The sequence below is a fragment of the Vipera berus genome (genome assembly GCF_964194415.1).
Source record: "Vipera berus genome assembly, chromosome: 1".
Lineage (NCBI taxonomy): Eukaryota > Metazoa > Chordata > Lepidosauria > Squamata > Viperidae > Vipera > Vipera berus.
In genome coordinates this window covers 211,583,567-211,655,655 of record NC_138202.1, presented here as the reverse complement: position 1 = coordinate 211,655,655, position 72,089 = coordinate 211,583,567, and the positions used below count along the sequence as shown (strand labels likewise).

The 72,089-nt window shown below is 39.2% G+C and overlaps 1 protein-coding gene across 3 annotated transcripts; it reads right to left on the bottom strand.

The window, feature by feature from the left end:
- Positions 1 to 26,638: 26,638 nt before the first annotated feature.
- On the bottom strand, positions 26,639 to 64,051 carry HS1BP3 (HCLS1 binding protein 3). Of its 3 annotated transcripts, XM_081330659.1 has the most exons (8): positions 63,915 to 64,051; positions 57,898 to 58,063; positions 52,608 to 52,815; positions 51,611 to 51,815; positions 35,504 to 35,661; positions 34,099 to 34,234; positions 29,093 to 29,149; positions 26,851 to 26,992 (listed from the first exon to the last, which is right to left on the bottom strand). In XM_081330659.1, the coding sequence occupies exons 1-7, from the start codon at positions 63,953 to 63,955 to the stop codon at positions 29,110 to 29,112; spliced, it is 954 nt and encodes a 317-aa protein (XP_081186785.1). In that variant the 5' UTR covers positions 63,956 to 64,051; the 3' UTR covers positions 26,851 to 26,992; positions 29,093 to 29,109. The 3 variants fall into 3 exon arrangements, with proteins under 3 accessions (XP_081186784.1, XP_081186785.1, XP_081186786.1); XM_081330658.1 differs by lacking the exon at positions 29,093 to 29,149 and having other exon boundaries at positions 26,639 to 26,992; XM_081330660.1 differs by lacking the exons at positions 26,851 to 26,992; positions 29,093 to 29,149 and adding an exon at positions 32,269 to 32,413.
- Positions 64,052 to 72,089: the final 8,038 nt, after the last annotated feature.

Here is a 72,089-nt window from a genome sequence, read left to right as displayed (position 1 = left end):
GCTCAAAGAAATGCTATATTAGAAGTAAAGGCTCGAGAGAATGAAAATATAAGAGACAAAGTGGAAAAGGAGTTAAGCTTGGCCCAATATTACCAGATGCAGTTTGCTATCAGAATTAGAGGTTTAAAAGAGGATATTAAAGAAGATTTAAAGCAACTGATCTCTGAGGCTCTTGAAGGGGTATTAAACCAGCCAGCATCTGAAATAAGAGCAGCTATGGATAAAGTGTTCAGGGTGAATTCATGGATTGCTAGGCAGAGAAAGTTGCCTAGAGATGTGGTGGTTTATTTTGCAAAAAGAGAAATTAGAGACCAAGTTATACAAGCTGCCTATGATGTTAAAGTGGTGATTGCTGGACAAGAAGTTCTGGTTTTAAAAGAAATTCCTCCAAGGATCTTAAGGGGAAGGAAGGACTATGCATTTCTTGTGCAGGAGCTTAAGCAAAGAGATATAAGGTTCAGATGGGAGATCCCTGAGGGGCTGATGGTGATGCATGAAGGTAAAAGGTACCGGCTGATTACTGTGAAGCAAGCGCGTGATTTCTATAACAATGTCTTAAAAGCAGCCCCATTAACACTTCTGGAAGCTGGAAAGGGATCTGGAGAAGGAAAACATCAAGAGGATGGAACAGAGGAAAGTGGTGTTGGAGGAGATCAAGCTACAACTTCTTTGGATGATCCTAGAGAGCAAAGAGTAACGCGTGCTGCTTTAAAACGAGCAAAGAAAATAAAAGAACAAGATCAGCAAAAGTCTTCAGATTCTTCACAACGTACATATAGTCAAGCTGTGGGAGGAGCACGGCCTAAAGAAATTAGTCCTATCAAAGCTGTGGTCCAAGAGCTTTTGGAGGATATGCATGGCAACTAAATTTCTAACCTGGAATGTTAATGGATTAAATTCACCGCAGAAGAGGAAGAAAGTTTTTCAATACTTAAAACAATTTAAGATAGATGTTATATGTTTGCAAGAAACGCATATTAGCGTTTTGGATCAAAAGTATTTATTGAACTCGAGACTGGGTACGCAATTTGTTGCCTCTGCAGAGAATAAGAAAAATGGAGTGGTTGTTTATGTTAAAAGTGCCTTAACAGCAGACTTAATTGAAGCAGATAAGCATGGACGATATGTTATGATTGAGCTGTTGTTAGAAGGTAAAAAGACGCTTTTAGTTGGATTATATGCACCTAACCAACAACAAGCTGATTTTTTTAGCTTACTTCACACAAAGATTACCCAGTTGGATTATAAATCTTTTATTTTTATGGGAGATTGGAATGGTGTTTTGGATGTACAGCTGGATAAGGCTGGAGTTTTTAAGCGCATTCCAAGTCATGCAAGACTGCCTAAATCCTTTTTTGAAATGAAGGATGACTTGGAATTACGAGATATTTGGCGTGAGAGACACTTCCAAGAGAAGGATTATACCTTTTATTCTGACAGACACCAATCTTTTTCAAGGATTGATTTTATTTTGTTGACTAATGACCTTTTTCTGAGATCTAAAAAGGTGAAGATTTGTGCGAGAATTATCTCTGACCACAGCCCAGTTTGGTTGGAGATTGATGAGGAGAAAAGAGACAGACGCTCGTGGCGTGTAAATGAGAATTTGTTTAGAAATCAGAAAAATGTGGAAGAATGTAAACAGCGGATGAAGGATTTTTTTGAGATTAATATGAATAAGGGTACTTCTATGGACATGGTTTGGGATGCTAGCAAGGCCTATATGAGAGGGGTGTTGATATATATGAACAATAGACATAGACGTGCAGTGGAAATTAGAAGGAAACAACTGGAGAATGAAATAAAGGAAAAAGAAAAGGCTTTGATTTTGAATCCAGAGGATGTGAAGATTAAGGAGGCTATTAGATTGCTAAGAGGACAATTTGATAAATTAATGGCAGATCAAGTGGCAACTAATCTGCGGTTTGCTAGGCATAATACTTTTTGCAACGCTAATAAACCAGGCAGATGGTTAGCTTATAGACTGAGAAAAAAGCAAAGGGCCTCTAATATAGATAAGATTGAATATAAAGGAAGGGTTGTGTTTCAACAGAATCTTATTAAGGATGCTTTTCTGGATTTTTATTCGAAATTATATACTAAGGAGGAAATTAATATAAAAGATATTGATATATATTTGGAGAATGCTAGCATCCCGGTTCTTACGCAAGTACAAAAAGAGGGGATTAATCAACTGATTACAGAAGAGGAAATTTTTACAGCTATTAAGGAACTGAAGGTGGATAAAGCACCAGGCACTGATGGCTTGACTGCGGCCTATTATAAAAACTTGCAATTAGAGATGATAAAACCGTTAAAGGAACTGTTCCAGACAATCCAGAGGGGGGGAGAGGTGCCCCCGTCTTGGAGAACAGCTTTTATTTCTTTGATTCCGAAGGAAGACCAGGATGCTACTCAAGTTAAAAATTATAGACCGATATCGCTTTTAAATACAGACTATAAGATATTTGCTAAGGTCTTGGCTAATAGACTGATGAGGGTCCTGCAACAGGTGATTCACGGGGACCAAACGGGGTTTATTAGTGGTAGGCAAATGAAAAATAATGTGAGACATATAGTTGATGTGTTAGAGTTTTTGGAAAGGCACAACCAGATCTCTGCAGCGCTAATCTTTTTAGATGCTGAAAAGGCTTTTGATCAATTGAATTGGCAATTTTTGTTGAAAGTCTTAGATAAAATGGATTTTGGCGAAAATTTTTTGCAGCCGATTAGGGCATTATATCAAAAACAAACTGCCCGAATCATAGTTAATAATAGCTTGACAGCAGTATGTAATATTGAGAAGGGCACAAGGCAAGGGTGTCCGTTATCGCCCTTGTTATTTGTGTTAACATTGGAGATACTATTGACCAAGATTCGGAATTCAGAAAAAATTAAGGGAATTCAAGTTGGAGATCAGGACTATAGATTGAGAGCATTTGCCGATGATCTGGTTGTTACAGTGACCCAGCCAGAGAACTCTGTTGTGGACCTGATGGAGATAATAACACAATATGGCAAAGTTTCTGGATTTAAAGTAAATATACAGAAAACTAAAATTTTGGCTAGAAATATGACAGTTTCACAGAAGGCTCTCTTAGAAGGATTAACTGGATTTGAGATTGTTAAAAGGGTTAAATATCTGGGGGTGATTTTGTCGCCCTCTAATACAAAGCTATATAAAAATAACTATGAAAAATTATGGGGAAAAATTCAAAAAGAATTGGAGAGTTGGCAAAAATTGCAATTGTCTTTGTTGGGACGGATTGCAGCAGTGAAAATGAATGTCCTGCCCAAATTTTTATTTTTATTTCAAATGATACCGATTCTTAAGAAAGATTCTAATTTGGAGGAATGGCAGCGTGGTATCAATAAATTTGTCTGGGCAGGGAAAAAGCCACGAGTTAAACTTAAGATTATGCAGGATACTCGTGAGAGAGGTGGCCTTAAGCTGCCCAATTTGAAATTATATTATGAAGCTGCTGCATTAGTAGGAATAAGCGATTGGATTAATTTGACGCAATTGAGGTTATTAAATCTTGAGGGCCATGATCTGTTGTTTGGCTGGCATGCATATTTGTTGTATGATAAGAAGGTAGATATTGTGTTCAGGATGCATATTTTAAGACAGGCATTGCTGAGAGTTTGGAAGAAGTATAGACATAAGTTAAGCAGCAAGATACCATTGTGGGCAATTCCAAAACACGCAATAGAAAATATACATGCTGGCTTTAAACATGATGTGACTACGTACAAGGAGATTTTAAGTTTGGAAAGGAATATTTGGTGCTTGAAAGCATATAGCCTGTTGCGAGAAGAGAAGGTTGTCCAAACTTGGTTTCAATATATTCAGTTACGGGCCAGGTGGAAAGAAGACCAGAAAAATGGATTTATAATGACTGATGAAAATTTGATAAAGCAAATTAGAAACCAGGGACCAGCACATATTAAACGGATATATCTTGCATTGCTGGAGATTGATTCAGAAACGGAGCTTGTTAAAGATTGCATGATAAAATGGGCCCAAAACATTCAGGAAGTTATTACAATGGACACCTGGGAGAAGATTTGGGTGAGGAATGTAAAATTTACTCAAGCTCAAAATTTAAGAGAGAACTTTTATAAAATGTTTTATAGATGGCATTTAGATCCCAAAAAGCTTGCAAGTATGTATCCGAAATACCAGCCTAAATGTTGGAGATGTGGTGATGAAGATGCAACATATTTTCATATATGGTGGACATGTAAGAAGGTTAAGGCTTTTTGGATAAAAGTCTGGTGGAATATGCAGAAGATTTTTAAACGGAGGATAAAGTTTTGTCCGCAATTTTTTTTGTTGGGAATAATTGTTGACGCTACAGTTGTGGACTCTAAGCTGATGTTGAACTTAGTTACGGCAGCAAGACTTTTGATAGGTCAATATTGGAAGAAAGAGGTACTGCCGACTATAGAAGAATGGACTTTAAAGGTTTCCGACCTGGCAGAGATGGCGAAGATTTCAGCCTATTTGAAAGATCATTCGCAAGAACGTTATATTATGGAATGGAGAAAATGGATTGAGTTTATCCAGAACAAGTATAGGGTTAAGAAGTTTTATGTAGCATTCGAATGAGTCTTCTTTCGTTCCTTTTTCTTTCTTTTATGCTAGTTTTTTTTTTATATACATTTATTATGGTTAAGGTGTGTTTTATCCTATATAAGCTAGAGAGTGATGGATTTTAGAATCTATAGTCTTTAGTATATGGTAGTTTATGATTGCTTTTTTACATACATATACCTTGTATTTAGCTCTGGGAAGTCGGGGGGGGAGGGGGGGTGGAGGGAGGAGGGGAGGGAGGGACGTTGGGGGGAGGTAGGGGGGGTAGAGGGAGGGGGAAGGGTTTTTTTTTTTTTTTTTTTTTTTTTTTTTTCTAATGGAAAACTGTATTTTAAAACTTTTCAATAAAAAAAAAAAAAAAAAAAAAAAAAAAAAAAAAAGAAAATAAGTACCTAATTCTTTGGAACACTTCCAACAGCTAGGGGATATTGTCTTGTACATTTTGGCTAATCGTGCTGGGAGGAGATGCCACCGGTAAAACATTTTATACAAATTTTCTTTATAAGCTGAGGCCAGCGTTATCTTTTTATTTCTATCCCAGAGAGTTTGCCAAATATCAAAATCTATGCCATGTCCCAAATTTTTAGCCCATATCACCATTGGTTCTTTAACTTGTTCCTCAAACATTTTATACCCCAATAGCAAACTATACAATTTCCTTATTTGTTTCTCATCTGGCCCCAATAAAATTTTATCCAATGCAGTTTCTTTATCCCCCACTCTTTCTTATCTTTCCCATATCGTGTTTGTATCTGTAGGTATGCCCACCATTCCAATTTTATCCCTTGTTGTTCTAGTTCCTGTCTAGATTTCAATTCTCCCACTTCATTCCTAAGAGCCTTGGTGGAGCAGTGGGCTAATGCCTCCTTAAGTAACACCAGCTGCCTGCAATTAGTGCAGGTTCGCATCCCACCAGGCTCAAGGTTGACTCAGCATTCCATCCTTCCGAGGTAGGTAAAATGAGGACCCAGATTGTTGGGGGCAATTAAGCTGACTTTGTAATAATGCCGCTTGGGGGTGTGTGTGAAAGCCCTAATAAGCAGGCATATACATAGAATGAAGGCTACTGCTAAGCATGTAAGCCGCCCTGAGTCTTCGGAGAAGGGCGGGATATAAATGGAATTTTTTAAAAAAATCCTTGTACTGTTTTCCAAATTAAACAAATTTGGGTAAACTATCGCTTCAAGGGTGGACAACCGGACTGGTACTTTAATGTAATTTTGTTTTCTAATTTTATTCCAAATTTTAAGTAGCACTTGTCTAATCCAATGGTTTTGAAAATGTTGATATAGCCCTTGCTTCTCATTCCATAGGAATGCGTGCCAGCCTAATTGCAGATCATGGCCTTCTAGAGTTAATAATCTTTTATTATTTAAAATTATCCATTCTCTAATCCAGGTTAACACCGCTGCATGATAATATGTTTCCCAGTCTGGTAGTCCAAACCCCCCATTTTCTTTAACATCCTGCAGATGTTTCATTTTAATCCTTGTTTTTTTCCCTTGCCATATAAAATTTAATGTCAATTTGTTCAGTTTCCCAAAAAAATTTTGATCAAGTTGTATAGGAATATTTTGGAACAGGAATAGGATTTTAGGTAATACATTCATTTTTACGACAGCAATTCTCCCTAACAATGAAAGGCTCAAATTTCCCCATCTTTCCAGGTCTTCTTTTATTTGTTTCACTATTTTGTCATAATTGTCTTCTTTGATTGAAGTGCATCTGGCCATAATAGTAATTCCTAGATATTTTATCTTCTTAACTATTTGTATATCCATAATCCTAGCCAAGTTTTCTTTCTGTTTATTCGTCATATTTTTAACAATCATTTTAGTTTTACCCTTGTTTATTTTCAGCCCAGCGGCTTCTCCATATTTATCTAATTCTTCCAACAGTTTTGGTCCCGATTGTTGTGGATCCTCCTTAATAAAGACCAAATCATCCACAAATGCTTGAAGTTTAAAAATTTCTTTTTTAATTTCTAATCCTTTTATATGCGGTTCATTTCTAACTATCCTCATTAGGACCTCTAGCGTCAGTATAAATAGTAATGGAGATAAAGGACATCCTTGTCGTGTTCCTTTTTGTATTTGAAATTTCCTGGTTGTTTCCCCATTTATTATTATTTAACTTCCTGATTAGTATATATTGCCCTTATTATATTTATAAATTTTTCACCCATATCCATACACCTAAGTTGTTGATATATAAATGGCCACTTAACGTTATCAAAGGCCTTCTGGGCATCTAGGAATAATAATGCCATTTGTTGTCCACTATCTATTTTGTAATATTCTAGGGTGTCCAATATTATCCTAATGTGCTTAGTTTGTCTTTTGGCTAGAAATCCATTCTGGTCCACATGTATAAAATCATTTAAAAACCTTTTTAATCACTCAGCTATAGTTGTTGTTAATAGTCAGAATTAAGTAAAGATATTGGTCTATAGTTTTGAATTGATGTATGGTCTGTGTTATCTTTTGGAATCAGGACAATATTCACCTCTGACCATGACTTTGGGTTTTTTGCTTCATCCAGGACCGCGTTAAACACATCCAATAAAGGTTGTCCTAAAATGTTTTGTTGTTCCTTATAAATTTCTACCGGGAGGCCATCAGGACCCGATGCTTTATTATTTTTTTATTTATTAATGGCCATTATCACCGCTGACATCCTAATTTCTTCATTCAACATATTTTTAATTTTCTCTGTAACTTTTGGTAGTGTTGCTTTTTTGAAACATTCTTCCGCTTTCTCCTCATTTTCCTGGCTATCTTCCTTATATAATTTCTCGCAAAATTCCTGGGCTATAATTTTTTTCTCCTCTTCTTGATAGTGTATTCTCCCTTTGTCATCTCGTAATTTACTAATTCAACTTTTCTCCTTTTTTTTCAATTTGTGTGCAAGCCATCGACCAGGTTTGTTTGCATTTTCAAAAAAGTTCTGTTTTATACATCTTATCTGTTGTGCTAATTTTTATTTTTCTAAGATGTTAAGTTTATGTTTAATTAAGTCCATTTGTTGTTTTACATTCTTTTTTGTGGTTCATGTTGGAGTATTGTTTCTAATCTTTTGTATTCCCCTTCTAACATTTTTTGTTGTTGTTTTTTCTCCTTATTCTTTTTCGCTATATATGCTATAGCTACTCCTCTCATAATTGCCTTAGCTGTGTCCCAATGATTTTGGACAGAGGTGTCTTCAGCTTTATTTTCTTTAAAAAAAAGAAGTCCAATTCTCTCTCCATCTTTAATCTGAAGACTTGCTCATAGGTATAATCTTTAATGAAATTCAAGCAAGGCTCAGAAGATTTAAGAAGGTGGTGGACTGTTCTTCATTTTAGAGAAGCAACAATTTGTTGAAGCATAGATACTGCCATTGTAAGGTTGATAATGGAAACATGAGCATACTTATAATCACACTTGAATGATGTGGGGATCCTGCCTTTTCTTGTCTCATTCATTTTGAAGGATGTGCTTTGTTTGTCTTTTTGTAGGGTGTCTTCCAGTCAATGCTGACTCCTGGCTCTATGAGTCCCCACACTTTTCTTGGCAAGATTTCAGACAGTGGTTCACCATTGCCTGCTTGCCAGGACTGAGATGGAGGGACTGGCCCAAGCTCATCAGTTGGCCTCGCACTTAAGGCAGAACTAGAACACACAGAGTGCCACTTTCTAGCTTGGTGTCTTACTGCTACCCAAGCTGGCTGTTTTGTTTGCCATGCACAGTGACTTGTTTAGACTTCATCCCTGCAGGTTATGAGCCTCTTTCTAAGTAGAGTTGGAATTAAGCCAATTGGGTTTTTGCTTTTAAAAATCAGATACTTAATACCACAACTGACTTTTTTTTTTTAGAAAAGGTGGGGAAGAAAATCTATTCTTTTCTAGTGCAGGACAAGCTCAGGTCATTTTGTTGCCTGAGGCAAGAACAAAACAGCGCCTGTCCCTCATGGTTTGTAGGTGACTGGATTGGACTCTCAACTGAATCTTAATTCAGTTTTGTACAATATTGTTTCAATGCCTAAATACCAAGGCAGACTGGATTAGCTTAAGACAGCCATGGCCAATTCTTTCTTTTTCTTTTTTTCTTTTTATTACATTTATATCCCGCCCTTCTCCGAAGACTCAGGGCGGCTTACAAGCTTAGCAGTAGCCTTCATTCTATGTATATGCCTGCTTGTTAGGGCTTTCACACACACCCCCAAGCGGCATTATTACAAAGTCAGCTTATTGCCCCCAACAATCTGGGTCCTCATTTTACCTACCTCGGAAGGATGGAAGGCTGAGTCAACCTTGAGCCTGGTGGGATGCGAACCTGCACTAATTGCAGGCAGCTTGTGTTACTTAAGGAGGCATTAGCCTAAACTAAACAGGGCATTAGTTTAGAACATGCCCTGTTCTAAACCCCTTGCATCTTGCTTCTGTCCCCCCTCCCCCCCCCACCACTGTCCTTTGCCACCAAAGATGCCAATTCACCATGGACAACCATTTGTCTGAAATGGTATAGGGTTTCCCGGTTGAGCAGGGGGTTGCACTAGAACTCCAGGGTTCCTTCTAAATCTGTTATTCTGTTATTCTATTATGGTTAATAATAAACGCTGAGCTTGTCGATCAGAAGGTCGGCAGTTTGGTGGGTCGAATCCTGAGTGCCGCGTAGCATAATAAGCGCCTGTTACTCGTCCCAGCTTCTGCCAACCTAGCAGTTCGAAAGCACGTAAAAATGCAAGTAGAAAAATAGGGACCACTACGGTGGGAAGGTAACAGCGTTCCGTGCGCCTTTGGCGTCTAGTCATGCCGGCTACATGACCACGGAGACGTCCTCGGACAAGCGCTGGCTCTTCGGCTTTGAAACGGAGATAAGTACTGGCCCCTAGAGTAGGAAACAACTAGCACGCATGTGTGGGGGAACCTTTACCTTTACCATTATGGTTAATAGTAGGCATAATGAGCACACTGCAGAGTATGGTGATTTGGACCCTCCACCTTCTCTAAACTCTCTTCTCATAACTCTACTGTGCCTTCTCACAATTTCTAGGAAAAACCTATCTGATAGTGCAGTTACTGCCATTTTAGTTCAGGTACATCCTTCTCTAACCCCAGTTAATTCAAAGGAGACAAGCAACAATCCTCATGCCCTTTTCTGAAGAGCTAACTGGCCAGTAGAATGTGTACTAAGGCTGCCTGTCTTTTGTTCTTAGTGAACATCCCTATTATTAAGAATTCAAGTCTTTACTATCTATAGCAAGGTCAAAGCACTAAAAGGGAGTTGGAAAAACAAAGGAGAAAAGGAAAAGGAAAAGGAAAAGGAAAGAAATGAGCAATTAGTTCTGAAAAAGCTAATTGAGTCAGCCTTTCCGGAAGAACACATCATGCCCAGTAAAAGACCCAACACTCAGGTCATAGTTTTAAAAAGTCAAATCAAATTCTAACCCACATCTAGACTTCCTTGTCTCTCTATTGTTGAATATCTCTACGCCAGGTTTCCTTTTAAAAATCCACCTGAGAGAGGAATCTTTTGTTCCTGATTGGTTCCTCAGATTTTAATATTGGTGGGCTTCAGATATCCTTGTTCATTTATTGGTTAACTAGATTTGATTGAGAAAACAGGCATTTCCCCTTTAACTCTTACAGTGTCTGAACCCTATTCACTACCACAGGCCAACCCTGGTTTCCTAATACATTAATGTTCACCTACCACTTAAAAGAAAAGACATCTTCCAAATATCCCAAAGGGGAGAATGATGTATCAGGTGTAAGTATCAAAAATATCCACCAACTCTCATCTGCAGGATTATCTGAAAGAAAACAAATATTTCATAAAATAATTAGCTTCTGTTTGCCCTGATTTTTCAATTCTTTGCTTTTTGCCCATAATAAAAAAAACACTTTCTACACTCCTCTTTTTCCATCTCTACATGACCGATCTGAGGGTCTTAAACAGCATGATTTATACAAAAAGACACATTTTTAAATCTTAAAACTAGTAAAAAAACAAAAAAACAACAAAAGTCAGGGTGATATATCAGCACTTAGAAGAGTAGGGGAGTTAAAACAGTTTCTGAAGTCTCAGCCCCATAGATCATCCAAGGTTGTCAGAAATATGTTCCTATTTTTCTCAGAAAACATTTATCCAAAGCTTCTGCTGTTGGCCATTTTTGGAAACAGCTTGAGAGCTGGAAGGATTATTGTTGTGTGGGTTTTGTTTTGTTTTTTTTTTTTTTTTGCTGATTCACACCAGTAAGCCTTATGGTGAAGTGTCAAAAGAGAGCAGAAATGGCTTTCTCGTCAGGAAGTGATGAACTTCTCCCCCTGACCTTTTTTATTATTTTTGTACTGCATTTATTTTTCTATTGGATTTGTGCCCTTCCTTTTTCTAGATAGGTAGGCCTATGATGTTAGGTCCCCTTCATGGATTACTGCCTTGTCGTGGCGAAGGGGCTTGCGTAATTCAATGAAGCTATGAGCTATGCCGTGCAGGGCCACCCAAGACGGAAAGGTCATAGCAGAGAGTTCTGACAAAACGTGATCCACTGGAGAAGGAAATGGCAAACCACTCCAGTATCTTTGCCATGAAAACCCTATGGACAGTACCAAAAGGCAAAACGATATGACGCTGGAAGATGAGCCCCTCAGGTCGGAAGGCGTCCAATATGCTACTGGGGAAGAGCAGAGGGCTAGTACTAGTAGCGCCAGAAAGAATGAAGCGACTGGGCCAAAGCCGAAAGGACGCTCAGCTGTGGATATGTCTGGTGGTGAAAGGAAAGTCCGATGCTGTAAAGATTCTTTCTCCATAGGAACCTGGAATGTAAGATCCATGAATCAAGGCAAGCTGGACGTGGTCAAACAAGAGATGACAAGACTAAACATCGACATCTTAGGTATCAGCGAACTAAAATGGACAGGAATGGGTGAATTTAATTCAGATGACCATCAGGTATACTACTGCGGGCAAGAATCCCTCAGAAGAAATGGAGTAGCCTTCATAGTCAATAAAAAAGTAGGAAAAGCAATACTGGGATACAACCCTCAAAATGACAGAATGATCTCAGTTCGAATCCAAGGCAAACCATTCAATATCACAGTAGTCCAAGTCTATGCCCCAACCACCAGTGCTGAAGAGGATGAAATTGACCGGTTCTATGAAGCCCTACAGCACCTTATAGAACTAACACCCAAAAATGATGTCCTTATCATCATGGGAGATTGGAATGCTAAAGTAGGAAGCCAAAAGATAACTGGAATAACAGGCAAGTTTGGCCTTGGAGTACAAAATGAAGCAGGGCACAGGCTAATAGAATTTTGTCAAGAGAATACGATGGTCATAGCAAACACTCTTTTCCAACAACCCAAGAGACGGCTTTACACATGGACATCACCAGACGGTCAACACAGAAATCAGATTGACTATATGCTCTGCAGCCAAAGATGGAGAAGCTCTATACAGTCAGTAAAAACAAGACCAGGAGCTGACTGTGGCTCAGACCATGAGCTTCTTGTTGCAAAGTTTAGGCTTAAATTAAAGAAAGTAGGGAAAAGTGCTAGGCCAGTCAGGTATGAATTAAATCATATCCCTGTTCAATATACAGTAGAGGTGACAAATAGATTTAAGGAATTAGATCTGATAGACAGAGTGCCTGAAGAACTATGGACAGAGGTTCACAACATTGTACAACAGGTAGCAACCAAAACCATCCCAAAGAAAAAGAAATGCAAGAAAGCAAAATGGCTGTCTGAGGAAGCTTTGCAAATAGCTGAGGAAAGGAGGGAAGCGAAAGGCAAGGGAGAAAAAGAAAGATATGCCCAATTAAATGCAGAATTCCAAAGAATAGCTAGAAGAGATAAGAATGCCTTCTTAAATGAACAATGCAAAGAAATAGAAAAAAAAACAATAGAATAGGGAGGACCAGAGATCTTTTCAAGAAAATTGGAGAGATGAAGGGAACGTTTCATGCAAAAATGGGCATGATAAAGGACCAAAATGGCAGGGACCTAACAGAGGCAGAAGAGATTAAGGAGAGGTGGCAAAATTACACAGAAGAACTATACAAGAATGAGCTTAATGTCCCTGATAATCACAATGAGGTGGTCACTGAGCTCGAGCCAGACATCCTAGAATGTGAAGTGAAGTGGGCCTTAGAAAAGCTGAGCAACAACAAAGCTAGTGGAGGTGACAGTATTCCAGCTGAGCTATTCAAAATCTTAAAAGACGATGCAGTAAAAGTGCTACACTCAATTTGCCAGCAAATTTGGAAAACTCAACAGTGGCCACAGGATTGGAAAAGATCAGTTTACATTCCAATTCCAAAGAAAGGCAGTGCCAAAGAATGTTCAAACTATCGCACCATTGCACTCATTTCTCATGCTAGTAAAGTTATGCTTAAAATTCTACAAGCTAGACTCCAGCAGTATGTGGATCGAGAACTACCAGAAGTACAGGCAGGATTTCGAAGAGGCAGAGGAACTAGAGATCAAATTGCTAACATACGCTGGATCATGGAGAAAGCTAGAGAGTTCCAGAAAAACATCTACTTCTGCTTCATTGACTATGCTAAAGCCTTTGATTGTGTGGATCATAACAAACTCTGGCAAGTCCTTAAAGAGATGGGCATACCAGACCATCTTATTTGTCTCTTGAGAAACCTATATGCAGGCCAAGAAGCAACAGTGAGAACTGGACACGGAACCACTGATTGGTTCAAAATTGGGAAAGGAGTCCGGCAAGGCTGTATACTGTCACCTTGCCTATTTAACTTATATGCAGAGCACATCATGAGAAAGGCAGGGCTAGATGAATCAAAAGTTGGAATTAAGATTGCTGGAAGAAACATCAACAACCTAAGATATGCAGATGATACCACTCTAATGGCAGAAAGTGAAGAAGAACTAAAGAGCCTCTTGTTGCGGGTGAAGAAGGAGAGTGCAAAACTTGGGTTGAAACTAAACATTAAGAAAACCAAGATCATGGCATCTGGCCCTCTCAATTCCTGGCAAATAGATGGGGAAGAAATGGAGGTAGTGACAGATTTTATTTTCCTGGGCTCCAAGATCACTGCAGATGGGGACTGTAGCCAAGAAATTAAAAGACGCTTGCTCCTGGGGAGGAAAGCCATGACAAATCTAGACAGCACACTAAAAAGCAGAGACATCACCCTGTCAACAAAAGTGCGTATAGTCAAGGCTATGGTCTTCCCAGTTGCAATGTATGGCAGTGAAAGCTGGACCATAAGAAAGGCTGAGCACCAAAGAATTGAAGCCTTTGAACTATGGTGCTGGAGAAGACTCCTGCGAGTCCCTTGGACTGCAAGGCGATCAAACCGGTCAGTCCTAGAGGAGATCAACCCTGACTGCTCTTTAGAAGGCCAGATCCTGAAGCTAAAACTCAAATACTTTGGCCACCTAATGAGAAGGAAGGATTCACTGGAGAAGAGCCTAATGCTGGGAAAGATTGAGGGCAATAGAAGAAGGGGACGACAGAGAATGAGGTGGCTGGATGGAGTCACTGAAGCAGTAGGCGTGAGCTTAAATGGACTCCAGAAGATGGTAAAGGACAGGAAGGCCTGGAGGAACATTGTCCATAGGGTCGCGATGGGTCGGACACGACTTCGCAACTAACAACAACAACATGATGTTAGGTAAGATGGGGTCTTACCTAATTTCATCAGAGTTACCTCAAAGTCACTCAGAGAACCTCAAAGGTAAATCGGTACTTGGATTTCTTAGTTCAGCATCATGACCACTGTTCTATCTAGCCTTCTTTCTGATATCTGACTTCATCACCCTACATAGGGAACAGGCCAAAATTAGCCAGATGGTGGCCAGCACATAGTGATGCAAGGTCAGAGCCTTTGAACATACATGCAACATTGACAGGTGTACAACAGGGTAGGGCTTGCCTTGTGATGCTCTGTCTACCATCTACCATCCATAACGCTTCGGCGTTATGGAACCAACTGCCGGTTGAGCTCCGGATGGCATCGGACCTTCGCTCCTTCCGGCGCGGGCTGAAGACCCACTTATTTGAACTAGCTGGTCTGGCCTGATGGGGAATATTAGGGTTTTTTAATGGGTCTTTTATTGTTTTTACTGTTATTGTAATTTTTAATTGGGCATTTGTTTAATTTCTTTTTAATTTTTGTATTGTTATTTATATATGCCCTGTTAACCGCCCTGAGTCCTTCGGGAGAAGGGTGGTATACAAATTTAATAAATAATAATAATAAAATAATAATCTTGTTTACCTTGACCCACCTCTGCAGACACTGCTGTCTGACGCCAAATGTAGTTCCAACCTCTCAAGTCCACATTGCATCTTTCCATCCATTATCTTGTTTTGGTAGACATAGTTAGTTATTTAAGAGGCCAGAAAACAGAGAAAGGTAATGTATTTCTTTCCAAAATATTTGTGTTGCCCTTCAAACAAAGCAGGAGTCTGCATGTGACTCCCAGGCTCTTTTTTGGACCCTTAGAACTCCTTCTAAGGATAATTATTGAAAATACAGACAGACATGGAATGTCTGAAAATCTGGGGTATAAACTGTAAAATAGGCTTAGTCTAATTCTGAAAAAGGGGAGAAAGGCCTTGTGTGTGGAACAACTCCCCCCCCCCCTCAAATCAACATTAGCTCCTACTCTCTTGGCATTCAGAAAAACTATGAAGACAGGTCTTTTTTTGTCAAACTTTGAATTGCCAATTAATTTTATTAATAATTTTAATTGGTAGTCTTTAGCCTTTGTACTATGGATTTTTGAGTACCCCCTAGAAATTAGTATTCAAGTCAACTAAAGTTATTTGAATAATAAATAAATATCACATACTCTTGTCCCCAACCCCAAAGAAACTCCAAAGCCTTCCATAATGATCAAAATAAGTAGAACCACATCATATGCATGTCCAGAAATGAGATAAAAAAATGAAAATCTTATTTCTAGTCATGTGCATGTTGTGGTTCTACTTATTTTTTTGTTGTTTTTAGTTGCGAAGTCATGTCCGACCCCTCTCTATTTGCAGATCTTGACTTTCTCCAAGATGTTAAATGTCACCTCCAGCAAACAAAGATCATCAACCTCAGCTAAATCACTTGTAGAATGACATGGAATGAAGAACACAATTAAAATCACTGAACGTTTTCCAGACGTTCTCTTGGAATGTAAATCTACTACTATTGCCAGGAGTCCTTTAAGATCTTCTGCCAGCCTCTTGTTTCCCATGCCAGCTGATCTGTGGCTGCACTGTATGTATTTGGATGGGAAGAATACCATGCAGAATTGTTATTCTCAATAATGGACATATTGTTTCCTTAACTCAGCCTTCCCGATCTGGTGCGGCCCAGATGTGTGGAATATCAATTCCTGTAATTCCCAGCCAATGAAATCATGAATGTAACAGAAGATCACTGAAGGCACTGACACAAACACAGTTGTATCAATACACTTCAGAAGACTATGCAGGGCTGTGTAAGTCCTAACTAATAGGAGCTCTGTATACAAATATTCAGTTGAATGGCTGGTACAGTTGAGTGGCAAAAGGCTGGATGGCTGCTGGGTGGCCTCAAAAGAGATAGAGAAAAATATAGAGCTATGCTCTAGATTTTTGCAGCTTGGATCTGGTAACCATAGTGTCAACTTTATACCAAAAGTGGATAAGAGAAGTCAAATAAATTAAGTCAATTGAACAAATAATAAATAAATATCACACAAAGGATGTAGCTCTGGCATCATATTCTTTTTAGCCTAATTTTGTAATTCCTTTGGAAGTAATGAAATCAGAATCCTTCCAAGAATGCTTTCTTCTTCTCCCAGTAGCCTTTGAAGAAAACCAGGTGGAAAATGCACATGAGAAAAAAAGGTGCCAGAATTGATAATAGTGGATGGTTTTACTCTTTTTTAAAATTTTGACCCACTACAGACAGGCCTCAAGTTAAAATGTGATTCTTAAATGAAAAATATTGTCCATCTATGCCTTAAACAAAGACTTGCAAAAGAACCAGGACTGAGGGTGATTAGAAGGAGCTTGTCATAATGCAAACTTAATTCTTGATTGTGAACACACAAATCCAAGATTTTCCTCTGGGCTCATCAGCAAAGCCTACATTTAGAAAAACTCTGGGAAAACCAATGTAGGTTTAAGCCATTGCCACATCTTGTTCATCTGAAACAATATATACATTGAATGAGATCCGCGTTTGTAAATAAGTGAACCAAAGTGTATGAATGTTAGGGTAAGACTACAAAGTATGTTAGGACATATCAGCTAACATTTGGGAAGACAAAGATTTTTAAAACCAAAATAGTTAAGAGGTTGATCATTTGCTTTGCCACAGTGATCAATAAGAATCTATTTCCCATTCTTATTGCTGCTCTCCTCATATTAAACTAATAGCTTGTGGGTAAAATGTTTCATCACTATGAATTTTTGTTATAGATTATATTCAACAAACCCTTTTTGTTGGGCACTGCATTCAGAATCTTTTGTATGCCATGCAATGGACTTTAAGTCTTCCTATTCTAAGATTTTTACCTTTAGCCTTAACTATGATGTAATTTGTTTAGCCTCAGGAAGGAAACATGTAACTTCCACAGTTTTTAAACGTTTTGGCACACCAGGCTACATTCATTTCAGTATGTTGCATCAGGGGTTAGAACAGATGCATCCGTGGCAGGGAGGGAGCTTCTTCATCTTATAGGTCAGGGGTGGACAACTATGGCCCCTTCACAACTTGTGGACTTCAGCTTCCAGAATTCCTGAGCCAGACATGCTGGAACAGGCATTCTGGGAGTTGAAGTCCACAGGTCATAAAGGGGCCATAGTTGTCCCCCCCCCTGCTAAAAGTCATTCAATGCTATCATTTTTCATTGTGATGATAGCTGAGGGCAAATGGATGATTTATCACTACACTATGGATGCCAAGGCACTCTAACATCTCTTGATAATATATACAGAATGACAATATTAAAATAAGTGGTCAGCATCTCACAAGCCTGCCAAATCTTTCAAGATTTTATTCCTGATATCTCACAAGTTTTCAATAGTCTAACACAGGGGTGTTGAACCACACCCACGCCAGCTTCAGCAATGGGAAAAAAAATCGCGATATGTCACGACATGTTACATGACATGGCGAGTTTGACACCCCTGGTCTAACATGAGTCTGTGGAGGACTTAGAGGGAGCGAGGGTGAGATGGTAAAAATCTTACAACATCTGGCAATTTTAGGAAAAGTTGGCGATTCTTGCAGATCCTTATATCACTCTCCCCGTTCTCAGCTTAATAATTGGTTTTAGTGGGATTTTTTTTATACCTTGATTGTTATCCCAGGTGGTGTAAGATAAAATAAGAGTTAGAATAGATCAGGGGTCTTCAAACTTGGCCCTTTTATGACTTGTGGACTTCAACTCCCAGAATATCTCAGTCAGGCATGCTGGCTGAGGAATTCTGGGAGTTGAAGTCCACAAGTCAAAAAGGGCCAAGTTTGAAGACCCCTGGAATAGAACATATATGAATGGTGTAAGGTAAAATAAGAGATAGAATATGAACATATTCTACATATGAACATACAGTATGTGAATGAATGTGTGCATGTTTCTATGAGTTTTTAAGGAGTCAATATTTTGGTAAGAAGTATGTATTGTGTGCATAAATACTGTATGTCCAAATTGGCATATATGAAATATCAATGATATTTCCAGGAATCCAAATATTGTAATGGATAAAACCATGGTGTATAAATATGCTTTGTGAACCAAGCAAATTACTCTTTATTTAACAAGTCAATAAACAAATCAGCATGTGTGATTACAGCTTGTGTTTATGTGTGGAAGTGGATGCGGAAGTGTGCATGTCTGCATATAAAAACGTGTAGAGGTCCCTCACCATCTTTATTTGTTCATGTGACCTCTTGATCTGAAAAATATTTTGACTAGGTTGCAAAAATTGCTTGTACCTCCATATTTCCATGAAAATGCATAAAATAATTAATGTTGACATCATGCTTAAGTTAGATTGATGAAATAGATTCCCCACCTGCCAGCAGCATGTGATACACATGCCCTTTAATAGCCTTCAGATGATGTGGAACTATGAAAACTACTCCACATTAAATGGATATTTTAAAATAATGACACAATAAGAGCATAATAAGAAAATAAGAACATAGTATGTGCTCCACTGTCTCAAACTCAGGAATGTTGTTTTTGTATCATTTGTACTGAAACTTTTAAAAATAATAAAAGATAATGCAAATCACATTCAGAAGAAAAAAAGGTTGGTGAAAATAAAGTTGTAATGTTTTCTTTTTCCCATCCAGGTCCACAAATGCCCTGAAAACTATCCACAGCTCTCTCTCTCTCTCTCTCTCTCTCTCTCTCTCTCTCTCTCTCTCTCTCTCTCTCTCTCTCTCTCTCTCTCTCTCACACACACACACACACACACACACATACATACACACACACACACACACACACACAATCGGGTTCACAGCCCCAAGTTAAGAATCCTTGCTCTCACTCTTCAAGTCAGAATCTGATTTTTGAAACAGTGTTTATTATTAGTAAATGGGATACTATGCCAACAAACTCAGGGGCTTCCTATATAAGGAAATAGTAGCTCAATAAATTATTTTTTATTAGATTAAATCCCACTTTTCCTCCATGAACTCAAGGTTGGCCACAGTTCCACCTCCATTTTCCTCCCCAGAATTCTTTGAGGTCCATTGAGCTGAAAGGAGTACTTTTAGCCAAAAGATACCGGTGGGTTTCTATAGACCTCAGCTGCCAGAATCTCCCAGCCAGCATGTTTTAAGATGTGCACACATTAAGAAGTTGATGAGGTTTTAAAGTCAGGTATTACAAAATGCATGAGAAGAAAAACAGGAAACAAATCGTGCATTTAACTGCTCCACAAAACGCTGACTGGCCTCGGCCTCTGCACTACGTCAGTGATTCAGTTACTGGAATGGTTCTGTAGCCTCATGTTATTATCATGTTTACTTTGTAAGGGAACAGATACAATTTTTGATGCCATGTTTATTTTTGCATTTTCTCAAATATTTAGTTACAGTATGGCACTGGAATGAGTAACCAAAGATGACACACTGAAAAAACATATGTCCTGTGAAAAAATTGCGCTGAAAAATTCGCCAATATGACTTTTCTCATGTAGTGATGGAAAACTGGCAGACAGTGATGCCCCTTCTCTGTCTCTTCTAAGAATTTGTTTAAGAATAGTACCATCCTGTAGCACAACCCAATAATACCATCTAATGTCTGCATGGGGCACCTTTTTTTTAATCTATCCAAGCATTAGAATCATAAAAAAATGTTTATTTCATCTCATGAAATGAAGAACACCCAGGATATTTGATAAACTGATAAATTTAAAGAACAAATTACAATCAGAATTCTAGAGCCTATTGTCATTTGGGCATGTTTTTCCCCTTAGATTTTTCAAAAAGAGTGTCTGCTAATAACAGTGGAGGCTTCCCTTCTGATGAAAAAATAATAATTTTCATCAAAAACATAGCAAAGGAACCTGGTTCCTTTGGTTTCTGGTTTCTCACAATTCTTGGACAGCTCACTTTTGTTTTCCAAATAACAGATCTCCATACTAAATGCATTTGTACAATCCTACCTTGTCTATTTTGGCCTATACAACATCCCATCAGTTCAATATTTATCTACAATAAAAATAGGAAAAAATGTCTGCATCTAAATCAATTTCTTCAAACTATTCTGCACAAAGCAGATCTCTCTGCTGGAAGTTGCAAGCGGGAGACAAAATCAGTGCATAGGAATCTATTATCAGGAATGAATGCTGGGTGTTAGCATAAACATAGCAGGTGAAATCAGGAGATACAGACATAAATCAGTGAGGCCAAGCAAGGTCAACATCCAGGAATCTATAGCTCAAAAGGCAACTGTAAGAAGCTGAAATAATGGAGACTTGAGTTTTGACTTGTTAATTCTTGCCACTTGATTGAATTTTTGCAAGACATACATATGGTTAGGGCATCTCCTGCAGCTATACCTACTCTGGTTCCAGCTTGTTATGATTTGAACTAACTGTTTCCATTTGGCTGATTTAGTTGACTGCAAACTTTCCATCTTTGGCTTTCTGTCTTTATCCACATCTTTGTTTTTTTGGACTTTGGGGCATCCAACATGTTTCCTCCTTTGGGGTCAGATGTAAGCTGATTGTACTCCTCCTCAGCAGTTTCCATAGCAGACTGCAATTTATCTTGAGCATCCTTTCATCCTTCAAAGCAAAGTTGTCAGAGTCATGTCTGAAACCAGCACAAGATGGCCTCAAAAGTGTCCTCCAGATGTTGTTTTTTTATTCAACTTTCACGAACTCCAGTTGCCGTGCCTGTGTCCAGGGATCTGGACACTTGTGGTCCAAAACATCTAGAGGGCATCAGAATGCTCATTCTTCGAAGTACAGCCAAGAACTATTGTTAGGAATGACTCTTCTGGAATGTTTTGACATATCTGCTGACTTCAGAAATGGGATTTGCACAGTCCCATAGTCATTTTTGAAAATGGCATGTGCTAAACTTTTGAGCATGTAAAACGAGACACTCAGCAAAGGTGATCAAATAAAGGTTTAGCTCTTGCAAGTTATTTGAACGTTTTCTTACTGTGTAGGCATAAATTGCAGAGAAGAATGAGTAATGCCCCCCTAATATTATAGTTCCATAAAATTATGACTAACAAAGGAATAAATAGCACATCTGCTGGGATCATCAAACCAGAATCAAGAACTTTATAATTGCATTCTTAAGTGCCCATTGAACACAGCAGGGTTTATTTTGGGGCAAATATGCTCACTGTTAACCATAGACTATGTGATTTTCCATGCAGGTAGAAGAATTATGAGAATAAACAGTATGATTAGATTTTATCATGCTTCCTTGTTCTTCCTATATTTTCAAGAGCTGTAATTCATTGCTATTTCCAACTCTTTTAGGTTTTCTTAAGTTTGCAGTTTTCACATGGAATAACCTTTTTCTTATTTCTCCTACAGCTTTTACTGTATCAACAGAATATGATTTCTGACGGCACAGAAAACTAGAAGTAGAAATAAATTATTAGAACGCAAATTTGCAGTGGTGACAGTCAAGAAGGGGGGTGGTGGATTTCTTTCACTGATGGGAACATCTCATGAATAGAAATAACTCTGATACCTTTTCAGCAGGACCAAATTCAAGATCCTAAACATTTATGCTTTTTGCTTGGAAAGGAATGGACAAGCCATGACCATCCAGAGGTTGTGGGGCACAACACTCTATCACTATTATTCATGCTGGCCTGGACAGCAGACCTAAGCTATTATTTGCTGCCCAGAATGATAAAGCTGAGTAAACCAAGAAGCGGCTGTCACTAATTTTGATTTATTTCTGAGTACCATTTATGGCTTAATTCCACGGCTGCTAAAGTCATAAATCATTAGTGTCAGTGAGCCATTGGGGCTCTTTTGGATGCCAATAGGTATAACTTTAGGAAGCTGTAATCCACTCTCAGCTCAGCAGTGGTTGTCCTGGGAAATAGTTTGTTGTCCTCAGTTCCCTAGCTGCAATATTAAATCCCGTTAGCCAAAGGAGCTGTAACAGAGAATTCAGGCATGAAAAACTAAGCGATGTTTGGTCTTAAAAGGTCTGTTTTTCCTTAATTCAATGTAATTAAAACTCTTCCTAGGAAAACTGCTCACAGTGAACATCCATTTGCTGAATTCAAAGGTCCTTACTTTGTAGTTCTAGTAGTCTCAGTTCCAGTTGCTTCACCATTGTTGCTTGCTGCTATCACTTTGCAACACATAGATTAGTGAACCACAATGCCTATTATCATCTTCTCCCCAGCTACTTTTCTGTGTTTCACTTGCTTTTAAGTTTAAAATTGCTGTAACAACTGTCACAGAATGGTTCCTCCCATTTTATTTTAGTTGATTAAATACATAATGTAATGCTATTTAATAGACCCTTGACTTTTAGGCACAGTTAACTGAATGTCATAAATGATGTTAGTACTTTTTTTAGCACTATATGAATTAAGATCTTAATCAGGGAAAGAGAGGTTGATGTGGACATGTTGTGTTTAGTTAAAGGACTCTTGCTTTGTAACTCTTACAACAAAGTTCCTTTTTTCTTTATGGGGAAAAGGGGAAAACCAGCAACCAATGCTATAGGTCAGCGGTCCCCAACCTTCTGGCCACCAGGAACTGGTTCCATGGTGTAAGGTTTTTCTGTGTACCGGAGGGGGCGTAGTTTATTTGCATGGCCCAGTTTTGCTGGCATTCCACGGACCTGTGCTGGTCCGTGGACTGGGGTGGGGGGTTGGGGACCCTTGCTATAGGTAGTCTTTCATGTATGACCACAATTAAGCCTCAAATTTTTATGCTAAGCAAGATAGTTAAGTGAATTGTGCCCCATTTTGCAACCTTTTTGCCACAGTTAAGCAAATTGCTGAAGTTAAGGGAATCATGCAGTTGTTAAAAGACAATCTGGCTCCCCTACTGACTTTGTTTGTCGGAAGCCAGCCAGGAAGTTTACAGATTGTGATGACATGACCCTGGGACAGTACAACCGTCATAAATACATGCCAGTACAACCGTCATAAATACATGCCAAGTGCCTGAATTTTGATCATTGTGACCATGGGGATGCTACAATGGTTGTAAGTGTGAAAACTGGTCATGAGTCACTTTTTCATTGCCACTGTAATTTTGAACAGTCATTAAACATAAGTCGAGCATTACCTGTACACAGTACATAATCTTATATACTGTGTCTACCCGGAAAATAAGGCCTACTGTGAAAATAAGTCCTAGCTTGATTTTTTGGGGTGGGCCTAATATAAGCCCAACCCCAAAAATAATCCCGTTTGGGGGCGAGGCACACACCTAAAAATCAAGCTAGGAGCGGGGGTGGGGGCGGAGCTGCCCCACATGCCCCACACCCACTTACCTTGCAGCCAGGCCTCTCCTCACCGGCCCACTTCTTCTGCAGCATCTTCTGCAGCCAGGCCTGCATTTTTGAATCCATAGCTTGATACTCGGCTGCAGAGGCCTTCCGGAAAGGCCTGACTGAAAAATGCAGGCCAGAATGAAGCTGCTGCTTCGGCTGCAGAAGAAGTGGGACTGGCTGGGTGGGGCTGTCGGTGCTGGAGGTGAGTATAAAAGACATTCCCCGAAAGTAAGACCTGGTGCTTCTTTTGGGGGGGGGAAAGACCCGGTCTTATTTTCGGGGAAATATGGGTAGCTCTTTTTAAAATAAAAGAATTATTTCCTCCAGTTTAGTTCAACAACTTTCATTAAGTATTTATTCCAGCTCATCTCTCAAAGGCAAAATATAGCACAGTGTGCTGGACCAGTATACATTCAGCTGCTCCATTTTATATCTACTTTAGGAATTAAGAACTGTGTTAGTGCATTCAGTATTTATAGGGTTAATATAGCTTTCCTAGCAGCATTGTAAGAACATGTAGCATTTACAGGGTTAAACATTATTTCCTCAAGAGATCCCTTATGAGAATGGTAGTCTGACTTAGTGAATACCATGCTTACCTAGTTAAGTGGATGGAGTTTAAAGTTTTATAGCAGGACTTCCAGGCTTTGTCTTTTGTTCTACATCTCTTCACAAATGCATGCAAGGATGCTTCTTAGGTCCAAAACAATATGGGGTAAATTTACCTTCAATTTTTTACATTGTCAGGATGGACAGATGTGCCATGTTGGAGGATCTTATCAGCAAACGTAAGTCTGCCTAGGTTGTCTGACCAATAAAAGTATGTCTAACACCATTCTGCAGAGTTTATGCTATTTGGATCATTAATTATAAAGCAATTTAATTAGTGTTCCATTACACACAGAAATATACTTTATTATGTAAAATATGTTCCCAATGAAATATTTAGGACAATATACAATACATTGTATCCTGAATGTAAATAATTATTTTAAAATTAAAAGCCTTTAATAGAAACTACAAAAAATATAGAAACACTTAAAATATTTGTATAATTATTAAGTCATAAAGAGAAAAATCTGTGGAATTCTATTTGACATTTTGATATAATGACATAAAAAGTACAAATCAAATATCCTGTTGAAAAACAGAATTTTAAAGATTCCTCAGGATATCAACATTATCACAGGAGATCAAATCCAATTATATTGTGACAAATCCATACATTTTACGATGCTTGTGCAACCAACCATTTCTAGTTTTGATTCTGTATTCTTATTGGATCATTTATCTGTGATCTGGTCTGATTCTGATTCTCCCCACCTGACAGGAAAACAGGTAATAGCATAGGGCCAGAGAAGTAGCTGAGCCTCATTTTGGCACAGCCAAACCCACTAGGTCACAGCTCTCTTTTGTCTATATCTATTTGTCTTCTTTCTCATCTTGCAAGTTGTTTCCACAACTGGCCATAAGCACAAGTCAACTGCAGTCAAGATGTTTCTCAGCACTAACCCAGTTATATTTAGAAAAACTACATCAACATATTCATGGTACCCCTTGTCTAGTACTGTACTGTATGTAATATAATATTTCTAAATTAGGGAATGTTTTTAAGGATACCGTTCTGTTTAGAATAGGTTCAATGTTATAAATCCCTCTTAGGACTAATGTCAAAAGTACTTGAAAAGTGATGAATGTAGAGAAGAGTTGGCTACAGCTAGTATGGAAGAAAGGGATGTCTGAAATAGAAAAAGGGTTGATGAAAAGAGGGCAAATGGGTAGGGTCACCATTTTGCTGTGCATTTCTCTCCTCTTCAATTCATCGCCAAAACTCTGCCCCTTACAATAACAACCTTCAACAGGAGAGAATTGTTCATTTTGATTGCAGATGAGAAAAGATAACAAATGGTACCCATCCTGCACAACTAACTTCTCTTTATTTTGTTGCACCATCTTATATTTTGTTTCAGTCACATTCGTTACTTATTTCTCAAGGGAAGTTTTAATACTGTGTTAGTAGTGCTTAATAATTTAATTTTATTTCAAATAAAGCATTATATAATTATAATGGAACACTATGCATTAAACATGCACATATTTTAAAGTGCTTTAATTGCTTTTTGCATTCACTCAGTTCTAGAGTCAAAAAGCAATCCAGACAGGTTAATGAGTTATCAAATATTTAGTCTTATGGCTTATTCACTTTCTTGGGGCTGGGTCATCTGAGTGAAAAACATAAGATATTCATATAAAAAAGAGTATGCTGTCCAATAATTAATTAACTCTCATCTAATTCAACTATCACATATAATTCAACTACCAAACCTGAGGTGCTGCTGTTCATTTTCCTAATCCTGCCACAAGCATCGGGGGCTTGGCACCTAACAAATAATATCTTTCTTCCTATCAAACAATAATGAGGGTCTTTAACATCAAAAAGAAGCACCTTTCTTAGCAGTGATGATGGGACTATCCCCAGATTACAAAGATATTAAAAACGGCCCTCATTCACATCATTATTCAGGAATCTCTTGCAGATTCTTTCCCTGCCACGTTCTGCAGACATTTCAGTGGCTCCAGTGTACCACAAAAACCTACCATCAGATCAGAAAATTGAGAGACAAATAAGGCCATTCATACAGAAGCACTTAGCCAGGCTCCCAAGGACCTAGAGACTCAGTGCATTAAAACCCTTAAAGGAGAAATATGACTCTGAAAAATGCTTTTATGCAAGTTCCTTGAACTTCAGTGATATTTTTCCAAGAAGTTTGAAAACTATCTGGAAATAAATAACTTCTACGAAACGACGACAACTCCAACCTAGTGTCAATATTTAATCCAGCCACGTTAGTTCCTTTTGTTAATTTTGACCTCTGGTACTTCGCAAGCAAAATAATCCATTTGCTCAAAGGTTAGCAATATTCTTTTCATCGACTCAGTTCTGGCCACAGTCTTTTGCATTTTGGAAAAACAAGGCCTTGCTAATTAAAACATTGAGGCTCTGTGGCAAAAAATTTTATTCGTAACTTTTTGCAGAATTCTAACCCCAATATCCAGTTCCATTGTTTTTGTTTTTGTTTTAAAAAAAAAAAACAACAACAACAGTGGAGCCAAAGGACGAATCAAAAGGGCAACCGAGAAGGACCCAAGTGACGGATGGAAGTCCTTCTTGAGGAAAGTCCACTAGTAGCAGTGCTTCAGAAAAGGCTTGGCTCTTCGTTAGCAAGGGATTCATTTTCCTTGATGTATTTGAAAATGTCAATCTCATCCATATTTTGGACCTTCTCTTCTGCCGGCTGTCTCGTTTGGGTTGGAGAAGATGGCAATTTTTTCTCCGGTATCACTGGCTTCCTAGGTATTGTTGGCTTAGATGCTATGTTGGGCTTGGGTTTAAGCTTGGGTTTAGAGCTCACTTGCAACATTTTTTCAAAATCATCTTCCACTCTGAAAGAAAAAAAAGGAAGTAAAGGCTTTTTTTTAATTTCAGTCGTCCAACATAATGGCGTATGACTGTCTTTCTCTACCCATTACAAACATGGAGAAGGGCCACATTTGCTTGGTACATGGGAGTTTCAAATGCAAACTGCTCACCTAATCTTCAGGTGGTAATCAAGTATAGGTAATCCTCAATTTACAACAGTTCATTTAGTGACCATCTGAAGTTACCACGGCACCGGGAAAAAGTGATTTATGACCGTTTTTTCACACTTACAACCGTTGGAGCATCCCCAGGGTCATGTGATCAAAATTCAGACACTTGGCAACTGGCTCATATTCATGACAGCTGCAGTGTCCTTGGGGGGTCATGTGATCACCTTTTGCAACCTTCTGACAAGCAAAGTCAACAGGGAAGCCGGATTCACTTAACAATCCAAATGCAGTGATTCACTTAATAGTCGTGGCAAAAAAAGTCATAAAGCGGGGTAAAACTCAGTTAACAACTGTCTCAGCAACAGAAATTTTGGGCTTCACTGTGGTCATAAGTCAAGGACTGCCTGTACACTCTTCGGATAGCAAGAAAATGGGAAAAGAGTTTCTCCAATGTTCCTGAGTGTAGCTTCCTGGAATCATTCCAATAAAGGGAACATAAAGGTTGGGTTTCCCTTTCCAGGACAAGCCCAAACAACATGGGAAGGCTCTTCAAATAGGCATCTCCCAGTCCACACCTACCTCCTGGTATCGCAAGCCCAAGAACTCCTGTACCTTGTAAGGTTGCACGTTGTAACACTTGGGACGCCCTCCTAACACTTGCACCAGAAGATGACCTTAATACCAAGTGATTTCCTGGGCATCTGAATCCTGGCCACTGTCTAAACCAGGGCTGGGTAACGTTTTGGTGGCCGTGAGCTTTCTCTCTTTTGAAAGGGAGAGACCTGCACTCAGAGCAGCTATGCTGCAAAGTGAAAACACATCTCAGTGGCCCCTAAGCAGGACCTTTCCCAAACTTTGTTTTATTTCCCCCCTTTAAAAAAAATGATGCCCAGCTTATTTCAAAACTTACCGTGCATTAAAACAGTGGTCTCCAACATCGGCCACTTTAAGACTTGTGGACTTCAATTCTCAGAATTCCTCAGCCAGCATGGCCGAGGTTGGAGCCCCCTGCATTAAAGCTTTTCTGTAAATTTCATCTCCAAATGGCAGAAAACCATGCTGCTAACTTTTAGGGGGGTCATTAAAAAAAAGGAGAGTCCCTGAGGTTGAATGTGACTCTGGCTGTCCGACTGACCATCCTGTTCTAAACAGAGAGATGTAGGCTAAGTTGAGGTTGATTCTTTTGCCCATCCTTAAGGACAGCACAGCAGCCAAGCACAATTTTTTCCATGAGTATACTCAGGTACTTTTCTATTTTTAGCTTGTGCAGCCATGTGAAAACATTGTGCCATCACAGTCGACCAGGGTACTTGGTACATTGTCTCATGCTCAATGTATGTGACTGCATTAAGACAAGAAAAAGCATCACCTATTCACAATGATTAAATTATGTCAAAAAGTATAACGAACATGGACATTGTATTACTGACTGCTGGCATTTAGAAAACTCTGTGTGGATTAGCTACAGAAATCCTGATGAATGGGTTATCTTATAAAAGAATGAGATTTTTAAAACTCCAGGCCCAATATGGAAGTGGGGACTCGGCTTTTGGCAAGAGAAATGCAATTTTGGAAGGTATGAAGGTCATTATATTTTATGGAGTCAAAAAAACAGCAAATGAAGCATAGCAACTATCTGAAAATATTAAGCAATGTCATCTGCTGGGAAAAAAGTATGTAGCTGTATTTAAAAGAGATTTATAAGCAGCTCAGACATCTATGGACTATTTTTATTTAAAAGTTTCTAAACAAAGAAATCCATGTTCTATTTTTAAATCTAAGCACATTAAATCCACTTTAAAAAAAGAAACACATTGTTTGAATATCTTATCGTAATACTATCATGATTTAACTTCAGCCTAATCTTAATGGAAAAATATCCATAGCTTCTAAATATGCCGAAAAAATGGAAACAAGATAATTGCTATGTAAGGTCCAAAGACTATAACACACCACAGATGTAATGCTGTTCAGCCAAAAGAGATCCTGTAATGGGGAACCACATCTATTCTGTAGAACAAAAAAAATACATATTCATCCATACTAAAGCCACCATATCTAAAGTATTAGTTTTAGAGACAAAAACACATTTGGTAAATAATTGCATTTCTGATATGAAATCCCCGAGAAATTATCTCAACAATCATGTAAAATGTCTCAAAACTTTGCAGTATAGACACAGAAGCTTCTCTGTGTTGAAAATGTTAGTGTTGAGCCCCCCAAGGGTGCTCGTAAACTAAGAAAGATCGATTATCATTTAATCCCACTGACTGATTACAAAGAAAAAAAGAGTGACATTACAAATATCAGCCCCCATTTACTCTATTAACAAGTACTTTTAAGGTGGTGCCTTAATTCATCGTATTCCTAACTGCCTTTTGATAGAAGCAAGATGTTATTACTTATTTGCCTGATAAAGAGGAAGGAATCTACTGTTGTTCTGGTTCTGCTGTATTTTGCAAACATCCATTCTCGTTCTCAGGTTCAGAGAATTCCATTACACTTAACTATGGATCCTGCAGGTAGCCCTTGACTTAGGACAGTAATTGAGCCCAGAATTATAATCATAAGTCGTGCCAGTGGCGTCACCATGTGGCCACACCCAATTTTATCTTTTTTTGTAGTGCTTATTAAGTGAATTATTGCAGTCACTAAGGGAACACAATAGAAATCAAGTGAATCCATTGTCTGCAGTGGGCGTTTTTACCGGAAACTGGAAGTAAACACCAATTTCCAACAAAAAAAACTGCAAATCCTGGTCATGTATGGCCAGTTGCCAAATACCCAAAATGTGATCACGTGATCATAGAAGACAGGGGATAGAGTCATTAGAACTTTGAATCAGGGTTATAAGTAGCATCGGGGAGGTCTGTCACAACCTTTGAGCTAAGTGACCAGTTGTAAGTCAAGAATGACCTATATCTGCTCAATCAATGAGACCCTAGGTGAAGGTGCTATAGGCCAGGGGTCCCCAACTCCCAGTCCGTGGACCAGTACTGGTCATGCCAGTGACTGGTCCGCACAAACAAAGCCCCATCCGTGGGATGTAGGCAGCACACAAAACCACGTACTCTCCAGTCCTTGGAAAAACCTTTCTCCAAGGAACCGGGCTCTAGTGCCCAAAAGGTTGGGAACCTCTGCTATAGGCAGTAGGCTTACCATTCTCTTCCCATCAATCTTTCCACTTTAAAGAGAAGGTGTTTTTCAACAAAAACAGAATATCTTTCTGACCTAGTAAGTCTAGGCTCACTTTTCTAGCAGGTCCTGTCTTGTAGAAGAAGACTGTAATTGTGCTGACACACTTATTCTCCATGAGTGAGGATTTTGATCAATTCTGCAATTTCATCTTCATTCTGAATTGCTACAATTCTCACATTCTCTGAATATTTATCTGGCTTTGATGGCTTTTATATCCAAGGTGTCCTGATAGTTCTTGGTAGTTAAACCATTCACAAAAAGTCCCGTGTTCCCAGAGCAGAAAAATAGCATATTGTAAGTGGGCCTTAGGTAGCCTTGCAGTAAGAGTGATTTCAGAAAGTATCATTCTCTTCTTCCTTCTATAGTGACGTGACCTTATAATCTTCTCTATTGGAATTCTTTCTAAAGCAGGCATCTATTTGTAATACGAGAGCTATGCTGTTTGTTCATTTATTTAATCAACCTTTCAAGGCTACCATATTTCCTGGCATTTACTTGTGTTTCTCTGATGAGAGAGAAGGCAGCGAAAATTAAAGAATGCTGAGGAACCTGTTCAGAATTGTGAGAAAAGATTATAAAAGGTTCCTCGCTGGCCTATATCAATAGTGTTCGAGTTGACCTATCAAATCAATTGATGCTTGTAGCTCTGATTCCTGAAAAATTGCTGGCTGTACTTTAAAAAGTGATTGAAATTTGTTGTGACTCTTGCAGATTATGTTCAAACTAGCCATGCTAGTTTTCTGAATCCTTGCCATGCTTCCTTTGTAATTGCTAAATGTTATATGATAAGAGGCAAGGCAAAATTTAACACAGATATCATTATGGAAGCAAGATTGGGGGATGAAGGCTCCACTCAAGTCCCTGGCTTGAACATTAATCCTGCAAAAAATGTTTGAAATTACAAACCCAATGATTATGATAATTGCAGTTGTCAAGAAAAGATCAGTCGGGAAAAAGCCAGATTCAGTTTAAAGTATGATTTCCTGCTAAGATAGTAAACTGAAAATTAAATTAATCCCTACTTTGAATCCATGATCTCTATCGCACAAGGCAGCATTTCTTAAATAGGACTGAGGTAGAAACCGGAATTTGAGTAAAGGATACAAGGAATGGTTTAAAATGAAGTTAATATATTTTAGGATTATTGTCTTCTGGTGACAAGCAATGTCTGAACAAGGCCAGAAGATCTGTTGGGTTTATCTTTAATCAGTTAATGGTCTCCTGTGTAGAAGTAATTTTATGAGGTAAGCTAGTTAAAGTGAATTTCCAGTTCTCCAACAGGTGCCCTCTAAATGTCTTGGATTGTCAAAACCCTCATCCCGCCATTTTATTTCTCCAGAGACCATGACTTTTCATGTTTGAGCTGAATCTGAGATCTGCAGAGTCAAGGAGCATGATGGGCATCAAAGTCTCTGTGGACACCATGCTAGAAGACCCAGGATTAGAAAACCAGAAGGTCCATTACCCAGTTTCCTCTAAGGATCGAACTAGAGCAGGAGTCAGCAACCTGAAACAGTGAAAGAGCCACTTGGAACCGGTTCCCTCACAAAAGGAAAAACTGGGAGCCGCAAAAAATGTGTGCACAACAGGGTTTGTGCATGCGCAGAACAGGGTTTGACTGAAAAGTGGAGCTAAGGCGAGATATGCACGTACCCTGCATATTTGAATTGATTGGTTGAACTTTTTTAGTCCCACTTTTTTGTTTTTTGGACTGCACATGGCAGAGGACTGGGAGCCGCAGGAGACAGCTGAAAGAGCCGCATGCGGCTCTGGAGCCGCGGGTTGCAGACCTGTGAACTAGAGGCATCCAGGGAATCCACAACTGAACAAAAGAACATGACCCTCCATAGTTGTAGAATTTGAGCAATTATGCTTCTGCTTGCACTTCTGAAAATATTTTATAGCTATTATAACTACTAACCATAGATAGCAATGTATCTAAATTGATGAATGAGAGCCAGATGGTGTAGTGATTAAGGCACCAAGCTAGAAACTGGGAGAAGGTGAGTTCTAGTCACTTCTTAGGCACAAAGCCAACAGGGCAACCAATTTTTTGGCAGTCACTCTCTCTCAGTCCTAGGAAGAAAGCAGCAATGGCAAACCACTTTTGAAATCTTGCCAAAACAATTGAGGATTTAAGAAAAGGAAGAAGTAGACTTTATATACAATTCTAAAGAAAGTCTCCATATATCCCTTCCTGTAGCACTGCTAAATACCAGCACCTTGAGGGCTCATAAAAACTAATGCACTACACATAATCATGAGTCCAATTCTCAAAAGAATTTTGAGTTTCCTAGAAAGATTTGTGGCTATGTATGTCTGATGAATCCCAAACAGGCAAACATGGCCACACACTGCCAGCTAGGGCCATTTCAAGTAAAAATATCAGAACTACACATTGTGTAAAAATAGAGAAACCCAGTCCTGAGGGATGAGATGGCAATCATTATATGAGTGTATATATTTCCCAGCTATATAATTCAAATAAAATAGAGTTATACCTTGGAGACATCGTGTCTTAAAAGATCAGATGTGCTCTTAAACATAAAAAAGCATTAGCATTTTCCTCTGAGCAAACTAAGGTAGGTGTCTCTGATACATGTTATTACAAAATGTTCCATTATAAACAATGAAGAAGAATCATGTTTCCAAAAGACCTTATGCAACAGAGTGTTTTTCTTCTTCTTTCCATTATGAACAGGTTATTAAAACTCTAAAATGTTTCTAACTGCCTCACTTCTATTTTCTCCCCCCACCCCAAATTTAAATCCAAGCGCCTCCCTAGAGTTGGTGATAAGTGATTCTACAGAATTTCAAAGAACTCTAGTTAAATGTGCAGCATAGCTCAATAAATTGAAACTGCAATGTAGATTATCCTATTGGCGAGATCCAGTCTTAAGTCAAATTATCAGCAGATTCATTGAAATCAGCAAGACATAAATTAGTTGTGATTAATTTATCCAACTGACTTCAATGGATGTGTTTTAGGAATAATTCAGTCTGTAAGTAATCTAATGGTTTTTTAAGAAAGCAAAGAACTGCTAGAAAAGTAACTGATCAAAAGTGTTCGGTTTATACCTGTATGAAATATTTTCTTTATCAAAATGTAAGAATTTATATCACTTCGTAAATATTTAGAGTCCCCAACTACTCTTCAGTCTCTATATACTTCAGATACCAGTGTGGAGGTATGGAGGCTCAATAGCTTAATGAAATTGGAGACGGTCTCTGCTCCAGCCATTCAAGTCCTAGCATGTCAAGTGAGCTCCCATTGCTTGCCTCAGTTTCCATCCACCTAACAGTTCAAAAGCATGTTGTATGTGAAAAGATAAATAGGTACCACTGCGGTGAGGAGATGAGTTGGCACTCTGTTTAGGCAGCCAGATTCCTGCCAGCTCTGAACTTTCCTGGCTGCAGCACCTGTTTACTGATTTAACTGATTAACTCTTGACTATTGTACACCATTCCTTTTGGCTCTGAGGAAATGCCTAGGTCTAGGAGAAGAATGGATGAAAGACATGAAGAGAAAAACATGATGCTAAGAATAACTGAAGAACTACAAGAATGATGGAAATAACTATTGCTAGAATCCATATCCACTCACATTTATTTATACAATCCCAATTTTGAAAACAGTGGGACCTTAGCAGGCTAAAGCCTAGAGGTTGTCTTCTAATCTTGGGCTGCTTGAGGCAGACAAGCTTGAGGAGAGAGATCACATGCACACAGCACTAAATTTATCATGCAATTCAGATGAATACCTCAATAGTTCCTCTATGTCTTCAGCAGGACTAACATTTAACACAGGTTCTCTGTCTTCACTGGCTGTCAGCAAAAGCAGTGGATCTCCAAGAGTTACCATTCCACCAAGATCTGGTCCTTCAAATAATTTCACATCTAACATTTAAACAAAAGACAGACAGAATCAGGCCAAAATACAGTGATAAACAGCAACTATAGCCTAAATAGCAATGGCACTTAGACTTATACTCCGCTTCACAGTGCTTTACAACCCTCTCTAAGCGGTTCTACACATCAGTATATTGCCCCCAACAATCTGGGTCCTCATTTTACCGACCTCGGAAGGATGGAGGCTGAGTCCACCTTGAACTGATGAGAATCGAACTGCTGGCAGTCAGCAGAATTAGCCTGCAATACTGCATTCTAACCACTGCGCCACCATGGCTGAAGTTGAGTTGGGTGGGCAAAAACCATAGAACTAATTTCACACGATCCAGTTTTAAGTGGGCCCCGCCCACATAGAAGAATAAAAAAATTTGCAAAGTGGGGAATATCAGATTGGATTGATCTATGTCACATTGCCATGAATCCTGAATTATATTAAGCTGTATCATTGACTTCCACTGCCAAACTATTTTGAGAGAAAATATTTTATTATACCAATTCACGCCTGCATAGGAAACAGAAAAAAGTGACCTATATTCCTTTTTAAACATAGAATTATTTTATTCATTAGGTATAGTAAATGAAGCATAGTTTATACCAGGCTTGGAGGAAGCTTTGAAATATTATTGCATTACAATTCTCTAACCAAGAGAATTAGTTAGGGTTAAGAGAATTAGCCTAACCAAGCATAACCAATGGCCCATTCCAGTTTTACACAGTAAGCTGAAAAGTTAAGCAGATACTGTGTATCTTACAGATGGGATGCAAGTATTGTTTTCTTTTTTTTAATTATCTCAGTATTTTTAAACATTATGCATGAAGGACTTATATAATAGTAATAGTTAACATGTTGAACAAGTACTAAGTTCAAACTCTCACTTGGCCATGGGATGAGATTTTTGGTTACCGATGTGAGGATAAGATGTTGGGGGAGGGGGGAAGAGGATCCAAGACATGATTTGATCTGTCAGAGAAAATGCATGATAGAAATGCAATAAATAAACCTAGCTCAAAAAAACTAGTTAAGGAATTAGGTAACTATCTCCAGAATCCAAGATAGAGTTTTATAGCTAAAGATTCCATAGTTTGCGACACTTTTTTTTAATCCTATAGAGCAGGGGCGTCATCCCAAAACCACGCCCACCCCATTGCCGGCAACGGAGAAAAAGACCCGATACATTGCGTGACGTCATGTGACGTCGTGAGTTTGACGTATCTGCTATAGAGTATATAACAAGCAACTTGAATATTCATTAATACCTTCTTTGACTGCCAATATCTTCTTGTTGCTGTGAGATGAAAAATCTTCAGATGTACCAAATAGTTCTTCTCCCAAATCCACTTCTTCATGAAAAATCGTTAACTTGGTTTTATCTTCTTGAGCAGGTGAGGACATGGGCTTCTTGAGTTTTTTAGATCTAAATTTTTAAATAATAAACCAGAAATTATTAAGAACCTTCTGACAGTAGGGATTTCGATTTGGCGTGCTGATGTTGACCCTTTTCAACCACGTCATGACTTTAATTTTATTAGCCATGAAAGAAGAAACATGCTGACATTGGTCCATGGTTGAATTGCTCTATTGAATTGCTCCAGGGTTCTGAAAGTTTATTGAAAATAGCATAAAGGGTCCTCATCCTGACCCAATGTCAATTCTCTCCCAATGTTAATTTGGTCCTTGATCTGCATGGCCTACAGTCAGTTTGGTGTAGGCTAGAACCAGAAGACTGTGAGTTTTAGTCTCACTGTAGGCACAAAACCTGGGTAACTTTGGCCCAGTCACTCTCTTTTGGCTCTAAAAAGCAGGCAATGACAAACCACTTTTGAAATTTTGCCAAGAAAATTGCAGGGACTTGTTGAGGCAGTTGCCAGGAGTCAACACTAGCTCAAAGGCATGTGCGCATACATACACATATATACACTGAATGGTCTACATTGTAATCATGAAGTATTTTGAAGGAACTCTTTCTATGCCATCTGCTTTAAATGTGACATATGAAAGATACAAATGGGAAGAATATTTATAGTTGATCATAATATACTGCAGTATACATATGTACACACACACACACACACACACACACACACACACACACACGGATATATATATCCATATCCAAACTTATTCAAGCCTTTTTAAAAACAAAACCAGCAAATTTTATTCTACCTGGAAGAAAAGAAAAAGAAAAACTACACAGATACTGAAAATGTGCCCCCAGCAATTCATAAGGAATGGAAGACAATTCATAAAAACATTTCCATGTCTTCTGAAAGTAATGGTAGTACAAGGTGCAGAACAGAGGGAAGGCATAGCTCAAATTAATTCAGCAAAGCATTCATTAGCCCACTAAATATGAATGTTGTAGATGGAGAATCTGGGGACAGACTTTGTGAGGCTTTTACTCTCTCCCCCCCCCCCAGGACTACAAGATATAGTAAATCATGATACTACATAACCGTATATAGGATACGCACCTCAAGATGAGTGGCATATAAATTTGAAAAATAAATAAATAACTGAACCAAACTGAACTATACAGGCATATATTTAAGAATGAAATAATGTTAAACCTGGGAGATTATTAAGAATACCACTGCTAAACTAAACTTGATTAAGAACTAATTTTAACCATTACTGATACTTAGGGAGAGTGTTGTTCCCAGACGTCTTACAACTTTCTTTTCTATAGGCATCAGTGATCAACTTGGTGACTGACATAACTAGCAATGCACATTTCCAGTTACCTCAAAACATGGAGGTACCAGGCTTCCTAAATTTGTATATAGCAAGTTCCTGCTGTCACAAGCCATTCTGATAAGAATATCCAGTGCTTTTTTTGTAAAAGAAAAAGGTGCCGGAACTCACACATGTCATACAACCCACCTTGCCTACCCTACAAGGTTCCATCCAAAAAAAGTGCCGGAACTCCGTTCTGAGCGTTCTATGAGAAAAAAAAGCCCTGAGAATATCTATCAGTGGCATAAAATGTCCAAACGCAAGAGCAAATTATATTAAGAATATGTCCAACCCCAAAGTCATTCAAAGTGACTGAATGAATGCCTTCTTCCAAATAAGGCTGGTTATGCTGCCAAGTTCCAGTAATGGGGATTAAATTCAGGGAGAGAACACAGAACAAGATGGTTGATCAGAAATGCCCATATACCCAGCATGACATCAAGAAAAAGAGCTGAGAAAGCATAACATGTTCCATGGGAAGAGACAGATGCCTACGCAGCTGTCAGTGCTCACTCACATAGCACCGTTTGTAACTTCTCCAAGTGCCTCTTTTTTTTTTAAGTTGAAATACGGAAGCCTCTTTCTATGAGTTTGTTGCTGCTGGGCTAAACAAGTCATGAGCTTACAATTATCATTGTCATTGTACTCATTGCTGATTCATTGCTAGTACTCTGAGTAAATAAAACTGCAATGTTCCCAGAACCTGTTCAAACTCTGTAGGAAAATGATACTTTAGTACTAAAGAATGTTTAGAACAAATATAGACACAAATATTTCCATTTGCTGAATAACTTTCATTGCTTTGGAGATATTAAAAATACTATTTTTAATACATATTCCTTTAATTTGTGTCACTTTATGCAGCATATGTGTTCTTACCAGAAGAATGAACAATATTTTCCAAGAGTCTTTCCTATTAATGAGTTATTCAGTTGCTCTTTATACATGAAGCCAATTCAGGTTAGAGTTAGTTCACAGTACAATGCATATGCAATGTCTTTTGCTAAAGTAATCTCTGTTGGGTCATAACTTTCTTGTAGAAGAAAAAGCAACAGATAAAACTGACTTCATAAACTACAATATTAGTGCGAATTTGCTTTAAGGTTGATAGGAAATTCGATTTGCTTAATTACAATAATTAAGAAATTATAAATGCAATGTTAATCAAGCTCTTAAAACCCAATGTAAGATAAAGCCTTTCCTAAATAGGGACTGCACCTCAGTTCTCTTTTTACTTACTTCCTCTGAATGTTGCTATATTTGGTTTTGTAAAGTAAGACTAAAGCTAGATGAGAGCTTCATGGATATCCTTTGTCACCAAAGCATTTCTATTAAGAAATGGCAGGTGCCCCACCCCCTCTCTCCCTCTCCCTCTCTCTTAGGCTCTCCTCATTCCACATGAGGCTTACCATGAGTAGTTGCTTTGTCCCTAGCTGGTCCAAGTAAAAGTCCCTGTCAGTGGACTTTCAGAGCTCGTTGTGGTGGCGCAGTGGTTAGAATGCAGTACTGCAGGCTACTTCTGCTGACTGATGGCTGCCAGCAGTTTGGCAGTTCGATTCTCATCAGCTCAAGTTAACTCAGACTTCCATCTTTCCGAGGCCAGTAAAATGAGCACCCAGGTTGTTGGGGACAATATGCTGACTCTAAACTGCTTAGAGAGGGCTGTAAAAGCACTGTGAAGCGGTATATAAGTCTAAGTGTTATTGCTATTGCTAGTTGCACTGTTCTTTGAAATCTGGCCAGGGGTCTGTACAATGCCTACAGGTCTGAAAGAGACAGGATAAGCACAGATTTCGCTCTTCTGTATTTTTCTCTAATTTCTTACTATTTTGGGCCAGGCAGTTAAAAAAAAAAGAGGAAAACATACTATTAAAATACAGATAAACATAACTGTGTCAACGAACCAGACTTATTTTAAGATTTTACAATGTAAATTAAGTCTGTGTTGGCACATCGAAACCATGGGAATTGCATTGTACTTAGTCTGCCATTCTAAGCATGCTTTTTTGAAACAAGACAAAGGAAAATGGGCAACACAAAGCTTGAATTTACAAGCCAAATGACATTTACTGAAAGGTAAGTTATAGCATATTCAGTGCGATCCCCTTTCCAGGAAACAAGCACTGAAAAGTCAAGAAAACAACATGTTGGAGGTGTTCCATTGTGAGAATGGTGGGGAAACAATGTGGGGTTAGTTAGGTTTGTATCTCTTTTCTAGTTGACTTTCGGTTGGTTGTTATTATCTGACATGGGGTACTTGGTAGCTGAGAAGGTTGGAGGTTGACCGAAGGGTAACAGCAATGACAGACTGAAGTAAGTGTGGTAGGAGATGGGACATGAACTATTCCAAGGAAAGAAATTGCAAATTTCTGTTTCAGAGCCCCAGTCTCAACTCACTGGCCAGATAGACAAATCACCTGCTGCATTGGGGTCAGGCTCACGCTCTTGAATGCCACCTTTGTCTGAAATAAATTTAACTGATGATTTCTCCATTTAAGCATTTATTTGCACTGTATTACGGCTAGTTGCCTGCTGCTGTTACATAGTGATATTGCTTGTATGGCAGCAGAAGCAGGGAAAATCCAGCTGAAACAAAGAGCTAAAGTAGGCATTCCAATAACTCCTTGCTTTAGAAGCCAGTGACAACCAGCAAAGGATACTTAGATATACCAGAAGAGTACTGGCCACATCAATTCCAATGTGTTTTAATTATTATTATTATTATTATTATTATTTATTGAATTTTTATATCGCCCTTCTCCCGAAGGACTCAGGGCGGTGAACAGGGCATATAAATAGAAATACAAAAGTTAAAAAAGATTAAATAATTGCCCAATTAAAACAATCAAAATGTAAAACCCATTAAAACCCTAAGGTTCCCCCATCAGGCCAGGCCAGCTTGTTCGAATAAATGGGTCTTTAACCTGCGCCGGAAGGAGCGAAGATCCTTAATGACTTGATTTGTAAGATGGAGCGCATATATTCACAATCATCTATCTACATACTACGAATAAGGCTTTCAAAAGCCCAACCCAATCGAATCTTATTAGAAAGGGAAAGGGGAGGGATGAACAAAAGGCAACTGAAATCTACTCCCATTAACACTTTCTACTGTCAACAAAAGAGCTCTGTGAATTGAATGATTCAACCCATTTCCTGTTCCTCAGGCAGAAGCCTGGGAGCATTGGATGAGGTAATGCACATTTGGAATTCTTGGGGCGGAAGAGCTGAGTCATGCTATTATTATCGATCCCTTCAGACAAAAGAGGCTTCAGGGTCTCCCCGCCCCAGCTCTACAGCCGGAGAAGAAAGAAGGCATGGGTTCGAGCAAATTTGCTGCGGCACATCTCTGTCTGTACTTTGAAAAAGGTTGCTCACCAACTGCAAAGGAGTTGCTAATGCTGTCCCCAGCTTGACCTGCTTTAGAGCACAGTAACATCTCAAAATTCAACTTTTTCTTTTCCCAAATCCCCAAACCATCAGTCGTTCTGACTAAAGACTCACCTCATCAAAGATCGGCCTTTCCTAACATACTCATTTTCTATGTCTAGGAAGTAGTATTCAAAAGAGCTGCATTTCGTTAAAGAAAACACAAAAAACCAAAACCCATTAACCACTTCCACTGTATCACCAATCCACTCAAAGAAACATTTTCCCAAGATCATTTGCTCAAGCTTCATCTCATGGTATCACACTGTCCCATTTCATATGAAGCTGCAAAAGACTGGCTGATAGTTGCTAAATACACTACAGGAAAAAAAAGAAGAGAGGTGGAATGCCTACAAAAGCAGCTGTAGAATTTAAGCTACCAGCAAATGTGAATTTGTGGTTGTCTCTCTAGCCAACCCTGTCCCCACCCCAAATGGGCTGCCAGTGGATGTGGCTTAGCAAAATAGTTACCTCCTCAAGTACGCAAAAGAAGAACTTCTCTAGGTAGAAAAAGATGACAGGAACAAGGTTTCTGATAGAATCATAGGGTTGAAGGGACCTTGGAGGTCTTCTCTAGTTGAACCGCCTGCCCAATTGTCCTTATACAATTGACTTGCCTTCACCTGACTCATCTTTACTGTGAACCTCTAGAGCTATTTGTCAATGGAGGAAAGAATTTCTTTCTCTCTCTCTCTCTCTCTCTCTCTCTCTCTCTCTCTCTCTCTCTCTCTCTCTCTCTCTCTCTCTCTCTCTCTCTCTCTCTCTCTCTCTCTCTCTGTGTGTGTGTGTGTGTGTGTGTGTGTGTGTGTGAGAGAGAGAGAGAGAGAGAGATCTACCATTGAAAGTTTGATATATTGCAGCTGATGAATGTTTTTGTAAACTCAGTTGTTGTTTTTGTAGACCATAACATAATTATTTTGACAGGCAAACTCCCTAACCTAAGCAGAATTTATAGTTTTGAACAAGTAACTGATCTCTCTAAATTTCACATTTTCCTAGTTTGTGCAATTGAAGAAGCAAGCTTGCAACACAATTCATGGAAGGACAAACACAACAGTAAAAAAAAGTAAATGTAGGACATTAAAGCATTTTGCAAGGATGAGCCTTTTTGTTTTTGTGGTTGTTTTTTTTAAAAAAAAATATCAGTGACATTGAGAAATATTTTCCTCCCCTAAACATTTAAAATTATTGCCCTAAAAATGCTTGCTGGGAGTTTTGATAGGCCTTGGAAATGAGATTTATTTTGAGGCTGAAATGTTTGGGGGGAAATGTAATGCTACAACTGATGGGCCTTTAGCTCACTATATAATTATCTTCAGATATACTAGCTGTAACAGCTATAAAAATATGTTTTCCTGCTGTTTTAGTTTAAAAGTTGTAACAAAGCAAAGCTATGCATGTCCTTTTTCTTTTCTGAACACTTAAAAAAAGATATTTACGGGCCCAAATATAGGATTGCCACCTTTCCTGGATTGACCTTGATACTTTAGTTCTAATCCCTCATTTCTGGAATATGTGTGATGGTGGGAGGAAAATTCCCTTCCTGAACCCAGCAATGCTTGCTAGATCATTTGTCAATATGGGTTTACTTCTCATTCAAAAATTCTCATCTTCCTTTATTGACATTAAAAATACCACACCTGATGATCATTCATTTCCAGACAGCTGTTAATTTCTCTTTCACAGCCATGTCTCCTGCAGATGCAAAGATAGGGCACAGGACCTCCTACCAGAACAGCTATGGAAAATAGCACTTAAAGGTCAAGGCAGAGTGGCCAGGTCTGAATCAGCCTAAAATGGCCAATAGGAACTGACGTGGTTACACTCAGGATGGAGTAGCTGAGAAAGCACAACAGATGCACCTGGATAAGTAAGGAAACCTCAGTACAGCTATGGATGACTTAAAGCTACTTCAAGTATGTGTTATGGATGAGATGAAGGCAAAACCATGAAGACATAGCAGGAAAAAAAATGCTTCGCGCCTATTTGCAGTATACTCAAGCTAAGCAAAGATGGTAATTCTGCCAACATGTCAGGTTTGAAAAAAAGGGACATTATTAAATATGCTATATTAGGGAGGAGGATCCAAGCCTTGATCCCTACTATGCGTCCAAGTGCTCTCTCCTCACTTTTTTTAGCACCTACATGAGGCCATTGCATGAACTCATCCATTGCCATGGGGTGAGGTATCATCAGTGAGGTATGTCTCCATCTCTGGTGAATTAAGTGATTCCACAAATGTTGGTCCTGGTGTCTGGAGGCTGTGAGGTTCTGGATGGGGAACAGGCTTCAGCTGAACCCTGGCAAGATTAAGTGGCTCTGGATTTGCAGGCTTTAGGTTTCAGGACTAGACCATCTTTGGTGGCAAATGTGGTTAGAGGGACCTTGCACAACTTCTCATTTCACCCAAGGGTTTGTATATTTGTTTTCTACTATTTATTTCTTAATGTAGACGGCTGTGTGCTGCTCAGAGTCACTTTTGATGAAATAAAAGTAAAGGTAAAGGTTCCCCTGCACACGTGTGCTAGTCGTTTCTGACTCTAGGGGCCAGTGCTCATCTCCATTTCAAAGCTGAAGAGCCAGCACTTGTCCAAGGACGTCTCCGTGGTCATGTGGCCGGCATGACTAGACACCAAAGGCGCACGGAACGCTGTTACCTTCCCACCGTAGTGGTCTCTATTTTTCTACTTGCATTTTTTACGTGCTTTCGAACTGCTAGGTTGGCAGAAGCTGGGACGAGTAACAGGCGCTCACTCTGCTACACTGATGAAATAGACAACTATATAAATTTGATAAATATACATGCCAAGGCATACAAACTTGGTTTTATTCATGTATTATTTCTCCTATTTCCCCACCCTGCATACATTCTCTCCTTAAACTCTAAAGGAGTAAATCCAGCAAAATAATACAATAGTAACTGGGGTTGAAAAAGTGTTTGCCACTGTAGGAACAGTATTCCCTTGAGACCAAATGAAGAAATAATGAGTTAATTGGGGCTAAAGTACTATTTGGCACTGCAGGAACAAACTTCCTGCACGCGTACTCTAATGGGTGTTTTTTTTTAATTGGAAGTATCATCTATATTCAGGGCAATTTTTGTAAAATCACCATACCTCTGTGATAATTGCTTTTACCTGGTACCTGGGGGAGTTTTGTTTGTTGTTTTTTTCCAACACAGAGGGAAAAATTATTGGGTTATTGTGAATTGGCATGTAGATGTTTTCCACTGTTCCATTATCAAGATACATTCTGCCTATCAGCTTACGGAAACTGTCATTTACAGTAAATGGCAAAATTCACTGTAAGGAGCAAACAAACAAACAAAGCAAAAAATAGCCTGGAGAAGTATTTCTATATTTGCTGTGCTCTTACTGGGTTGTGTAAATTAAACCAAGGCCTCATCAGCACTCAAGCCTTGGTGGAGCAGTGGGCTAATGCCTCCTTAAGTAACACCAGCTGCCTGCAATTAGTGCAGGTTCGCGTCCCACCAGGCTCAAGGTTGACTCAGCCTTCCATCCTTCCGAGGTAGGTAAAATGAGGACCCAGATTGTTGGGGGCAATTAAGCTGACTTTGTAATAATGCCGCTTGGGAGGGGTGTGAAAGCCCTAATAAGCAGGCATATACATAGAATGAAGGCTACTGCTAAGCTTGTAAGCCGCCCTGAGTCTTCGGAGAAGGGCTGGATATAAATGGAATTTTAAAAAATAAAATAAAATAAATACGTATCTTTCAACATTTTCATTACCTTGTGAGAAAATCTAAGCGCATCTGGGTGATTCTTGGATGGGAAACTATGCTAAAATCTCAGGGCTGTAGACTAGATTGGAAAATAGCAAAATATTTCCCCCCCCCCAAAAAAAGATAATAGTCAGCAGCTACTTTTCTACTGTCCAAAGGATCAGTGTGACTCAGCCCAAAGACACAAGAGTTGAGTATGACACAAACTACCATTTACCTGGTAACACCTTTATGACTCGCCAGGGGATCTGGAGAAATCACAGCCCGTAGTATTTGCCCAGCCAATTTGATCTGTCAGGGCTGAAAACATTTCCTTCCAGACTCACGGAAGTGTGCCTTGTCTGCAGCAGTGGCTGCCCTCTGTAATCAGCTTTCCCTCTGAGATCCAGAAGGCTGCCAGCCTGCTGGTGTTTCAAAAGGACTTGAGGGCTTGGCTCCTCTCCCAGGCCTTTTAGGGAGAGCGCATGAAACCCTCTTGTATTTCATTTCTGTTTCTTTTCCTGTCCTTCTTTTTTTTTCCTTCCCTTTCCCCATCCCTTCTTCTTTTCTTCCTCCCTCCCCTTCCCTCCTTCCTGCCCAGTTTTTATTATCTTTGCTATCATCCATTCTTTATTCTTTGTTTTTTTATATATATACCGGTAAGTTTTTACTTGTAAGCTGCCAGCATTGTTGGAGTTGGGTGGCGTACAAATTTAACAAACAACCGCATTTCATGAAAGGCATGTGTGTTTCCTTTTTCAGAAAACCTTCATAAATCCTGATGTCTCCTATTTTTGGAGGTATCTGTTTATAGACAGTTTCTACAATACCTTATTTTTGGAGATAGAATACTGTGCAGAGAAACTGCTTATAAACTTACTTTGTGCATCTTGATCAAACTAAGGGTTCCATTATAATTTTTATGAGGATTTTTCCTGCATGAATGCCAGATAAAAACGCATGCTTAGAAAGAAAGAGAGAAGCCAAGGTCAAGTGAAAATCATAATTGATAAAAGCTGCTAACCAACAGGGGTGGTTTTGACAAATGGCTGGGATTGGAAGAATGGCCAGGGCTGATGTCACTTGGCCCTAGATAATGGCCAGCCCACCTTCAGAACTTGGCTTGTAACTTGGTTGTCAAAAATAAAAAAAGATCCTGCAGCAACCTTACTTGAAAAAACACAAGCACATCTGAGCTAAAGAGATGCAGACTTCAATTTACACATCGAGACAATCTTCTATTTTTTGTTATTTAGGGTATCATCCAGGATATTAGTCACTGAATAAATTTATCACAAAAAGCCTGTTCTCCCATTTCCTTCCACCATTTAAAATGGCCTAGAAACTACTTCAAAAGCCAAGATTGCTTAGGACAGCGTGATGACCAAATGCTAAAAGCGAGGCACTTGTTCAAAACAGAATTGATCAATACTAATGCAATTAATTGCTTCCCTTGAAATGAATCGTGGCTGTCAAACTGCCAAGAGGCCTTCTAAGGGCTTCCTGAGCCCTCTTCCGCCAAAGCCTCTCTGTCTCGCTTAAGCCTGTTCATCGGCAGCCACAGGAATGATGAAAGCGGCACCGCTGCACTTGCTGAAAGCTTCAGCCCTCTTTGTGCACCTCTGTGATGGTGCACCAGATGTACAAAAGGGTGGATCTCACAGTGCAGTGCCACAACGTTGCTTTTATCAGTTTGGCACACACCCTTGCTGCGTGCTTTCAGAGGTCACTGGCCCTGCCTCTCAGAAAACTTGGAAGAAAGTGTGTCTCCACAGGGACTATCTACACCAGGGGTGTCAAACTCAATTTCATTGAGGGCCGCATCAGCATTGCGGTTGCCCTCAGGGGGCCGGGTGGGTATGGCCTGGGTGGGTGTGGCCTACTGGGTGGGCGTGGCTAGAGTGCATATGGCCTACTGGTTGGGCGTGGCCAGCTCTACATCGTTCACATCAAGGGTGCCTATGGGGGCCTGGGCAGGAGTGGGGCAGATCTGAGGGTCTCTGGCAGAAGGAGGGTCTCTGGGCCAGGGCCAAGGCAGTGAGGGCCATTCCCTCACTGTTTCCAAGATGGCTTCGCGGGCCACATGAAACCACTTCGCGGGCCAGATCCGGCCCCCGGGCCTTGTGTTTGACATGTCTGATCTACATTGAGGCACCTGACCTTCTTGGAGGCTTCCCTCATTGCTCTCTACATCAATAGAGAAGATCACGGAGGCCATCTTCTGTATCTTTTAAACGGTGCCCAGAGTACTCAGACATCTGCTCCTGATGGAGCTGGAGAAAAAAAAAATAAGGCTGAGTATTTGAATAGTTTCACCATCTACATGTTATCTGCTGGCAACAGAGGCTGATTTAAACATTTTTTTTTAAAAAAAATGGTAACGTAAGGCTAAATATCTTCTCTTAAGCAACAAACGTCACAGTCTGAATAAAACCAATTTGGTATGGTGGCATGCAAATGTTCAAACTCCCTGGTCAATCAGTATGTTAAATAGACAAGTCTCTACACAAATCTGAATGTGCTTTTATTTACTTGCGGCTATTTAAATATTCAAAAGGTAACAATGAATATGTAGATGCAGAGTTTGCATATTCTTTCAGCCTGAAGAACTCATGGTAAGGTAACAGCATAAAACATTTACCTGGAATGAAGTAACTATCTTCCTATTCTTGCTTTTGAAATATTTTAACTTTTTTTAAAAAAACTCTTCTAGAACAGACATACTTTTCAGTCTCTTTTTACGCATTACATGTTTGAGACTATCCCTAGAGATTTTCAATAATATTCAAGGCTGGGAATTGTAAAGACATTCCCAGTTTGTTTGTTTTTCTTCCCAGCTTCAATTTCTCTACTGACTATGGGACGTTAGCTTTTAGGATAAATTGAATCCATTCTTCTTCCTACCTCACAGTATTGTATATGTCACCGTATGCCACACAACCCAAAAAAATATTTGAGCTGTGCTTAACATTTGGCAAGCTATTCTTACCTTCAAATGTTTCACCCTTTTTTTTCTCCAAATTTATTATATTTGATTGTGGCTGAACTGTTCAATCGTTTCATTTGTCCAAAGTACTTTGTTCCAAAATGTTTTAAGCATATCGAGCATATTTTCTTCTGCAAAAATTAGACAATTTAACATGAGAAAAGATTTCCTTCAGATACATTTCCTATGCATATTGTTGTTCTATAGTGATCCTGCAGACCAGAGGTCCCCAACCTTTTGGGCCCCAGGGACCAGTTCCGTGGAGAAACGTTTTTCCACAGACCGGAGAGTGCATGGTTTTGTGTGCTGTCTGCATCTCACTGATGGGACTTTGTTTGTTTGTGCGGCCTGGTTGCTGGCATTCTGAGGCCTGGTACCAGTCCACGGACTGTGGGTTGGGGACCCCTGCTGTAGACATCTACTCTAATGTCTGCTAAACGTTTCAGCAGATCGCTTGCAGCGACCTAGAGGTTCAGCTTGGCAAAATAGACTGGTTTTCAATACTAGTGAATTTTTTTCTTCCGATTCTGCTTTCATTTTAAGAACTTCGTGTAACTCCTGTGTCTTAGCAATGTAAGTTGAGAATATCTGTTAACCAGGGAGTTGTCTTCTTTTGGTTAACTATAGGCCTAACAAGTTAATCATCTTTCTCAGCCTCCCTTATTATTAACTGTATAATCATAAGAACAAACTAGTACTAAATCAAAATCACAAAAACCATGTCCCACTCATTTTGACTATGTCAGGCGGAGGAATTCACCGGAGAAAGCACTTAGGTAACTTACAAATTATATGCATGAAGACATCATATTTAATTCTGTTCCATCTTGAGGTTGTATCAGCTTCTGTTCTAACACAGTACTGATTTATTGAAACATAGACTGTGATCAAGACTACCTGAACATTTGCATGCAACTGTAACATTTGATTTATTCTCATTGCAGCTTTTGATACCCACATGAAGACATTTACTAGACCTAATATTAATATTTATTTGAAAATCCTGAATTCAGAAGAGAAAGGTTTGATTTTATATTATAGGAAAAGGCATCCAATTAATGTTTTCTGTATCTCAGTTATTATTTCTATAACTCTATAACATAAGAATAATCTGGGTGTCATGAACACCAATGGGCACATTGGCATCCTTCTTGATGGCAACCAGATTTCCTTCCCTTGCTTATTTAATTTTTTAGTGTTCTAAGGTGTTGTTTTTTTAAAGTAAAGCTGTTATGTACAAGACTAACCCTGTACTCCACAAAGGCAGTTAGAGGGCTGCGGCTCAGGGGTTGGGGACCCCTGGACTGGTCCCTTCCAACTCTATTATTCTATATTCTATGTTCTAATACCATTTTATAATTGATTTTTTTTGGGGGGCCTCTCTCTTTTTGGAGATCTCATCAACTCCCTCCAGCCACAGCCTCCTTAATTTTTCTCCTTCCCTCACTTTATTCTTCCTCATATAATTGCTTTGTATTTCATTCTTATTCTTTCTCCTTAGATGACCAAATTATCTCAAGGCATTTACTATATTTTGTACTGGTTCAACATTCATTCATCACCCCTTCATTCTTGAGCAGGTGACTCTATCTCCCCTTGTTTTATCATATACACTTAAGTACCCAATTCCCACTGCATTCATTTTAATGTTCCGAAAGATCTCCTGTATGGAGAACTAGTGCAGGGAAAGCGCCCCAGAGGGAGACCAGAGTTGTGATATAAGGATATCTGCAAGAGGGATCTAAAGGCCTTGGGAATGGACGTTAACAGCTGGGAAACCTTGATCTCTGATCGCTCAGCTTGGAGGCTAAAGATGCAGCATAGCCTTCTCCAATTCAAAGAGACACTTGTGCGGCAGGCTGAGGCAAAGAGCCAGTCCCGGAACTAGCGAAATCTGAGGGCTGGACAGGGGACAGACTGTATCTGCCCTCAGTGTGGAAGGGACTGTCACTCTCGAGTTGGCCTTTTTAGCCACACCAGATGCTGCTTTAGGACCTCTTTCCAGAGCACGATACCATAGTCTCTTGAGACTGAAGGATGCCAATGATGATGAAGTACCCAATTCCCACTGCATTCATTTTAATGTTTCTCCTACAATAACCATCAGTTCCACATAACAAATCACTTAAGAGTGAAATACTGAAAAAATAATCAAATGGGAAATAAGCCTGAATTGAATTTGAATATGCCCATACACATCATGCTGTGAAGGATTAAATGCTGTAAACCATCAAATTAAACTTCAGAATATCAGCTTATTAACACTTTCCATGTACAGGAATTAAATTTAGCTGGAGTGGCATTGATGTATCAAAAGGATCTAAACCTGATTCAAATTTCTAGTCATAGTTATCTAATCCACAGATAAATCAAAAGCATATTCAAAACACAGGGTAATGTTTACTAGAGCCATAGTAACAAATGCAATATAGTTAATAAAATATTCAATCACAAGTATTAAAAAATATCCTTCTGGCTCAGTTATTTCTCATCCTGTCACAAATTTAGTGACTCTTAATCTAAATTATTCTATCTCACACAGATTTTTAATTTCCACTAATATAATACTTGATATATACTTGTTCTTCTAATTTAGAATGGAAATCTTTTTTGTGTAGGAAACATATAAGCTCCTCATAAAAGCAATTAATTTCAATTTTTAAATTGCCTAATTTAGTAGGCATCTATGTCCACTTAGTAGGATATCTGAGGCCCTTTACTTTGTACAAAATGACTAAAGATGACACAATTAGAAAAACTGCATATTAACAAACCAATATTTGAAAAATTACAAAGAAAAAGAACGTTTGTTTAACTGAGACATTTTCAAAGCCAAAAAAGTTGAAAAGCAAGAAATAAAAAATTCAACAAAGAATAAGAGATTTTAAAAGAAAAATAGAAAGCAAAATTTAAAAATGGGGGGGGGATAGAAACTATTACTACTAGGGACTTCTGGCTGTTACATTAAAAATACAATACAATAAAAATACAATAGAACATGTCTATACAGTCAAGGGAGAGTCCCACGTCTCTCTAAAAAATATGGCCTTAAAGTTAAATTCTGAAAAAGACTGCTACTTCTTTGCTGCAGGTGATCCCAGAATAATAATTTTTTCTATACCTTTTAGATCAGAAAGTTTATTTGGACTAATTATTTAAATTCTAAATCTTCTTCCAGAGGTTGTACAAGCTCCATCATTGGAGGTTTTTAAGAAGAGACTGGGCAGCAATTTGTTTGGAATGGTAGGGTCTTCTGCGTGGACAGGGAATTGGACTAGAAGACCTCCAAGATCCCTTCCAACTCTGTTATTCTGTATTCTGCAAGCTGTATAAGCTTGCATTTTGAATAAGATCTAATGTTCACATATTAATACCAATACTCTGCCGGAGTGCTTCCAGGTATACAGTAGTTCAGTGTTCCAGTTTAAGAATGGCTTTAACTTTTGAAGCCCTGCAATGCTTAGCATTTGGATACCTACCCAGCCACTGACTTCAAGTAGTTCTTACTGATCTAGTAACATAAGGATGCTTAAAGTTCCTCCCCAACATGAGGTGTGAAATCCAGGAGAAATGTCTGTTGTTTTAATCAATGAACCACCTCCCACTAAAAATCCAGATAGCTTTATCCCTACCAAGCTTTTAAGAAGCTTTAAAAACTGAGTGGCTGAGAAGGGCTTTTATTTAAGACCTGTCATCAATGTGTCTTTTATTGTTGTAGTTACAGAAATGGGTGGTGGAGTTTGACAGTTTTTAAAAAAATATTATTGTTGTTATATTTCTATATTGCAATCGCTTTTTTGACTTGCTATAGACTGGAAGGGTGCTTGTGAGTGTAAATACATAAATATTTGATGGGCAGCGATGCTGCCATAAAATATGGAAAATTACCTTGTTTCATATATCAAACATCTTGCCCCTGGAAGTTCAAGCAATCCCTTTCCCCTTGATAATTTGTACAGCTGTTAAAACAATACCATTCCACCAGGCTTTTGCAAAAGATTGAAGGTTTCTACTGGCCATTTAGTAGATGATTTCTATTATTTGTATGTCTTTCTTTTCTTCTGCATTTTTATTCCGTTTGTCCACAACCTTGATTGTGTTGGCTTACAAAAGAGGTGAAATAATCAACTTGCTCCAACTCTTTTACTGGTAATCGTTTAATTTATGAGTACTAAGTTCATAACCCAAAGGCTGTTTGAACTTTCACCAGTCAGTATGCAAAGTGCACGCTTCCCCCTCCCTTTATTTCAGTTGTTTTGCATTTCTTTTAGTAATCCTCAGAACAACTACTGGGGGTTCTAAAATGCCTTTTTAAGCAATTAATTCTGAATTCACTTTGGCTATTTGGGCTGCAAAAACTCAAAAATTTTGATGACAGCAAAGAGCAGGGGAAAAAAAAACCTAACACTTTGGGGTTGCCTGATGGTCATCTGGAGTTTTACAACTACAACAATAGATTTGGAAAAGGAAAAAAACAAAATTGAAAAGGCATACTTGAGGACACCAAGTGGATCCACATCATTCTCTTCCTCTTCTGTTTCCTTTTTGGCATCCTGGCTTTGAAATGAACTGAACTGAGAAATGACATCAGGTATTTTTTCCTCTTTGAAAAAATCAAATCCTTCGGTTTCGTCATCCTCTTCTTCCTTCTTGGGAAGATTTTTACTCTTGACATCAGTGACACTAGTGGATCTGGTTCCTGTAAAAAGAGGCAGAGAAAAATTAATGCAGCAGTGCGCAATAGACAGCTATTGTTTCTCTAGATCAGGCATGTCAAACACAAGGCCCGGGGGCCGGATCTGGCCCGCGAAGTGGTTTCATGTGGCCCACGAAACCATCCTGGAAAGTGAGGGAACGGCCCCCACTGCCTTGGCCCTGGCCCAGAGATCCTCCTCCTGCCAGAGACTCTCAGATCTGCCCCACTCCTGCCCAGGCCCCCATAGGCACCCTTGATGCGAACAATGTAGAGCTGGCCACACCCACCCAGTAGGCCATACGCACTCTAGCCACGCCCACCCAGTAGGCCACGCCCACCCTGGCCACACCCACCCGGCCCCCTGAGGGCAACCGCAATGCTGATGAGTTTGACACCCCTGCTCTAGATGAGTATCACCAACAGCTACCCAGTATTCTTATACTGGAAGAAAATGGGCCTTTTTATGGGAGAAACAGCACATTTCTACACTATATAAATAATTTGTGGCAATAGATATATTTTACTTAAGGCACTTTTGAACCATAGTTTTGTACTACCAAATCCCCCGGAAAACAATTTGAAACTAACATTCTCGCATCCAGACAGCATATTACTGTGTATTTGTAATATTATATTTGTAGGGAAGCAAACCAAAAGTATCCTCTGTTAGTTATTTGTGACAATGAGAATTTAACATAGGTTTTAAGTGGAAGCATTTTGCTGATTTTGCAAAGTTCCAAGAGTTGATCCATTTATTAAAATTCCACTCAGTGTGAAGAACTTGCTTTAATTTACCCAGAAATTCCAGTAACTCAGGGCTCGATGCAAGAGCCACATCTTTAGAAATCAATCCCATAATCTCATTGAAGGCAGCTCTTCGTTCTCGAATATCAGATTCTCCAACAAAAAGCACTTTTCTTGGCAAGGGGGGCAGAGAGGTTTGTGGATAACGTGTGACAAGTTTTTGATAAAACTCATCAATATCACTGTACTTCTTAGAAACCTGCAATGTAGGGAGAAAAAAATATTCGTTTTTTAAGTGACAGGCATAAACATGTAACAGATCAGACTAACAATTCTGGGGGAAAAAAGTACAATATTTTCCACACATCATATATGGGCAACTACCTTAGGCCAGGAATAACTAGGGTCAATATTTTCAGTTTTTATCTCAGTGACTTTGAGTAAACTACATAAATGGGTTAAGCCTCCCAGCAGTTTAATAGATCTCTTTTAAAGTTTGTATTTTAAAATATACGCACAACTAAAGGTGCCAATCGTGAGTGATGCTGTGGGTGACAAAAATACTGTAGATCTGTGCCACTTCCTGTAGATTTCCATTCTTGCAGCACGTGAACTTGGTGATTTCAGCACACTGGACTATTAATATTCTCGGAATGATTGTAACATCTAGAGCAGGGGTCCCCAACCCCTGGTCTGTGGACCGGTACTGGGCTGCAGCATGCCAGCAACTGCTCTGCACAAACAAGCAAAGTCCCATCTGCAGGATGCAGGCAGTACATGAAACCATGCCCCCTCTGATCCACAGAAAAGCCTCTCTCCAAGTAACTGGTCCCTGGTGCCCAAAAGGTTGGGGACCTCTGACCTAGAGGAAAGGTTTGGGAGAAATGGGTCTTTGGTAGGCATCTAAAAGATCTAATAGAAGCTTCCAACTATTGATGATGAGACGGAGAAATTATTCTAAATATTGGTGACATCAGGATATAATAATTCCAAAGAATAAACACTATTATAGTCCACTTGCAACTTACAGTAAGATGATACACTGAAAGAACGTAATCATATTTATGCCTCTGTGAGTTCTGGCAAGTATCAGGGCAGTGATCAGATGCCCAAGCTATTGGTTGTTTTGGATCCAGAGACAAAGAACATACTAGTGAATATAGGAGTTTTAAGCTGTGTTACTAGCTTGAGCAACAGATTTAAAACCAAGCATGGAAAACAAGCTGGTTAGTTGAAAATGAATTCTAAATTTCTAGATTTTCTTAGTATGAGGGAGAAATCAAAATATGTCCCAAAACTACCTGAAATATTCAAAATCTTATTTTTTTTTAAGTGCTAAGATCCGTGGCACATGCCAAACAGAATTAATCTGGTATCATCAGAAGGACTAATATTTTCAGTCTCCTGCCTTTTTTTTAAATTGGAGAATTTGCTTATTTAAAAAAAATGATATCAAGGGCAAAACAGATTTATTACTATTTAAAACATTACAGATTTAATTAAAATATATTCAGCAGCCTTTCCATGGAACCTTGCTGGCAGAATCATGGGGTCTCTGTGAGCTGCAATAAAGGGGACGAAGTTAAGGGATCATGTGGGCTACCTACCCTTGCCACAAAAGATGGGCGATTCCCCCATTAAGCATCTTTTGGGAGCAGGAAGTAGAATAAAATACTACGGATTATAGGCTCTGCATAGATTTTTAGGTGGGGAATATGCTCAGCAAAGAGTCTTGCAAGACAGCACTAATTCCATCTAACATGGCATGCTGAGAGCCACAGTCAAAAGTAAAAGGAGGGGAAAAAATGAATGATACAAAAGGCTATCATAAATAAATATTTTGCTTCTGGCAGTGAGCGGTCAGTCAGGTTTTTCAGAATTCAGAGAAGCTAAGACAAACTTCCTCCATTCCTATCCTCCGTTGCCTTGGCAAGGGAGAAGCAGAAGGAAAAGAAGGAAAGGATAGGGTTGCAGATTAAGGAGGGGGGAAAAACTACTGCCCAAAAGGCCATTTTTGCCTCCATGACTAAAACATGGCTTCATAAATAATTTACAGAATGGAATGGAGAGGGTATTTATCACTTTCGCTGTTTGCAGCAAACTTCAAGAGTTTTGCCTTAGATTACATTACAAAGTTGTTTTGACAGATTAAGCCCTGAGTCTCTTCCATCAGGATTATGTCCAAGTGTGATAAATATAAAGTCCAGCATTTGGGTAAAGATAAATCAAATGCATAGGTACAGAACTCTAGAGGTATGGTTTTGTAAGTAGTGTATGTAAGAAATATCACCAGGGTGAACATGGCTAAGCATATAGAATACAAGAGCTGAAAAGGTGAATGCATAGAAACATGGGCACACTGCATCCATTACAGGAGGTAGTAGCTTTATTGTACTGTTAGAAAGGCCTGTCTTGGAGTCTTGTACTTAGTTTGGGGAAACTGTACTTTAAAAGAGAAATGGAGTGGGTTCAGAGAAGAACAACTAGGATAAGTGTTCAGGAAGCAATCCTCTAAAAAGGAACAATTATATCAGACACATTTAGATTGCAAAAGGGAAGATTAGAAGGTGATATGACAGCAGTCTACAAATATCTAAAAGATATCACATTCATAAAGCGGGGGGGGGGACCTGTTCTCTGCTAAAAGTAAGCAGGATAAAGACCAATGGTTTAAAATCTTTTCAAACAGGAAGATTCAGGCTGAATACCAAGGAATTTCCTGATAGTAAGAAGTGTTAAGCAGTGGTGAGCACTGGGAGAGCGCTGGATGGTATTTGCTTAAGATGGTTTTATGGATTTCTACACTGAACAAGGAATTAGACCAGAGGCCCTAGCTAGCCCAGTCTTCTCAATTTTTTTCCCCCTGGAGGAGCTCTTGAAATAATTTTCAAGTCTCAGGGAACCCCCTACAATTCATAAAAATCATTATATCTACAGCTCACAGGACATTTGCAGGATAAGTGAGCAGAGTCACGGTGAGTAAAAATTCCCACCACTGCAAATTTTAGCTCTCTGTGGCACACAGAGTTAAAAGAACAATGCTTTTTGTTACATATGCACACACACTACTAACACCCCCCCCCACATCTATAAGGGATCTCCTGTGAAACCCTAGGGTTCTGCAGAACCCTGTTGAGAGAGGCTGTTTAAGAAGGTCTCCTTAAGCTAAGACATTGTTTGATTTGTACTGCCTCTTTCTGGAGTTATCTGTTACTATTAAATCCAGCAATGTTCACAAAGGATACCCTGAATAAAGAACATACACTTTTTATAAGGCTCCATTGTCCATTGATGGTTTACAAAGCTAACTGAAGGAGCAGCCATTTTGTGGCTAAAAGGCAACTAAACAAGAGGGAAAGCAAAGACAGAGCAGTATTTTAAACATTGTATTGAGCCATATTGCATCCAATAGCTTAGAACAGCATTCACCTCTTCAGAGAAAAAAACAAACGTCCAGTCTTTGTTTCAAACATTGAACTTGTAGCTTGTTTGCCGAATTAAAACTTATTCTATAACATTATAAAAACCCCTTTTTGCCTTCTGTTATAAAATAAACTTAAGTTACATACAAACGTAGGAAAGCCTTTGGCTTCAAATGAGAGCAAAATGTTACCCATCTGTCAGAGAAAGGTCAAGGGTTCTGTCTAGCATGAAATCGTTACTTCAGATTTCAAACTGACATCCTGCCATCAGGGCTAGAGTTTCAACAGTGTTCGAGTGCCCTCTAGTGGAACTGACCATGTTATCCCAATCAAAAGAATGGAAATCTGGATTTTCTTCATTTTGCTACAGAAAATCCATGTCTTTCAAACTCATCTCAAAACAGCTGAATGAAATAGCCTCGCAGAAGGTGCTTATGGTCTGAGTGGTGTTTCTCAAGCTGTGTAAAACAGGAAGCCATGACACTACTCTGTAGTGTTGCGTACTTTGCATTTTGGGATCTTGCACTACTACTGAAAACAGCACTTTGAGAAGTCCTTCCTCAGTTCTGGTTATCTAGAACAGTGTAACAAATATTTCTCCAATTAAAGTAAACCCAAACTCATATTGCTCGTTAATTGGCTTAGGGAAGCACCCAACAAAACAGCATACAACAAAAAGCAATACATAAAACGCAACCCGGAAGGCTTCCAGCATCAAAGACTCAACAGTATTAACCCATCAAAGAACTTTGAAAGCCTTGCTTTTTTCCCAAGCTGTGGCTTAGGAAGAGGTGTGTATCCATCTGAATAGGATTGTGTTTAATAAAGTTGTAGTATGATTGTTTCCCATGATTATGGCCCTCTTATTTTCCTTACTAATGTAATCTATGTGGGTTTTGTCTTAATATGTACAGATTTATAATTTAAATTTATAACACAGTTCACTTGGGCAATCTTATCAATTTAAATTATTAATGTAATAATTATTAATCTGACCAGCAGTTTACCGGATACAAAAGCCCAAAAGGTTGGGGACCTCTGCCCTATACCATTTCAGGCAAATGGCTGTCCAGTCTCTTCTTAAAAACTTCCAGTGTTGGAGCATTCACAACTTCTGGAGGCAGGTTGTTCCACTGGTTAATTGTTCTAACTGTCAGGAAATTTCTCCTTAGTTCTAGGTTGGTTCTCTTTGGTTAGTTTCCATCCGTAGTACTTCAAATGGTTTTCTACACTCTTGCTCATTCTGGTTGGCTGAGCTCTGTGAATTCTTAGCCAAGGCCATACTGCCTGGGGAATTCTAGGAACTGAAGTCTAAACAGCTGGAGGACTTCCAAGTTAGTAAAACTTAACTTTGGACTTTTAGTTGTCTTTGTTACGGCATGTACTATGTAAAGAGTAACACCAAGTCAGCTTGTAACTCTTACAGTGGGATTTAAAATTTCAGATTTAATCTTACAGGATTGAGTATTGCTCCACTAAAACAAGCAATATCCTTCCGTGTAGAATGTAAGGATATCAGAGGAAAATTCCCCCAACAACCCGGGTTTCAAGGCAATAAAGCATCCAATCATCATATACTGCCTGATATAGCCCAGATCCAGTGTTACTCTTTTGCTAAGAACTAGGCCAGGCACGTGCCTCATGGGGAAGGACTTTGGTGGCACTGCCATTTCCTATGAAGCTTCAAAAATCACAAATAAATAAATTTGAATAAACAAATAAATGATTTTACTACATTTGTATTTTGTGTTTTTTTCCCCTTTTTATTTTGTGTTTTTTTATTCTTGGTCTGATATTTTCATAATACATTTTTCAAGTATGTTGTCTGGAATAAAATTAATAAGTTTGGTTTTTCATTGTTATGATGTGAACTCTTAATAAAATTAGATGCGAAATACATTTACAAATGATTTCATTACCATAAACTGAACGTTGTCTTCGGGTTTGTGCTTGGCAGTTTTGAACACAGCCAGTTGGGTAACTACTAAAATATTATATTCCACATGTCCAGACATCATCTTTCCTCGTATTTCTTGATACTCTGGGACTGACAGATCTATTCCTGTATGGCTGTTCTGAAGAGGTCTGCAGAGGTAAAAACATGAATTTCAAAGATGGACCATGTTCTCTTCATGCTGACACTGTTTTTTGCTGACTCATAGGTTTTGAGACTGGGGGGAAAAGAGATATTATCATTTAGAAATAAAAACTACTGCAGTAACCTGGGATAGTTACCTAATTTGAGTATGAAGATTCTCAGTCATCCAGGTCATGGTTCCCAAAGGTGTTTTTTCAAAAGGCAGTTGGACAATACGAAGTCCAGCTGCCTTTTGGGGAAAAAAAACACACCTTTGCCTAATTTGAAGTTTTTAAGAGAGGGAAAAAAGAGAAAATGTGAAGCTATTTTACTTAGGGCAAATTTGTCTCTTTGATGCTCCACAATAACACAAAAATAATACTTTCTGCCAATACAAAGCATCTGATCTATTTTTTAAAAAGGTAGTGCATATGATAGGTGTCGAAATAGCTTTAGTTTCATAGCCACCAGGCAAGATTGGTGACACTAAGGGATAGTGATGCCTCTGTCATTATTCTTCCTTTCCACATAATCAGTATGTATGATCATAGGTGCATAAGGAGGCATTCAGTATAAACTAAGTAACCGAAAATTTCTAACAACAGCTTTGCATCAGTTCACAACTGTAATGGCAATGGTAATGCTGAGTTAGCTGCACTGGCTTCCATTTCTTTTCCAGAGGTAATTCATGGTGCTGATTATCATTTTAAAGCCCAGGTTACTTCTGGGATCACTTTTCTCTGAGGATAGCTGTCCGTCCAATGAGGTTAGATAGTCCCCTCCTTTAAATGTCGCCATATGTTGGGACCTAGATGTGGTGTCTTTTCAGTGACTGCCCCAGACCTTTGGGACAGCCTCCCACTGGAAATCAGCGGGATCCCTACCCTTTTAGCCTTCCAGAAGACTGTGAAGACCTGGTTGTTCCCCACAAACACTGAGCTGGAATGGAGGATTGAACTCTAAGGAGGTATGGTCTGGTGCCTGGATGGGGGATGGGTACATTTTCAGCTATGTTTTATGGATTGTTGTGAGCTGCCTAGAGTCATTGTGTGAGATAGGATGAGATATAAGAGGAAGGGAGAAGGAAGGAAGGAAGGAAGGAAGGAAGGAAGGAAGGAAGGAAGGAAGGAAGGAAGGAAGGAAGGAAGGTGTCACTGCGTTTTTTTTTCTGTTTGTCAGCTTCGCACGTCTCTGTTTTTCTGCCAGCTGCATAGTAATCTTATCAATGTAACCAAGGTGATTGTCACATGTCCAGCCATGTTATGGTTTCATGCCTAGCACTGCTGTTCAGTGCGCATGTCTACAAAAGTTTTCTCACTTTATTTTTTTTCTTCTCTTTGTATTCTGTCTGATGAGAAGATGTAGTCAGTTAGGTTTCTTTTTGCTTCCTGATTAAAGTTTTATATACAGTAGAATATGCCTTGATTTTGTTCATTTTTACCTGATGTTTACCATGTGTCATATGAACCACGGTCCATCACCCTCTGATAGGGAAGTACCGTATTTTCCGGCGTATAAGACGACTGGGCGTATAAGACGACCCCCCCCAACTTTTGAGATGATTTTCAAGATTTTTTGTCTTATACGCCGGAAAATCAGCAAGCCCGGGAAGGCACGCCCTCCCCTCTCACTGTGGAGGAAGCAGGGCAGGCTGGCATCTGGCGGGAGCCAGCAGGGCAGACCTGCGCACGCGCGCGCTCCCCAGCTCCTAAGGAGTCCTCGGGGAGCCATGGCAGGCGCCTCACGCTCTTCCCTCTTGAGGCAGCATCGGCGGAGCCATCCGGCGTCGGGCGGGAGCCGGCAGGGCAGTCCTGCGCACGCATGCGCTCAGCCGGGGAGTTGATTTTCATGGGTTAAAAAGCCGTCTTATACGCCGGAAAATACGGTATTAATTTATTCCCTGACAGAAGGATTCTATGACCCTCAAAACTCAGGAGTCAAAGTTGAGATAGATTTGGTCAACTTTATGTAAATGTGTTATAAGAACATAAACCTCAGTGGCTATTTAGAGAGCATAGCCCATTCCTTATTTTTCTTAATATTTATTATCAGATTGTTAAGACAAAAATGATTCAGAACTATTTCATCCAACTCTGTATATGATCACTTGAAATAATATATTGCATGATCTTGATTTTTTTTAATAGAAATAATGATGTTAGAACTTATAAAGGATAATCCAACAACCATAAATCTGTGCTATACAACAGAAGCCAACGCTTATTTTGGGGCTGAAGAGTTACATAAACTGATTTCCTTCTGAACATTCATTAAATAAGAAACTGGGAATCAGTAACTAATGTTACTGAGAAAACTATATGCGGGCCAAGAAGCAACAGTGAGAACTGGACACGGAACCACTGATTGGTTCAAAATTGGGAAAGGAGTCTGGCAAGGCTGTATACTGTCGCCTTGCCTATTTAACTTATATGCAGAGCACATCATGAGAAAGGCAGGGCTAGATGAATCAAAAGTTGGAATTAAGATTGCCGGAAGAAATATCAACAACCTAAGATATGCAGATGACACCACTCTAATGGCAGAAAGTGAAGAGGAACTGAAGAGTCTCTTGTTGCGGGTGAAGAAGGAGAGTGCAAAACTTGGGTTGAAACTAAACATTAAGAAAACCAAGATCATGGCATCTGGCCCTCTCAATTCCTGGCAAATAGATGGGGAAGAAATGGAGGTAGTGACAGATTTTATTTTCCTGGGCTCCAAGATCACTGCAGATGGGGACTGTAGCCAAGAAATTAAAAGACGCTTGCTCCTCGGGAGGAAAGCCATGGCAAATCTAGACAGCACACTAAAAAGCAGAGACATCACCCTGTCAACAAAAGTGCGTATAGTCAAGGCTACGGTCTTCCCAGTTGCAATGTATGGCTGTGAAAGCTGGACCATAAAAAAGGCTGAGCGCCAAAGAATTGAGGCCTTTGAACTCTGGTGCTGGAGAAGACTCCTGCGAGTCCCTTGGACTGCAAGGCGATCAAACCGGTCAGTCCTAGAGGAGATCAACCCTGACTGCTCTTTAGAAGGCCAGATCCTGAAGCTAAAACTCAAATACTTTGGCCACCTAATGAGAAGGAAGGACTCACTGGAGAAGAGCCTAATGCTGGGAAAGATTGAGGGCAATAGAAGAAGGGGACGACAGAGAATGAGGTGGCTGGATGGAGTTACTGAAGCAGTAGGCGTGAGCTTAAATGGACTCCAGAAGATGGTAGAGGACAGGAAGGCCTGGAGGAACGCTGTCCATAGGGTCGCGATGGGTCGGACACGACTTCGCAACTAACAACAACAACAACAACTAATGTTGCTTTCTTAAATCACTTCTTTCAAGAACCTGCACCCCTCCACATACACCTATCTTGTGATACAAGCATCTCCTGCATGGTGCCATTTGGACTCTGAAGTTCTGTTTTCCACACCTGCATGTTTTAGTATGTCAGTGTATGTATTTCACAACTAAGGCCCTTTCATACCGACCTGGTTAGATCTAGGATAGAAGCAGAAAAACATCTCAGAAAATGCAGTGGCAAACCTTTGTCCGTGTTGTTGCCAAGATAACTGGCAAAGTTAATTTATCTGTTTACGCCACCTTATAGTGTGTCCTGAGGGCATCTTCACCTTAAGCCTAACTACATGTAAAGAAGTTACCTGTATTTTCCATTCCCTTATTTTTTTCTCCTCTCTCTCTCTCTCCCCTTGAGAGACTGCAAGCTGAAGCTCTCTCCAGCAAATACCAATGGCAGTGGCAGTACAGCCACGAGGAAGGGAACCTAGTGAATTAACCCAAATTTCCTATTCATTTTTTTCAGTATTATAAGCAATGCAGACACAGTATGCATAAATATCAGCCCATTAGTTTAACAGAGGTTTGCTTATATCCTGCCTTATTTTTCTTCTTCCACCTATTTTCCCCCACAACAACAACCCTGTGAGGTGATTTGGGCTGAGTGTGTGTGACTGGCTCAATGTCAGCAAGCTGGCTTTCATGCCTAAGGCAGGACTAGAACTCACAGTCCCCTGCTTTCTAGCCTGGTGCCTTAGTCACAGGACTACATTGGCTCTAGTAGACCAAACTGGCTTCCATATATGATGTATAAGTTTACAACACATAAAGGAAATCACTGGACTGAAGGAATGAAGTAACTCACAGCTCGGAAGGGGAGAAATCATCACTCTATAAATACTGCAGAGCCTAAATCCCCATCATCCAGTGCAATGGTGAGGGATGCTGGGAACTGTAGTTCAGCAACCAAAGAAACTGTTTCCTTAAAAGAAACGGTCTCTTGAGCTTGCTAGGACAGCTTGCTGTCACTTTCAGGACAGATTTTTGGGGAAGCACAATAAAGAAACAGCTAGAAAGATGGCAAAGAAAAAAAAATTGGAGTTGAATTTTAGCAATACCGTTACAACACAACTTTGACTTCATACAAATGAGCACCACAAGCCTTATTTTTAAGTTACTTTTAAGAAGAAAGGCAACATAAAAATGGCAAAACCTAGAGCTGCAAACTTATTTCTTTTTCTGGCCTTGCGCTTTTTAACAGTAACCTGAGAGACCAAAAGCAAGTGGGCGGACTAAGACTTTTCAGAAAGAAAGAATACACCTCAACTTACCATCACAACTGAGCCCAAAATATATGTTGTTAAGTGAAACATTGGTTAAGTGAGTTTTGGCAACTTTTCTTGCCACTGTTGTTAAGTGAATCATTGCAAACTGTTAAGTTTGTAACGCAGATGTTAAGTGAATCTGGCTTCCCCATTGGCTTTGCTTGTCAAAAGGTCACAAAGGCTGATCACGTGACCCCCAGGACGCCGCATCAGTCATAAATATGAACCAGTTGCCAAGCATCCTGAATTTTGATCACGTGATCATGGGCATGCTGCAAATGGTCGCAAGTGTGAAAAATGGCCACAAGTCACTCTTTTCAGCACCACTGTAACTTCGAGCAGTCACTAAACGAACAGTTGTAAGTCGAAGACTACCTGTACTGCCCAAAGGCTCTGTCTTCCTTGCTTTTTTCCCCCCAGAACACACAGGCAAACGGATGGGGGTGGGAACGGCATTATGGGTAGAAAAACACCTCTCGGCGGATTTAATAAAAAAAGCCAGCCTTAAGGAGATGAGGCAAGAAATCTGTAGGAAAAGGGGCGGGGGGGGAGGGGGGGAGAAGGCGAAGAAAGAGAGAGAGAGAGACACGCAGTAACAGCTCCTCCTAGCGGCGAAAAGGCAACCTTGGCTCTTTTATGACTCGTGGACTTCAACTCCCAGAATTCCTGAGCCAGCATGGCTAGCTCAGGAATTCTGGGAGTTGAAGTCCACGAGTGATAAAAGAGCCAAGGTTGCCTACCCCCTGCTCTCAAGCAAAGGGAGGCGCCCAACCGCCGTAGAAAGGAATGCAATGAGGGGCGGGCCAGGAGATTTTTTTTCCTGGGTCAGAAAAATAGGGCCGATGGAGGGGAAGGACGGGTTAGTTCAGGGGTAGGCAACCTCGGCTCTTTTATGACTCATGGACTTCAACTCCCAGAATTCCTGAGCCAGCTTGGCTGGCTCAGGAATTCTGGGAGTTGAAGTCCATGAGTCATAAAAGAGCCGAGGTTGCCTACCCCTGGGTTAGTTGGTCCTTCTCAACTCCGCCGAGCCGGCCCCCTCTTGGCTTCAGTCAGCTGTTCCCAGGGGCGGTACCAGGCAGTTCCTTGTCTCGGTCTCTTTCCCTCCCTGCACCCCCCCTCCCAACGCCCCTCCGCCTCTCCCGTCCCCGGAGCGAACCCTGCTGAAAAGCGTCGGGGAGCGGGGAAGGTGATAGATACAACAGGGTGCGCCCTAACAACGCTCCCACTCCACGCCGTCTTCTTTACCTCGTGGTGACGAACACGGTAGGCGCCGGGCCCTGTTGCATGGTAGTCCTGCCCTCCGTAGCTTCTCGCGTGCCGGGCAAGGCGCAGGATTTCTCCAGCTCTGCCTCTCAGCTGCTTCTGGCGTAAGCCTGGGACAGGAGATCCCGGAAGAAATGACACCCAATCCCTTCCGTCTTCTTTCTTTCCTAAACTATTGGCTGCAGAATCTCGGTTTCTGACTCCGTGCCTTTATTTTCTGCCCCGCTTGGGTTTCGGCCAACCAATTAAAAGTTGGCCAGGATTATTAAAAGGGAACGCCCGTAGTCGGCAGGATTCGAACCTGCGCGGGGAGACCCCAATGGATTTCTAGTCCATCGCCTTAACCACTCGGCCACGACTACTCCTAGTGGTAGAAGTCTTCTAAGCCAACATTTTTAAATTCCTCCTTCACGTGAGGGAAGGACAACAAAATAATATAGAACAAAAGGCAATAAATGAAATTTGTGCGGCCATGGCATAAACCAGGACGGTTTGCAAAGCTAACAAAATCTGGAGAAGTACGGAGAATGCAGCTGGTGTCTAGAGATTTAGCTGTACTTCTTTTTCTTATTTCAAACCTTTAATTCATTCTGCATTTCTGAGCTTTGCATGGATAAAATATGCAGATGATACCACTCTAATGGCAGAAAGTGAAAAGGAACTAAAGAGCCTCTTGTTGCGAGTGAAGAAGGAGAGTGCAAAATTAGGGTTATTTCCCTTTATTGATTAATAGTATCAGAACTTTTCTCATACAACCTCTATGACCATTGTAGGTATTATGTTGCCATTCCTGAGGGAAAATCTGTCTGCAGGGCAGTCGACCTTTGCCTCAAGCAGAAAAGTTTATTGAGCCACTCCTCTTGATATGACCACTTCGTCAGAGAATTCCATTCACTTTTGACAACCTTTCTCTTCACACTAGAGTACATAAAATCAGGCAGGTGGAAATTGGGCCGAACTTTCCTCAACATTCCTGGTAGTCCCCACCTTTGAAAATTAACTTTCCTGGGTAAGTGAAGTGATTGATTCATTGGTTGATTGATTGATTTCAGGTTGGACACACCCTGACTCCAACCAACTCTTGGAAGCTCACAAAGATAAAAGCCTATAACAATTGGCAGTTGGCAGAACCAGTTAAACAAACAAACATGCCGGAGAAGGTATATTTCCAGGGTCCCAATAGGTGGAACTGCTTGGGACTTACATGCCAGCTCTGACAGATTGAACTAGCCAGGCTGATCATGGGACATAGGCAGTCCCTCAAGTAACCAGGTCCTCTTCCATGTAGGGCACCACCTTGAACTGCATTGAGAAGCAAACTGGTAACCAGGGCAGCTCTCAGAGCAGATGTGTGATATAGCCAAGCCATGATCATCACTTCCCATGCTACTACATTCTGAACCTTAACAAGTTTATTTCTTTATAAGATTTGTACAGCTGCCCCTCTTAAACCACAAGTCTAGGCAGCTCACAACCACAATAATAATATGAAAACCATAAATTAAAAACCCAGTGCCTCAATTGTCCTCCCAGAATGCTCCAACAGCCATCCCACAGCTTCCATCAGCCTATCCCAGTGCCTGGGGTATTGGAAGGCTAGAAGATTGGGGTCTGATGCATCACCAAGGGGAGGGTGTTTCATTAGGTAAGGGAGCCACTGAAAAGGCACATTTCCGAGATCCCACTAGATGGCAAGATTTTACGGAAGGGACCTGGAGCTATCTATCAAAATGGGATAAGCAGATACCTTTCAGGAGAGGTTATCTTCAAGGGCAGTCCCATGTATCGTGCGTTATGGTAATCAAGCCATGAAATGCCTAGGATGTGAGTGATTGTCTGAAGAGTCTTCCAATATAGGAAAGGGCAAAACTGGGCAAAGGATTTCCTGGCCAGGTGCATATCAAGCAGGAGCTACAAGTGAAGGAAGATCATCAACTACCTGATGGGCCACATTGGCAACAATGTTCCCTGAAAAAGGAAAGATGAAGACAGGAAAATAACTGTCTAAAAGTAATTAGACAATTACTCTCTGAAAAGAGAAAATTCATATCAACATTGTTGGCAAAAATTTAACACTTTGGGAAAGACATTTTTTACAGTGATAATAATCAGTGATTTAGTGAAATTAATAGTTTGACTTTAAACCTTCTGTTAAATATATTGTATTAACATCTTGGTTATTAAACTTCTATAGATGCAAGGTTAGGCCTCATTTTTAAAAAACGAATGTGTCATCTTACTGATATCTGATTTCACCTTTATGACACATTGTCTTATTTGAAGACAATCATTATTGTTGTTCTGAAGCATAATCCTTCTCACATGGTGACTCTTAAGATTGACTGGTATGCACCGAAAATGGGTCCTGTGAATTGTGCCAAGCCTCTTTTATGCATGCCTTAATCAACTAATGCCTTTCTTTGTAAAACTGCCCTCAGTTGATTTTATAATTAACTTGTGTGTCAAATGAAGGTTGTTATGCCTTCTTGCTTGTACACAACTTTGTGAGAGCATAGCTGTGAAACAGCAGGAAGACATTCTTTTTCAAAACAATGATCTTATGCATGACAGGTATTCAAATCTGTATTTAACATGAATGTCCTTATCCACAGCATATAAGAGGTAACACAAAAGTCTAATTCACTGCTGCTACCTAGTGAGCATCTGGATTTTTGTAACTTGAGATCTGATACCCCTAATCTATAGTGAATCCAAAACTGTTGTTTCATTAAAATCCAATTACAGGGGGGAGGGGGTATCTGTTGTTACTTGATGAACCACCTGTGCCATAAAGTGAGGGCCCAATCAAACTGTACTCCTGGCCTCAACCAACCTACCTGTCTGGATGTTCTCATTTACTCCATCTAAACAAAATATAACTGTGAAAGGCACAAATGAAGCATCAACGAAAGCTCTTCCCCGTTCTGGACTGCACCAATTTTGTCTGATAATGAAATCTTGAAAATTAATAATTGGCCTCTATTGTTTCAATGGCACCAAGGGTAAACTACTCTTTTTTATACAAGTTTTATTGATTTTTTATTTACATATATATTTGTGAAGCAATACAGTGGTTGGGTAGTCAAAATAACAAATAAGTTGTAAATAGTTCAGGTTGCATCAACAGGGATTCCCTCTCTGATTCCCTCAATTATCACATAGTAAAAATAGTCAAGTTAATACACTTCTAGTTGTAACCTAGTCAATTAACAAAATTTTCAATATATTTTCACTAATACATATCAATATCTTGTTTTTAAATTTTATCTAATTGCAATAGAATATTCTAGAATAGCCTATAATATACGAAAGAAAGCTTAATTTTGAGGTAGCCCACAATTCCCTATTTCAATAAAGAATAATTCTCTTGTCTACAAAACTTACATTGTTCATTACAAAACATTCTTATGTTTTACCATTAAAATCTAGTTTTCATCTTAACAAATCACCAATTATTAGAAAGATATTTTTGTCTTAACTGTTCAACAATTAAAATACTATCTTTTGTATATAAAATTTTAGATTCTATAATATAGTTCAAAAGTAACAACTAATATATTCTATAAGTCATCTTAACTGTATATCAATTGTTAAAATACTATCTTTTGATATATCATTCCAAATTCTATAATATAGTTCAGAATTATATTCTAAAAGCTTACTTTTGTTTTCCCTTACAGATCTAAAACCTAAATGTAAAATCAGTTATATTTTTAGACATTCCCTTAATCCATTGAAAGGTATTTTTATACTCTATCTTTAGGAATCCCAAAAAAGAAACAAGTTCAGTTTTTTAAATCTAACTCTTGCCTTCCTTTTGTGCCAATCAGGCTTCCCTTTTGGCGTCTTTAAATTCTCAAATGTATCTCCCTTTCTTCCTATACCCCTTATTTGCATCCAGGGAGAGTATCCAAATGTCAGTTTTGCAAAGAAAGTGTCCCCTTTGTAAACATTGAAGTTTTGCTTTAATAATTCAGTTTCTGATGATTGATGTAATATAGTTGTCATTAAATCGGGCACGTCTTTTTCTTCCTCCAATTCCATCTGGGTTAGGTAGAAAGTAGTAGCTGGTGTTATGGTTGTCATCTGATTAGTTGAATTCTTAATAAAGTATATTTGAAGGCCTTTAGTGTCTTCACTCTTAATATTGCTTTCTTCAGGTGCTATTGCTTTTTGAGTTGTAAGTTTTGTAGTTGACATTGAAATTTGGACTTTAAGATTCTCTGTAGGTTGCATTTGTTGTTCTTTGAAATCTCCTATTTTAGTGTTAGTTTCCACTTCTTCTATTTGCTCTTGGATTACTATTTCCTCATTTAAGGTCAGAATTTGATTTGGTGGCTTTAAGTTGTCAGATTTTTCTTGCAGTTTGGCTTTAATTTGCTCGTCATTGCCAAAATCGTGTCCAGTATCAGTTTATAATCAAGTGGTAGGATATGTTCATCCATTTCATTGTTGTTTGCAGCTAAATCTTCCATGGAGGCTATTTTAATAATAGTCAAAGATTATCCACCTCCTACTCTTTAACATTTTGAATTTTTCCCCCATATTGTTCACCTGGATGTTTTTATTTTAAAACAAAATTCTACTTAGTTGTTATATCTCCCACTTCATCATAACCAATTTCTTCTTTTGTGCCAGATTACTAGGTCCTCCAGAACAATCAAGATAATCTGTGGGTAGAGAGTACTTTAATGGGTAGTCCAAAATTAACACTGCACAGAAGATATGATAAGAGGAAGGAAGGAAGGAAGGAAGGAAGGAAGGAAGGAAGGAAGGAAGGAAGGAAGGAAGGAAGGAAGGAAGGAAGGAAGGAAGGAAAGAAGGAAAAAGAAAAGAAAAGAAAAGAAAAGAAAAGAAAAGAAAAGAAAAGGAAAGGAAAAAAAGCAAGAATCAGTTTTCCTTAAGGCTACAGTCCTTTCTGAGAAATATACCCCACTAGTTTCCATAATATGTATTTCTGGATTTTCATCTTGTAAGATTCCAGAGGTTACACAAATACTTCAAGTATTTTCAGAGAAATTATACTTCATTTTCATTACAGATAAATGTTGGATAGGTACATTACAAAGATAGAACAAACAGCATTTATGTACCTGGGTTTTTGTCAGAATCTTAACCATTAAGAAACTAAGGTTATACTTGTGAAGTAACATTGTTAGTATAAGAAGACCAATACAAATTGTTCAGAATAATTGTTTGATTACAAAAATAATTATAATTCTCATAATGGATGATCTCCAGCCCAATCCAGAGCATTATAATGAACTAGAAATGACTTAAATTGTATACTCAAGTCAACCAAACTAGTGTAGTCTATTCATGCAATAATTGTTTATTCTTTACAAGGAACAGATCTGGAAGATGCAACAGACAGTATGAGACACCAGATGATGCTGTTTCACAGTATATGAATAAAGCCTAACTTCTGTCTGTGATCTTTTGCATTGCCTCTGCCAATCAAGAGGAACCCTTTTGTATTCTGAAGCTTTCCTGGTTAATTTGTGTTTAAAGGTTTAATAGAAGTAATTCTTTTCTGTGGACTTCTTCTCTTTATAAGCAAAGTCTTGCCTTCTTCATCAAGTTAGTGGAACAGTGAAGTTACGTTGCAGCTAAACTTCCAGGCTATGGTATCACTTTCTAACAGCATGTAGGTCATATTGAATTTTTTACCTTTGACAAATTCCACCCATAATCATTATTACCCATAGTACAGCCCGCATTGTTTTCATTCAGATTCTCCCTTCATTTCAAAACAAAACACGTTTTAAAAAATGCAATGATTATTAATAGAAGAGAATATTTGTAGCTCAGAATTAAAATGTGGGATTCTTGGAGCTCTCTGAGCTTGGTTGTTTTCCTGCAGACATTTCATTATCCATCTGGGTAATATCATCACTGCAAAAAAACTAACCAGGCTCAGAGACCACCAAGAACCTCACAATGCAAAGATTTGCTGAACAGAGTAGGATCTTTTCTTCAATATCTGTCTAAATTAACTTCCCCAAGGACAGCTCCTAGCATTGCCAGTTAAAAGATTTTGAATCTTCTCCTTCTTAATGAATCGATGGAGAACTTGCTAGTCATCAAGATAGTAAATTTCCTATTGAACAATTTACTTGATGATTAATTTTGGGAAAAGAAAATGGCAGAACATTATGGACCATGACAATATTCTAAATTAATTAAATCCAAAGATGTTGCATTAAAAAGTGTTGCTTTTATTTTCCAAAAGCATATGATCAATAATAATTTGCTTCTTCTCCTTCCCAGAAAGCCTGAGATAGTCTTTGATACAATATGATTCAATCTACTGTAACATTATTTCTGTGCTTAATTTTAACCTGTATGCTTGAAACTGATTTTTAGTTCCATGTAAGCATATATTTTTATAGATGGCTTCAACATTATCATGAGTATCATATTGCCCCTTTTATTTGAAATATCTTGAAGATATTTTGAAAGCTCAAAACTGTGCCCCAAAATGTTTTGCCTCACTCTTCTCTTCAAAGTCAGAAAACCAAATAACAGACTGTTACTGTACTTAAAAAAAAGAGCATAAATATATCCAGTGATACAATATAGAGATTACAGTGACGGATTTGAATAGGATAGACTCATATACAAATCCACATTCAACCATAAAAATGGTGTCACTATTTATTCCTTTCTCCTTTTAATCTTATCCAAACAGAATTCCTGTTCGTGAATTTTTCTGAAAGTTTATTATTTTCTGTACAGAGCATTGTGAGCTGCCCAGAGTTGTGATTCTTAACATTGGTTGATCATGTAAGTGTTTAAAATAAGTAAGTGAAGTAAACATCTCCATTCTTTTTGTTGGGTCAATTCCTATGAATAAGCAGAGTAAGTTTTCTATCACTATGTGACAATCATGAGTATCCCACCAGTTTTGCAATGCCTTTCACATTTTATCTGTCTTCCTGAGCTAGGAACGTGACTTCTAAGTGTTTCCTACACTCTGTGCTTCATTACAGAAAATCACCTACTGACATCTCTGTTGCAGTCTCTGCTGATCTCTCAGTCCTCACTTGGCTTCCTGCGTTCCCCTTTGTATTGCACTTTTTGGCTTCAGTCCTCGGCTTCATATATTCGATGTTGAGCTTTGGCCGCACTCCATTTTTGTTCTAGTTTAACAGCTGCCACCCATTTCTTTTACAGGCTTTGTAAGGTATAGTTCATCTCTTCACAGGAATCCTTTGTGAGGGTAGCATTTCCTTACTACTGATTCATAACTAACTGTGGTGTCATCCAGCCATAACTGTGTTTATATAACTGCAATGAAGACAATTTATATTATCAAAATATTGGCTGCGAATCTAGAAAATACTAAAAATCACTTCTCAGGATAATTCATTCATTCATGATTGATATTAAAGAGGAGAGAAAAAGAGGAAAGTTTCCTTGGTCCTAAAACCATAAAGTCTGCATTGGTCATAAGCTTGACCAAGAATGCAGGGAAAAAAATATGTGAATTTAGTTGCATTAGACTTTCCTATTTGTCATGGGAGTTTCAACTTACAGCTAGGATGCTGAGAAAGAGATATGTGGGGAAAGGTTGATTCTTCATTTTTGAAAGTATAGATGCCAGCAATTACTGTGATCTGTCTCCTGACTTAAACAAAATATTTAGATTTTTTTCCTGGGGAAAAAAACAAAGAGAGAGAGAAAGAATCAAGGGTAAAATTAATATGGATAGGGTGCTCTAGTCTAAGGGAATACACAGAGAGAGAGAGAGAGAGTTACTTGTTACTCAGTGGCTGGAGGAAATTATCCTCAAAGGGTAAAATGCCAGTTTCCATGCAACTTTTATGATCACTGAATGATTTATGAGAAACAATCAGAAAAAATCCTAAGTATGGAAACACATTTATTAGGACCAAGCAAAATGTCACAACTAAAAAAAGCAGGATTTCTACATACCTTCATCAAGATCAGTCTTGCTTTTCTCTTTCTAGGTAAGCATACAGATGTGCTCTGCTTCAAATAGACTAGCCTGATTTTGGCCAAAGCAAATCAGAAGGGGTCTTAAGAGGCAAGAACCTTGGTGGAGCAGTGGGCTAATGCCTCCTTAAGTAACACCAGCTGCCTGCAATTAGTGCAGGTTCACATCCCACCAGGTTCAAGGTTGACTCAGCCTTC

Excerpts from the sequence above, each read along its gene's own strand:
- HS1BP3 (XM_081330658.1), bottom strand. The coding sequence starts at position 63,955 with ATGCAACAGGGCCCGGCGCCTACCGTGTTCGTCACCACGAG. Across the intron at positions 52,816-57,897 it reads AAGACAACGTTCAGTTTATG|GTTTCTAAGAAGTACAGTGA; the intron begins GTAATGAAATCA and ends CCTACATTGCAG. Across the intron at positions 51,816-52,607 it reads TGAGTTACTGGAATTTCTGG|GAACCAGATCCACTAGTGTC; the intron begins GTAAATTAAAGC and ends CTCTTTTTACAG.